The following is a 72,089-nucleotide window of genomic DNA, read 5'->3' as shown; positions in this document are numbered from 1 at the left end:
ACTTCGGGCACCAGTCAGATCCGTCAGAAGAGCTGCCCTGGCGGAGAAATGAGGGATAAACCGATGATAGAATCCTGCCATACCTAAAAATGATCTCAGCTGCTTTCTGGTCTCTGGCAAGGGACAGGATTCTATGGCGGTGACCTTATTGACTTGAGGTTTTATTACTCCATTTCCAATCACAAACCCAAGGTACTCAGTTTCAGCCTTGGCAATGGCACACTTAGCTGGATTAACAGTCAACCCTGCAGACTGAAGACGCCCCAATACCTTCTCCAGGTGTTTCAGGTGTTCTTCCCAGGTAGAACTGAAAATCACTATGTCATCAAGGTAGGCTGCAGCAAAATTTTCAATTCAATTCAATTCAATTCAATTTTATTTATATAGAGCCAAATCACAACAAAAGTCGCCTCAAGGCGCTTCATAGAAATCAGACATGTCAGACAGTATCTGGTCCATCAGTCTCTGGAATGTTGCCGGGGCACCATGCAGTCCAAAGGGCATGACTTTAAACTGGAACAAGCCCCACGGGGTCCGGAAAGCAGTCAGCTCTTTTGAGCGCTTAGCCAGTGATACCTGCCAATAACCCTTGCAGAGGTCTATTGTTGTCAGGTATCTGGCCTTCCCAAGGTGCTCAACCATGTCATCAATGCGGGGAGTTGGATATGAATCAAATTGGGATATTGCATTCAGGTACCTGAAGTCTATGCAGAAACGGATACTGCCATCCTTCTTTGGCACCAGGACCACCGGGTGGCACCACTCGCTCTTCGAGGCTTCAATGATTCCTAGTGACAACATCAGGTCGATCTCCTCTTTCAACGGGATCAGTAGACGCTCAGGTATCCTGTAACTCATTCTCCTCACAGAAGCTCCATCTTTCAACACAATGTCACGTTCCACAATGTTCGTTCTACCAGGATTTTCACTGAACACATCTAATTTACACAGGTTTCTCACCTGAGCCCGTCTTTCCTCAGAAAGATGGTTGAGATCCAGGTCCTGAGGAGTGGGTTTTGGCAGATACTGATCATCCACTTCCTCCTCCTCTGAAACCTCCTGGATCAGAAAGACATCTGCTTTTGGTCTCTCCACCCATTCCTTAAGCAGGTCGTGGTGGTCGTGGTCGTTAGTGACCTTTCCCATTTTGATGTTTTAGGCCTTTTGCAAACCCTTTGTGTTCTTTTAAAATAATAAATTTTAACATATCTGACTGATATTGACCCTCTTGTCCCGTTTATTCTGGGCTCGTTCCTGTGAGACCTTTGGGCCTGAAAGTTTGCACAAGTAGTATAGAGGCCCTTAGCGGTTACTCGGTGGCTTTCACTCGCTACACATAAATTAACAGAAAACTCTAAACTAGCTAACTAAGAGGCCTAGTTAGCTGGCTAGCAGAGACAAGACAGACTGACCTAACATAAATTACAACATAAATTAACAAAAAACTATCTAACTATCTAAGGAAGACTTTTTTTTGTTATCAGACAGCAGACAACAAAGTGCACGTGCAAATGTGCAAACAAGAGCAGCAAGTGACAGTATGACAAAAAAACACAACGTAACATAATAACAAGGTTTTGTGATGATGAGTTGAGGTAGTGGAGGAACAGTAAACATTCCTTAGTGTAGCAGCAAAAATTAGGAAGTGCAGAAGTTAGTGCAGAAAGTCCAGTAATAATATTGTGCAAAAGAGCATTTACAGGTTGGTGTGTACGATGGTTTGGTGGTGTAGGTCAGTGTGTTTGCGCTTGTGTTGATTAGTCAGTCCAGTCTCAATGTTTTGAGGTAGTTGAGTTAAGCTGAGTGATAATGTGTGTGTGTGTGTGTGTGTTTATCAGTCAGTCCCTTTTTGCTGAGGAGACAGATGGCTTGTGGAAAAAAGCTGTTGCACAGTCTGGATGTGTGTGCCCGAATGCTTCGGTACCTTTTTCCAGATGGCAGGAGTGTGAAGAGTGTGTGAGAGGGGTGTGTCCGATCAGCCACAATGCTGGTGGCTTTGCGAATGCATCGTGTGGTGTAGATGTCCTCAATAGAGGGGAGAGAGACCCCGATGATCTTCTCTGCTGTTCCCACTATCCGCTGTAGGGTCTTGCGGTCCGATATGGCACAGTTCCCAAACCAGACAGTGATGCAGCCGCTCAGGATGCTTTCGATAGTTCCTCTATAGAAGGTGGTCAGGATCGGTGGTGGAAGCTGGGCCTTTCTCAGTCTCCTCAGAAAGAAGAGACGCTGTTGGGCTTTCTTGTGCAGGGAGCTGGTGTTGAGGGACCAGCCGAGGTCCTTCTCCAGGTGGACGCCCAGGAATTTGGTGCTGTCGACGATCTCCACAGAGGAGCCGTTGATGTACAGCAGTGAGTGGTCGCCTCGTGTCCTCCTAAAGTCAACAACCATCTCTTTTGTCTTGTCAACATTCAGAGACAGGTTGCTGTCTTTACACCAGTCCGTTAGTCTCTGCACTTCCTCTCTGTACGCTGACTCGTCGTTCTTGCTAATGAGACCCACCACGGTCGTGTCATCAGCGAACTTAATGATGTGATTTGAACTGTGTGTTGCTACACAGTCATGAGTCAGCAGTGTGAACAGCAGAGGACTGAGCACACAGCCTTGTGGGGCCCCAGTGCTCAGTGTGGTGGTGCTGGAGGTGCAGTTCCCGATCCGTACTGACTGAGGCCTTCCGGTCAGAAAGTCCAGGATCCAGTTGCAGAGGGAGGTGTTCAGGCCCAACAGGCTCAGCTTTCCGATCAGTTGTTGGGGGATGATCGTGTTGAATGCTGAGCTGAAATCTATGTACAGCATTCGAACGTGTGAGTCCTTCTTGTCCAAGTGTGTCAGGACAAGATGGAGTGCAGTCGAGATGGCGTCGTCCGTTGAGCGGTTATGGCAGTATGCAAATTGCAGTGGGTCCAGTGAGGGGGGCAGCAGGGTCTTGATGTGTCTCATGACGAGCCGTTTGAACCACTTTATGATGGTGGGTGTAAGTGCAACAGGACAGTAGTCGTTGAGACAGGACACAGAAGACTTCTTGGGCACGGGGACGATGGTGGTGGCCTTGAGGCATGTGGGAACGACGGCACTGCTCAGAGAGATGTTGAAGATGTCGGTGAGAACATCTGCCAGCTGGTCAGCACATTCTCTGAGCACTCTGCCTGGGATGTTGTCTGGTCCAGCAGCTTGGATTGACTCTGCGTAGAGTTTTCCTCACCTCAGCTGTAGTGAGACACAGGACCTGGTCGTTCAGAGGAGGGGTGGTCTTCCTCGCCGCCACGTCGTTCTGCCTGTCGAACCGAGCATAGAAGTTGTTCAGCGCATCTGGGAGGGAGCCGTCACTGTCACAGGCAGGTGATGTCGTCCTGTAGTTAGTGATGGCTTGTAAGCCCTGCCACATGCGCCGTGTGTCGCCGCTGTCCCTGAAGTGGTTGTGGATTCTCTGGGCGTGTGCGCGCTTCGCCTCTCTGATGGCCCGAGAAAGTTCGGCCCTAGCTCTTCTAAGCGCCACCTTATCTCCCTCTTTGAAGGCAGAGTCTCGGGTCCTTAAAAGTGCACACACTTCCGCAGTAATCCACGGTTTCTGGTTGGGTCATGAGATGATGGTCTTGGAGACAGTGACGTCATCGGTGCACTTGTTGATGTAGCTGGACACTGATGATGTGTACTCCTCCAAGTCAGTGAAGTCGCCGTAAGTTGCAGCCTCCCTAAACATGTTCCAGTCAGTGCTCTCGAAACAGTCCTGAAGACCAGAGATGGCTCCTGCTGGCCAGGTTTTCACCTGCTTCAGAACCGGTTTTGATCGCCTGACGAGTGGTCTGTATGCTGGAATTAGCATAACAGAGATGTGGTCTGAGTAGCCGAGGTGGGGGTGGGGCTCTGCCCGATATGCGCCGGGGATGTTTGTGTAAACAAGATCCAGCGTGTTTTCCCCTCTCGTTGCAAAGTCCACATACTGATGGAATCTAGGAAGCACTGACTTGAGATTTGCATGGTTGAAATCTCCAGCAACAATAAACAGTCCATCCGGGTGTGTATTTTGCAGTTCACTGATCTTTGTATACAGTTCCCATAGCGCTTCCTTAGCATTAGCGCTAGGTGGAATGTACACTCCGATAATGAAAACAGTGGTGAATTCCCGTGGTAAATAAAAAGGTCTGCATCTAACAGTCACAAACTCCACCAGCGATGAGCAATAACTAGAAACTAGCACAGAGTTCTTGCACCATTTCTCGTTGATGTAAACACACAAGCCGCCACCGCGAGTCTTACCGCACAGAGCTGCATTTCTGTCGGCACGAAACGAGGCAAGCCCGTTTAGCTGAATAGCGGCGTCCGGTACTCTGTCGCTGAGCCATGTTTCCGTGAAAACAAAGACACAGCAGTCTCTAACCTCACGCTGTGTAGCCTGCTGGAGTCGGATGTAATCCAGTTTACTATCCAGGGAGCAGACGTTGGATAAGATGATGGACGGTAGAGCCGGCCGGCTAGGGTTTGTTTTTAGCCTAGCACAGACTCCCACCCGCTTGCCGCGCTTCCGCTTCCTCGCGCAACGCTTCCGATGTCCCCACCTCCGGCCGCCGACATCAGGCAACGCCGAGGCTTCGAGGCCTGGTTCGCGGAGCAAGCCGAGTTCACGCAGCGTTTCCCGCAGCCCATCCTGGATGTCGTCAACCGGGTTATTTAGGTTGAAAAGTGTCTGGCTGTTGTATGCACGGACACCGACACCAGTTGCGACGATATCCATACATAGTGCAAAATAAACACGCTACACACAAAAACGTAAACGATAAACAATGCAGCACCACTTTGGCTCCGGAGTGGCCGCTGCGTGCTACTGCCGCGCCGCCAGATAATCACTTGGAAGAAGCACCAGCACCTTCTCACCAGGACTGAAGGATCTTTGCCGAGCTGACTGGTCGTACCAGGCCTTCTGGTGCTGCTGTGCTTCCGCTTTGTGGGCTTGGGCCAGCTCCATCATCTTCTCCAACCGTTCCTGCATCTGGACAACATAAGAGACAACACTGACAGCCTGTGATCTTTCTTGGTCACCCTCCCAAGTCTCCCTTAGAAGAGACAAGGGGCCTCGTACCTCATGGCCATACAATAGTTCAAAAGGTGAAAAACCTGTAGAAGCCTGGGGTACTTCTCTATATGCAAAGAGGAGGTAGGGCAGCCACTGATCCCAGTCTGTACCAGTTTCATTGACAAATTTGCGTAACATTTGTTTCAGGGTCTGATTGAAGCGCTCTTTTAGGCCATCTGTCCGAGGGTGGTATGGTGTTGTCCTCAGGCTCTTAATCCCAAGGAGCTGGTACACCTGCTTCAACAAAGTGGACATGAAGTTAGTGCCACGGTCAGTAAGAATCTCACGAGGAAAACCAACCCTTGAGAAGAACTGTATGAGACAGAGGGCGACTGCTTTGGCTTTTATTGATCTCAAAGGAAAGACCTCTGGATACTTTGTAGCGTAATCTGTCACTACCAGCATGTAACGGTTGCCTGCCTTGCTTCTTTCTAGAGGACCAACAATGTCCATTCCTAGCCGTTCAAATGAAGTGCTGATAATTGGTAGAGACTGGAGAGGAGCTCTGGAGGGGATTTTAAGAGAAGACTTCTGGCACTGAGGGCAGCTTTTACAGAACCGTGTAACATCCGAGCGCACTCCAGGCCAATGAAAATATTTTCTAATGCGGGCCATGGTTTTATGCTTTCCCAAGTGGCCAGCCCATGGAATGGAGTGTCCCAAGGAGAGCACCACCTTCTGGACTGCTCTAGGAACCACCAACTGCAATGCTGAACCCTGCTGATGATACAGAATGCCATCTTTCAGCAGAAACTCCCCCCTGCTGTTCAAATCTTGCTTAGTTCCTTGGTTCCTCTCTGCAGCTTTCTGGAACAGAGATGTTAGAGATGGATCGTCATGTTGCATTTCAATAATATTAACAGGGATTTTAAAACCCAAAGGTAACTCAGGCTCTGTGCTAGGAGCTGCTCGAACAGCAGTATGTAGAAACTTCTCTTGCCTTCTCTGTCCACGTGACTTACAAGACTTCCCGGGTGCAGTCTCTATGTCTGCATCATAGAAGGACAAGGCACGGAGTGGGTGTAGGGACTCCTCTTTCTTCTTAGCTTGAGCTCTTGTTACTGCAACATTGCATGTATGACTAGGATTCAGCAAGTCAAACAACACAGGCAGATCTCGACCCAGCACTACTGGAAATGGCAGATTCTCTGCAACACCAATATTTAGAATATACGTTTGTCCTTGTACCTTGATGTACAGATCTGCTGTTGGATATGACCTCTCATCTCCATGAATGCAGCGAACAGGGATTGTCTCCACATTAACTTTATTTGCGGGAACAAAGTCTCGGTGCACAAGAGTCTGAGTACTTCCTGAGTCAACAAGGGCCTTTAATGGTTTCCCATCAACCTCAACTAAGGTCATTTTGAAACCATTCTCAAACTCCACTTTAGGCTCCACACTTTGTCGGGGCACAAAACACATCTGAGTTATTTTTGTAGAATTCTTTGGGCACATAGGTTTTGTGTGGCCCTCCATCCCACACAAATAACAAATCACAGTCTTGGGTGGAGGTCTTGACGGCATATTGACAGACTGGCTCTTTGGAGGTTTACTCACCCCTGCTTTCTGGTAGTGAGGGACAGATTTTGAACCATCTCTCATTTTCCATGCTGTGTGGCTCCATGGCTGTCCTTTTCTCCGTGCTGCCACAAACACATCAGCCAGCTCTGCAGCTGCCGCTGCAGAGTTTGGATTGCGTTCTTTAATCCATATCTGTAACTCAGGAGACAGCATTCTCAAGTATTGTTCTAAAATTAATATTTCACTAACCTCATGCACCATTTTTCCTTTTGGCTTTACCCACTTCTCATATAACTCTTGCATATAGTTGCATATAGTTCTTTTAGATTCTCATCAGGTTTTATCTCCAGTGAACAGAATCTCGGTCTATATGTCTCAGGATTAATGTCATATTTTTGAAGAATAGCTGCTTTAACTTTGTCATAGTCTAGAGAGTCATCCATATCCATATGAACATACGCACCTCTTGCTTTGCCAGTGAGTAAAGAAATCAGATGAAAAACCCAGTCCATTTTTTGCCACCGGCAAACTACAGCCATGCGTTCAAATGTTGTTAAAAAATGTTCAATATCATCCTCCTCTGTCAATTTTTCCAACCTGGGTTCATAAAAGCGAGACTGACCTGATTGAGGATGTATTTGCTCATTACTGGAGCCAGCACAGGGAGGATCCTCCTCTTCAACGGACTCTACCTCTGGTTGTTTAGGTTCCTCCATTTGCAGCTCAGGGAGAAGTACGAGCTTTCACTTCTACCTGCAACAGCTGAAACTGATGTTGTAGTGCTCTAAAGCGCTGTTCCTGGCGGGTAAACTCCTCCCTTCTTCTTGCTTCCTGGGCCTCCTGCTGACCCATATGAGAATGAAGGATGGAAATCAGTTCTGACATTGTCAGCTCCTTACCTTGGCTCTCAGTACTATCCACCCCTCCAGAGGCTCCATTTTCCTCTCCTCCTTCTACTTGCTCTACCACTCCACTGCCACTCCTTCCCATTCTGTGCATGGCTTGATAAGTGAAGAGGGGGAAAAAGAGAAAAAAAAAATCCTGTGCCTTCAACTGCTGATCCCACTCCTGACACCACTTGTGATGGACCAAGCAGTGAAGGAAACTTAGGCACAGGTTAAAGTCCAAAAAAATGATTTTTTATTTAACCCAAAAAACATAATTGGTTAACTCATGCAAAAGACTCAAAATCTTGGGCCCATAAAAGAGGTCAAAATAACAAAACTCTACTCAAAGTTGACAACTCAACTGATAACTCAAACAAACTGACCTAACTTAACGAGACAAAGGGGAAACTTAAATAGTGGCTGATCAGTCCACAAAAACAGGAGAAGGGGTAAAACACACAAAATCTAACTAAACCAAACATAATGAACTCCAATTCCCCCCCATGGTCCTGAGTTATAGCGTGAACCAATTTGTAGTCTTCCTTTAAAGCTCGCTCCGCCCCTTTTCCACCTCTTGGCTCCTTAATCAAGGGACTGGAACAGCTGCAACTAAGGTAACTCAGAAAACAAAAAATTAATCATACATAACAGTGTAAACTAAAATGTGTGCACTTATTTTAGAATGCAGTGTTATGTGGATATGTGAATTAAATCTAAACCAAAACCAGTTATTTATTGTACTGTAAATTAATTCCTATATTTAAAGAAAGAAATGTGAATGCAATGTTACTTATAAGCCTCTACACTAACATGGTGGGTATTACCACTGTGTGGCTGTAAGTGCAGCCATCACACAGACATGAAAGTTGAACTCCAGTGGAACGAGGCAGCACATGAGAGCTTCAGTAACCTGAAAAAACTCCTTCTGGAAAGTCCCGCACTTGCCGTCTATGACCCTGACTTACCTGCTTTTATCACCACAGATGCATCAGACTACGGGCTAGGCGCTGTGTTGACACAGTTACATCCAGATCAAGTGGAGCGGGTTGTGGCGTTCGCCTCCCGAACACTGTCTCCTGCTGAAAGAAAGTACTCCACCACAGAAAAGGAGGCGTTAGCCTGTGTCTGGGCGGTGGAAAGATGGCGTACATATGTATGGGGCCGCAGATTCACGTTTCGTACTGACCACCAAGCTCTTACTACCCTTCTCAGCACCAAAGGTATGAACAGAGCGGGCATGAGAATCGCACGATGGTCTGCAAGGTTGATGTGTTTTCAGTACGATGTGCAGTACCGTCCTGGTGTTCAGAATGTCATCGCAGACTGCCTCTCACAGGTTCCCCTGACGTACTCCAGCACTGACATTGATGCTGAAAAAGACCTTCTCTTGGCGATAGCTGAAGTTTCTCCTCTCTTGACAGCGACACCGTTGACGGATTTTAAAGCTGAATATGAGGACTGCCCTGACCTTTCTCTGCTGCGACAGGTTATCCGCTCAGGCTGGCCTAAGGTGAAAAGGTCTCTCCCACCTGAGATGCAGCCGTATTTCCTGGTGCGACATGAACTTGCTGTGGAATCACCGTTGGTTTTCTGGGGGACACGTCTGGTGGTCCCAAGGTCCCTGCGAGAAAAGGTGATATGCCTCGCACACGAAGGTCACCAGGGCATAGTTCACACAAAGCAGCGACTCAGAGAGCTTTACTGGTGGCCATGCATGGATACTCAAGTCCATGCGATTCTGTCATCGTGCTCAGTCTGTCAATTGTGTGACAAAATGGCCAAAACTGCTCCTGCTCCCCTACAGCCGGTTCAGTTTCCAGATGGTCCCTTTCAGCATGTGGCCGTTGACATTGTTGGACCTTTTGACCGCGGGTCGCAGGACTGCAGGTTTGCTATCACACTGGTCGATTACTTCAGCAAATGGCCAGAAGTAGCCTTTACTTCATCAGCTACTACAGACACTGTTATCAGGTTCTTGTCTTCAGTTTTTGCATGGGAGGGAAACCCTTGTGAGCTTACGACAGATAATGGACCACAATTCACTTCATCTGCCTTTGCTGATTTCCTGAAGGAAAGGGGCATCAAGCACATTAGAACAAGTGTGTATCACCCTCAAGCGAACGGGTGTGTTGAAAGATTCAACAGAGTACTGAAGGACTGTGTTCAGGCTGCACAGGTGTCCCAGAAGCCGTGGAAGCCCGCCGTAACAGAGATGCTACAGAATTACCATGCTACAGCTCATGCAACAACTGGAGCAGCACCGTTTCAGCTTCTCAGAGGGAGACCAATGAGAACAAAGCTAAATGTTTCCCAAAGACACAGGACAGTATGACCAATGCAGGGCCAGAGTCTTTCACCAGCAACGTAGGAGTAAACGTTACACTGATGCTAAGAGGGGGACAAAACCTCCCCAGCCTGTGGTCGGTGACAGGGTGCGGATACGTAAGCCTTTCCGAATGGCGAAGGGAGAGAGACAGTTTACTGATCCACTGTCAGTGCAGCAACAGACTGGACTGAGCACCTTCATCTTGAGTGATGGAAAGCGATGGAATGCAGCCCGTCTCTCACTCTGCCGAGCAGAGAATGCTGAGCCGTTGCAGGCTGGTGAAGAGGTTGAAAACAACACAAGAGAAACTCCTAAAAGACCTTCTGTTCCTAACAGACCGAGACAGTTACCAGCTTGGACCAAGGATTATATAATGAAATGAGTTTTAAAAAAAAGAAAAGTGGGAAAATAACACGCTTGAGCTGTTGGATGGTAATGTTAAGTTCCATACTGCTAGTTCTGAGGTCCAAGTATAATAGATGATTGATTTACTGTGATTTATTTGTGAAGTTTTGTGACTTAAGGTTGTTAAGTTACTACAGTAATCTTAACTGTACAAGTATTCATTATAAAGGACGATTTAGGCACCATAACAAGATGGGTATGTTAAGATCATAGGTATAGCTCAAACACCCAGTAGTGTTATGAATGAAATAGGTTCAGCAAGCAGTATTGAAATGCTGTCTGGTTGCAAAGTTTACTACTGATAATGTTATGTGCAAATAGTAATGTTACCATGCTAAGTAAGTAATACTGAGGTAGTAGAATTCTGTGAGAATGAGGAGAGATGTTATGTTTACATACACTGCGAAGATGGTGAAGGGTTGCTTTACAAGGGGGACTGAATATGAACATATACTCAGTTACCAGTAGGGGACTAATGTGATAGAAGGATAGAAGAAGAGAAGTGTATTGTGATATGTTTTGGATGGCTAACTACTGCTGAATACATGTTCCATTATAAACCAAGCCATCTCCGTTCTGTCGAAACACCACAACCAGTCTGTGTTTTTTTACACCACAAACTTGTGCCTTGAACGCCCCATCTGAGTGGCGGAAAAAATGCTGTTTTTATCTGTCTTTGAACGCCGCTTTTTATGTCACTCGGCAGAAAACGGCAACGATGGATAAAAACTGCGTTTTTTACGGCGTTCTGTGTCAGCTATGATGGCGTTTAAAATGCAGTTTTCTTGAAATTATGCAGGGCAATCCCCATGGTTCCCTCATCCAATTACTTTCAACTCCTTTCACCCAATCAAAGAAGAGGAAGTGCAGACCACACTAATTCATCACAGATTCACCTTGCTGCTAAGTGATTACCTATTCGGTACCAATGTATGTAACCCACTCTGCATTTTGATATGTTTAAAGCATGAGCAAACAAGGTAAAAAACAGAATGCTTTTTCTGAAACAAGTAGAGACCTTAACTGCGGCAGTTCCACTCATTTCTGAGCTTCTTTCTTATTTTCCTCTTTACGTCTCTTAACCTTTAACTTACGTCTTACCAAACAGATTCTGAGATCATACACTACAGTTTCGTGCTAGTTCTGGTCATTTTTCTCCCCTTTGTCCCCCACTTTTTTCACCTGTATTTGGAGACCCGGCGACTGGCTCCCTTGTTTACGTGAGGGATCAGCTGGTAGCGCTGCGCCCTGCAGCTGCACTATTCTATTGTGGTTTTTTTAACGTTTACTCTTAAACTTGAACTTTCTGCCATGACCTAAAATTTTCTCACATGTGGGACTAAAAAGGTTTATGTTGTCTTATTATTTACTCTGTCCTGTTTTGGTTTATGTGTAATGTAGGTGAATGAGCTGAATACCTAATTTAAAATATTGCATACATAAATGGGGGATGTGATTGATTATTTTTTATATATACTGTATATATATACACACACGTTCACACGTACACATACACACACGGGTGGTGGGGGCGGCATCACGGGCTTCTCCAAAAAAAGGTTGCTCGTACTTGTGCTGCCCCGACATCAACCAGCGCATTTTGGAGATGGCATAGGCACCGGTCGGTTTTCTGCCGCCCATTTGCAGGGAGTAAGGGCGCCTTCCATTTGCGAGGTGTGCCTGCTGCTTGCAGCACAGGGAGGAGAGGTCATCTCCACTTTATACAGTACAGTATATAGAGAGACGAGATGACGAGGCTCCAGTTACAGCAGTGCAAGTAAACAAACAATAAATAGAAGAAGAGTAAGAAGATAAATATACACTTTAGGACTAGGGGTAAAGGGGTCAATAACAGTTTAAAATTTATAATTTACAGTTTGATGATTTAAAGTCTGGAAGCAAAAACTCTGGTGCGGGAGGAGTTCGGAGAGGCCATGTAAAAAGACTTTCGGACTGCCTCGAAGAGATTCTGTCAAACCGTGAGGCGTCTCAGGAGGGGAAAGCGGTGCTCTACCTGCACTCTGTATAGTGCTGGTGGAATGCTGCTGACTTCGACTGAGAAAATTGTCAGGCGGTGGAAGGAATACTTCGAGGACCTCCTTAATCCCACTGACACGTCTTCCGAGGACGAACCAGAGTCTGGGGATGAGGGGGATGACCATCCAATTTCCGGGGGCGAGGTCACTGAGCCACTTAAACAACTCCTTGGTGGCAGAACCCCTGGTGTGAGTGAGGTCCGCCCCGAGTTGCTGAAGGCTCTGGGTGTGTAGGGCTGTCCTGGCTGACATGCCTCTACAATGTTGTGTGAAGATCAGGGGCAGTATCCCTGGACTGGCCCTGGGTGGTGGTCCCCATTTTTAAGAAGGGGGAGCAGAGGTTGTGTTCGAACTACAGGGGGATCACACTTCTCAGCCTCCCTGGGAAAGTCTATGCCAGGGTGCTGGAAAGCAGAGTTCGTCCGCTAATTGAACCTCAGATACAGGAGGAACAATGCAGTTTTCGTCGTGTTTGCAGAACACTGGACCAGCTGTTTATCCTCTCAAGGATACTTGAGGGTGCATGGGAGTTTGCCCAACCAGTCTATATGTGTTTTGTGGACTTGGAGAAGGCATTTGACCGTGTCCCTCAGGGTGTCCTGTGGGAGGTGCTCCGGGAGTATGAGGGGTCTGGACCCATTGCTACGGGCCATTTGATCCCTATACAATCGTTGCAAGAGCTTGGTTCGCATTGCCGGCAATAAATCGGACTCGTTCCCGGTGGGTGATGGGCTCCGCCAGGGCTGCCCTTTGTCACCGATTCTATTCATAATTTTTATGGACAGGATTTCTGGGCGCAGCCAAGTGGCAGAGGGTCTTTCACTTATGTGGCCTCAGAATCTCATCTCTGCTTTTCGCGGAAGATGTGGTTCTGTTGGCTTCAACAGGGTGAAGGCCTCCAGCTTGCACTGGAAAGGCTTGCAGCCGAGTGTGAAACAGCGGGAATGAGGATCAGCACCTCCAAATCTGAGGCCATGGTTCTCAGCCCGAAAAGGGCGGAGTGCCCACTCCAGGCCGGGGATGAGTTCCTGCCTCAAGTGGAGGAGTTCAAGTATTTCGGGGTCTTGTTCGTGAGTGATGGGAGAAGGGAGCCGGAGATCGACAGATGGATTGGTGCTGCGGCCACAGTAATGCGGACGCTGCACCGGTCCGTCGTGGTAAAGAGAGAGCTGAGTGTAAAAGCGAAGCTCTCAATTTACCGGTCGATCTACGTCCCTACCCTCACCTATGGCCACGAGCTGTGGGTAGTGACCGAAAGAACGAGATCGCGGATACAAGCGGCGGAAATGAGCTTCCTCCGAAGGGTGGCTTCTCACCTTATCTCCCTTAGAGATAAGGTGAGAAGTTCAGCCATTCGGGGGCTCAGAGTAGAGCCCTCTACATTGAAAGGAACCAGCTGAGGTGGTTTGGGAATCTGACAAGGATGCCTCCTGGGTGAGGTGTTCCTGGCATGTCCCACCGGGAGGAGGCCCCGGGGCAGATCCAGGACACGCTGGAGAGATTATATCTCTCGGCTGGCCTGGGAACGCCTTGGTATTCCCCTGGATAAGCTAGAGGAGGTGGCCGGGGAGAGGGAGTTCTGGGCTTCTCTGCATAGGCTGCTGCCCCCGCGACCCGGCCCCAGATAAAGCGGAAGAAGATGAATGGATGGATTTAAAGTCTCACACACAACCTGTCGACAGAGGCCCTGTCGACAGAAAAGAAGAGGAGAAATGAGCAAAAGATACAGGTAAGAAGATGTGTCATTGAACAATTGCAGGCCTGAAACAATCAGAATCATATTAAGAATACTTTATTAATCCCTAAGGAAATTATGTGGGTTACATTTGGTCCAAGAAGAAATTCTAAAAACAGCAACAGACTAAACTCCAAACAATACATCATCCATCCATCCATCCATCCATTCGCTTCCGCTTATCCTTTTCAGGGTCCACTTAACCTATCCCCACAAGCTGCATGTCTTTGGACGGTGGGAGGAAGCCGGAGTACCCGGAGAGAACCCACGCAAACACGGGGAGAACATGCAAACTCCACACAGAAATCATTCCTGCCCGTCGCCTGATGGTGGAATTGAACTCAGGACCTTCTTGCTGTGAGGCAACAGTGCTAACCACCGTGCCACCGTGCTGCCCACAATACATCATGTTACAGATTTTACACATTTAAGAAATAGCACTAATATATACAGATCACTCAAGTGTAAATATCAAGGATTAGCAGAGATGATTATAAATAAATATCAAGAAAATTAACAAGAATATTCCAGAGTATAAAAGAGCGTGTGTAAAAAGGGTGTAACTATTGCAGTGTTTACAGTGTATTAGATGGAGGAATTGTACAGGGAGATGGCGACGGGCAGGAATGATTTCCTGTGTGGTTCAGTGGTACTTTTTGGTAATGTCAGTCTCTCGCTGAACATGCTCCTGTGACTAGCCGGTACGTCATGGAGTGGGTGGGAGTTATTAACCACGACTGTCCTTATCTTGGACAACATCTGCCTCTCAGACACCACCCTAACGGAGTCCAACTCCAATCCACAACATTACTGTCCTTGTGGATCAGTTTATTTATTCAGTTGGCGTCTGCCAGAGGGTGTGTTGTAAGAAAAAAAGAGAGAGAGACAGAAGAAAGCAGTGATTTGCGTATCTCAAAGCCATTATTTATTCACAGTGTAACATAGAAAAGATGTCAAATGTCTAAACCTGGACTATGTCGTTAAAAATAACTCCTTTTGATGGCAGCAATATGTATCAAAACAGTTGGTATGGGGCGAGAAAAGGCTGATTACATGATTCGATATTAAAACAGCATCTTAGTGAAGCAGAGTTGCTCTGAAGGAAATGTGGGCAGAGGTTGATCAATCTGCAAAAAACTCCATTAACAAGGCTTGTGTCTAGACACTGTCCCACAGGCTCGTTATTAGCAAGCAGAGGTGAGGCAGATCAATTTTACAAATCAAATTTATTAAGAAAAACTACTACTGCTGTGGTCGGCATGAAGCTGGACACTCTGGTGACAGTGGCAGAGAAAAGGACACTAAAGAAACTGCTGGACATTATGGACAATGCTGGGCATCCTCTGCACACGGCCATAAACAACCACAGGAGTCTGTTCAGTGACAGATTGCTTCTCACAAAGTCAAGAACCAACAGACTTCAAAACTCCTTTGTCCCACATGCCATCAAACTGTTTAACTCCTCTCTGGAGGGGAGAGGGAGTGGAAACAGGAGGACAAAGGGGAACAACTACGCTGTAGTGCCTTTTCACTGCAGTGCTTAGCCGCCTAACGCTCTCTGCCTTGGATGGGAAAAGAATGACAAATGGCTCCGAATACAAAACAGTACTTTGATAAAAGTTAAGGTCTCCACTTATTTCAGAAAAAATCATTCTGTTATTTATTTGCTTTATCATGCTCTCCTGTTTATGTTATGCTAACATAGCTGTGTCGCTAGCGGTCATGTAGCACATCATTATATACCAGCTAGCCAAACTTCAGTAACCCTACAAAGGTCACTGCTGTTTAGTTTTCTGTCTTCATTTATGTTGGAAGTGATAACAGAGCTTGTACGTTTTAATTTGTTTCCAAAACCCCGCAGTCTGGACATGCTATATTGTATTTAGATAGAAGCTAGCGAGCTAACTTCCTGCTAACTTCTAACTCCGTTAAATGTCATAAATTCCGTTTTCATGGATGCCTGGATGTTAAACTCAATTGTTACACCTGGTAGAGCAGAACGCTGATCATTTTATTAAAGATGAAAGACTTTAGACAGTTTTTCAACTCTCAGTAATGCCATAGTGATCATTTGATATATGGACCTGCAGCGGAGTTTAGGCCCAGACACGGCTAGTGACGTCAGACTTAACGGCCGGATAGAAGGGAGAGATGGTCTGTAACGTCTCCTTCTCGAGCGACGACACCCCCATCTCTTCCCCCTCACTGGGGATGTCGGGTCTGTCTGCTGGTGTTCTGACAAAACGTCCTATTTTGGCAAAACGTCCTACTGTAAGTAGTTTATGCACATTTCTGCTGTCACAGTGTCCATTCCAGCACAAATGTAAGTAGGTATGACGGTTTGCCACTTAACTTTGCCCATCAGAGTATGCTTGTAGCTCATAATTAAAAAGCCAGGACGGTTTGCCACTTCATTTTAGCCGTTAAAGTATGCTTGTAGGTCACATTCACAAAGGTTGCATGGTTTGGCACGTAATTTTACCCGTCAGAGTATGTGTCTAGCTGTTATTAACAAAGGTAAGATGATTTGCCACAGAATTCTAGCTGTAAAATTATGCTTCTAGCTCATATTCACAGACGTAGGATGGTTCGCCACTTAATTTTAGCTGTTAACGTATGCTTGTACGTTACATTTACAAAGGTAGGACGGTTTGGCACTTAATTGTACCCATCAGAGTATGTTAGTAGCTTATATTCACATAGGTAGGATGGTTCGCCACTGAATTTCGTGTTGTGCGCATGCGTAGAACACCAGTAGCGCAGCTGCAGGGCGCAGCGCTAACAGCTGATCCCTAACATAAACAAAGGAGCCATGCGCAGGGTCTCCAAATACGGGTGAAAAAAAGTGGAGACAAAAGAAGAGAAAAGTAAACAGAACTAGCACGAAATGGTAGTGCATGGTGGCAGAATCTAATTGCTAAGATGTAAGTTAAAAGTTAAGAGAAGTAAAGAGGAACATATTAAAAAAGCTCAGAAATGAGCAGAACTGTCGTAACTGACCTCCCAGCCCATTGTTCCTTCAGTGGGCTGGTTTCAGTCATTATGCAAATGTACTGTTTAGAAGATTGGGGAAACCTGCAGTCAGCTGAGACTGAAGAAGTCACTTGGATGATTGACGAAACGTTTCTCCCACAAAACGCTATGTCCAGATGAACAGAATCAACTTTTGGAGATTTACTTACCTGGATGATTGAGCATGCATCAAGATGTCGTAACAGACACAGTTAAGGTTTCAGAAAAAGCATTCTGTCTGATAGATTATGCTTTAAACATATCAAAATGCATAGTGGGATTATAATACAAGTGAATACTGTGACAAACATTGGTACCGAATAGGCAATCACTTAGCAGCAAGGTGAATCTGTAATGAATTAGTATGGTCTGCACTTCCTTTTCTTTGATTGGGTGAAATCTGTTGAAAGTAATTGGATGAGGGTACCATGAGGACTGCCCTGCATAATTTCAAGAAAAAAAGGCGTTTTAAACGCTGACACAGAACGCTGTAAAAAACCCCAAACAAAAACAAAACAACGCTGTTTTTAATCCGTCTTTGAACGCCGTTTTCTGCCGAGTGATGTAAAAAGCGGCGTTCAAAGAATGCCACTCAGATGGGGCGTTCAAGGAACCAGTCTGTGGCGTGAAAAACAGCATTCTGTTGGGACAAACGCCGTTTTTTATGGCCTTTTGAATAATTAAACGCAGTTTTTACGCCATTTCTTAACCAAAGAGGTTAGAAAAGTGGCGAATTTTTGCCCTGATATCTTGCCATAGATTACCTTAAAATAACAGGGCTATGTGCAGTGATGCTAATGTTAGCCATGTTAGTACGTTACCTTCAACAGGTGGTCAGACTGAGTAAAGAGGCGCACAGTCAGAGCTTCAGCTCTCCATTTTGCTGCAGGGTCCCTTCATTCTTCAAATATCCGTGTCGATCAGAGTGTAAATCCCGAGGCTGAACGGCCTTTGTACAAGCACACACGCTTGTTAGCAGGGCAAAGCTATGAGATAGAAATATCCAGGCAGACAGCTGAGAGCTCCTTACATCCCAAGGTGTGGCTAATTTGCATTGCAGCAGGATTTTTAAAATGTATAACGTATTTTCCACACTATAAGGCACACTTAAATACCTTTAATGTTCTCAAAAATCGAGAGTGTGCCCTATGTATGAATTCTGGCTGTGCTTACTGACGTCAAACCGATTTTGGCGTGCAGAAATCTGTTAAAAAAATGTTTTAGTACACTGCTTGATGGATTGTCAGAGCATTACGGCTGTCGTAGTGAGGAGCTTCGCGGAGTAATCTGGGTCCAAAACTCCGTCCCTTCAGGTCCCAAAGTCAAACGAACACTAAGAGTTAAAAACCGTCTAAATTCTTTCATCTTTATCATCAGCGTTGCTGCTTTATCGGGTGTAACAATTAAGTTTTACATCCATGCATCCATGAAAACAGAATTTATTAAATTTAACGGAGTTAGAAGTTAACAGGAAGTTAGCTCGCTAGTTTACACCTAAACATTTCATACCATGTTCTGACTGAGAGATTTTTGAAACTAATTAAAACGTACAGCTCTGCTACCACTTCATAAATGAAGACAGAAACCTAAACAGCAGTGGCGTTTGCAGGGTTACTGAAGTTGGACTACCTGGTATATAATGTTGTGCTACGTGATTGCTAGCGACACAGCTATGTTAGCATAACATTAGCACAGTGAAGCTGGAGGATGAACGCCAACTTTTTTTCCACTCGATAAAAGTTAATGTGGCGGATTCTGGTGGTTAGGGACAAATGCAATCGCATAGCAGGATGCTATATACGGACCAAACTTCAGTCAGGAGAACAACTGAGATTATTCATCCACAATACAAGGTTAGTTATTAATATACTGCAAGAGTATATAATATACTGCTAATCCAAATGTAATCCAAAGACAAATCGTTTCCTTCCTTGTTACTAAAACCGAAAGTACGACCTCACTAACTCAAAAGGTACAGCGGCATTTTGTCCTGAAACAACAGCTGTGATCTGTACATTACCACTGTTATTTTTCAGAATGATCAATAAATCTTCTAAATGTGGCTTCGATAGAACAAATTTGCTTATATAAACTTTAATTTCTATCACATTTCCTGCAATTTATCACCTAAAACGTGTTGTGCCATTTATTTACAACCCCACACCAATGATGTCGAAGTCTCAAAAATGTATTAAAACATTGGGTTAATTAACGTAATCCCTGGTTCTTTAATAACAGAGTGAGGTGTTTCACTATGGGAATCGCCTCGGCGTGACCAACTACGGAAGCTCCAATGACACCACGTCTGTCTATGACAGACCTGTCGAGCCGTGCTCAGGGCTCTGCCCCCTCATGCTAACACGGCCGACCAGCTCCTCCTAACTCATTCCAAGCAGATTTCTTTCCGTGCCTAAGCAAGGAGGGAAGTGTTGGTGAAACACCTCACTCTGTTATCAAAGAACCAGGGATTACGTTAAGTAACCCAACGTTCTTTTTCTAACTTCTCGGTGTTTCACTATGGGAGATATGGCCCACTCCTGGATTGCGCCAGCTCCCGAAGCTACTCTCCAATGCTACTCCAGGATCTCAGGTCAAACCTGAGGCACCAGAATCCAGCACTGTCTGAGCCAGGGATTACTGTGCAACATCCAGCTCTATAATCTCTACAATCCAATGAGCTAGCCTCTGGCGTGATACGGGCCTTCCCTTGTGAGGGTGCACTCCACACTGTATATAAATGCCACTTGTTTTGCACATATTCAACTCTGTATATTTTATATATTTTATTATTAATATTATTATTATTATTATTATTATTATTATTATTATTATTTTTATTTTTATTTTTTTACTATTTAATTTGTAAAAATGTGTATACACACACACACACACACACACACACACACACACACACACACACACACGTAGGAAAATATTTAGTATACACATCCAGAAATGCATACACTATTATATATTGTACATATATTTATTAGTTTCAGGTTGGCCATTCTTGTATTTTGCTCGTTTGTGTTGTTGTGTTTGCACATCTCTGTTGCTTGTGGGGCTCGCACACAAGAATTTCACTCGCATGTGCTGTGCCAGTGTGCCTGCACATGTGATGTGACAATAAAAGTGATTTGATTTGATTTGATTTGATTTGATTTGATTTGATTTGATTTGAGGGGAGGCCCAGGAAACAAACAGCTGATCCGACTTCCTGAATCCAGCTGGTCTGTCAACATAAGTCCCCAAGGCCCGGACAGGGCACAAAGTGTTCAGCCTCTGCTCCCTCCCTGAAGAGAATGGAGGGGGGTGAAAAGCTAGGAGCTCTACTGTAGAGAACCTGTATAACGTTTCCAACACTTTAGGGACAAAGGCTGGGTTAGGCCTCAGGAGTGCTTTAGTGAGTCCCGGGGCCAGCTGTAGACAAGAGGGGTGAATAGACAGAGCCTGTAATTCACTAACTCGCTTGGCTATGGTTAGAGCCAACAGCAGAGTGGTTTTAAGAGAGAGAAACTTCAACCCCACTGCCCCAATAGGGTCAAAGGGGTGGTGGGAGAGGGCGTCTAAAACGACTGACAGATCCCATAAAGGGACCAGTGGTCTAGAAACTGGGAGCCTTCGACGCGCCCCTCTCGTGAAGCGACATACAAGGGGGTGCTGCCCGGCAGGTTTATCACCAAACCCCACGTGGCAGGCTGAAATAGCTGCTAAATAGACCTCTATGATGGAAAAAGCTTTCCTTTTGTCCAGCAAGTCTTGAAGAAAACACAACAGCTCCACCACTGAACACTGAAAAGGGATAATCTGCTTTTCATGGCACCACTCTTCAAAAACACGCCATTTACTGCTGTAAATGGAACGAGTGGAGGAGGCTCTGGCATTCTGAATGGTTTCAATAACTTTCGGGGGCATGCCTGCTGCCTTCAAATTCCACCTTTCACGGGCCAGGCCCAGAGAGCAACCTGGTCTGGATGGGGATGGTATATCTCCCCCCGCGCTGCCATGGCTCGTCCACCAGAAGCTGGATGAGTTCTGCTATCCAGTGTTTGGATGGCCACCGTGGAGCTATTAAAATCAGTGACAGCCCCTGATCCCTCACTCTGATCAGTGTTGGGGAGATCAGGCTGAGGGGAGGGAAAGCATACAGCAGAGTTTTTGGCCATGGATGGGCCAGCGCATCCACGCCCAGTGGTGCATGTGCGTCTGACAGGGAGAAAAACAGAGGGCACTGTGTGTTTTCTCGCGAGGCGAAGAGATCTACGGCAGCCCGGCCGTATCTCTGCCAAATCTGCTCCACCACCTGTGGGTGAAGCCTCCATTCTCCTACCGCGTCTTCAGAGGCCCGCTCACAGCGCGGCTGGAGCGGTGGCACGCATGCGCAGTTCATCCCTGGGTCTTGTCAACCATTTCCCATGGTTACAGACTACAGTTTGCGGCAAAACCACCGAGATTCAGCTGAGTGTTAGCTTCTGTGGCCAGTGGTGATTCAGCGAATGTGCTGGAGGAGGAAATATCCTCCCTGTTACACAAACAGGCGATCAGAGTGGTTCCGAGCGAAGAAGCTCAGCAGGGTTTTTACTCCCGCTATTTCCTCATGCCCCAAGGTCTTTGGTTCTCTACCTTGGCCTGGAGGGCACCCTGCTGGCCTCCTGCTCCTCTCTGCATTCTGACCCCACTCTGTCTCCCTCTCACAGCTGCTGCTGCAAAAGCCAGCTCTTGGCACCTGCTAGGGCTGAGAGTTAGGTTTTCTGGGTAAGCAGAGGTTGAATGCTTCTCCCTCCTGCTTTCTGCGGGTGCTTGTTTCTCTCATTCTCTCCAGGGCTGGGCCAAAGAGACCCTTGGTTGGGTCATAGGCTGCATCCATGACCTCAGCCTTCTGAGCATCACCTAGGCTTGACAGGTTTAGCCACAAGGCTCTCTCGCCCGAGACTGCAAGGCCCATAACGCGGCCACACCCTTGGACTGCTCCCCTGGAGGAGCGAAGAATGAGATCATTAACCACGCAGATTTCATCCCAGAGGGCTGGGTTCGGGGAACCCGAGTCAAGCTGACGACCCATGTCTTCCAGAATTTCTGCCTGATATGCTGATAGCAGTGTGACTGCATTAAGCGAGCATACTGACTGTGCAGCATATTTGTACATCCTTTGATAAATAGATGCCGTGAGGCGATCTATCTTGTTGGGCAAAGAAATGCTAGAAGAAGCTGAGATTGCCCTGCGGTTAGGGTGAAGGTGATACGCCACTGAAGGTTCCACTGCTGGGGATTCGGTCAGCCCCAGTTCACCCAATCCCCTGGATCTCAAGCTTAGATCAGCCCTTGGTCAGAAGCTTGCTTTTAAAAGGGCTTGACCAATAGCGACTCATTTCTTTCATGCAGGCCGGGACTGCTGGCAGAAGCTGCTTTCGATGGAGGCAAGGCTGGTGGGAGCCTCTTGCCATCATACAGGTCGCGTTCTGCCCCTTCGGCATCCTTGGCGGCTGGCCATGGGATGCCTAGCTTGGCAGCAGCCTGTTTGCAGACCTCGTACAAATTGCTGTCCACCGGGGGTGCAGCTTCAGCCCCACTCGGTGGCCTGGACTGCTGGGGAGGAAAGGTAGAGTCATCCTCCTGTTCCTCATCCATGTCCTCCAGGTCGAGGAGGTCGGAGTCGGCATCGCCCTCCGCGTCCTCGCCACCCAGCTCGCCCACGTTTTGATCGAGGAGGTCCTCGAATGATGGGGGCATGAGCGGGGACTCTTCTTCCATCATGTCCGCCCAGATATCGCTCGTAGCAGTAGCAGCTGACAGGCAGGGGTCCTGACTTTTCGTTACTGCTACTCTCAGCCTCCTTTCCAGGACTTTCTCTGGCATCAAAGCACAGTGTGGGCATCCCTGAGGGTCCGCCAGTGAAGCCTGAGCATGCTTGGCACCCATACAGACGATGCACATTGGATGAGGGTCCCTGCCCGAGATGGTGGCACCGCATGATGCGGGGCACGGGCGGGAAGCAGCCTCTTTAGCCTTCGACTCCGACCTTTTGGCGGGAGTAGGAGCCGTAGACATGGTTAGCGGAAAGGGGTGAGACTAGGCTACACCAGGCTCGTCTCGACACGTTAGCCCATAAGGAGCTAGGACTAGCAGTGGGTGTTAAATCCGATCTAGTCGCCGCGGGAGTCAGCTCGTCGTGACACGTTAGCTGCACTCCGCTAGCCAATATCGTTAGCAACTTAATGCTAACCGAACCCTAGGTCGACCAACAAGCTAATGCTAGTGAGACGCTAATGTGGTTCGTGGCCTGCTAACAAGTTAATGGTAGCCGGACACTGAACAAACAACTCGCTGTAACGTGTTAGCCAGAGTCACACAATGTCGGCTACCTCGCTAACTAAAACCAGGAACCGCTGGGACAGCTCGCCTGACGCGGTTGCTGTTCCACAGTGCAACTCTAAGTACACTTCTTTCGAAGGACCTACTCAGCACGATCCAAACTGGAACCGGAAAAACTGCGTTCGGCGATGTACTACTACACGGGACGCCTGAGAACTGTTAAGCAGCTAATCAAGTTAGCCTGGATGTGCTGAGGGAGCTCAAAGTAGTTTCTCACGGGAAGAAAGCGAGAATGAGTTAGGAGGAGCTGGTCGGCCGTGTTAGTATGAGGGGGTGGAGCCCTGAGCACGGCTCGACAGGTCTGTCATAGACAGACGTGGTGTCATTGGAGCTTCCGTAGTTGGTCACGCCGAGGCGATTCTCATAGTGAAACACCGAGCGAAGTTAGAAAAAGAACATATATGATACGCATGGCGTTGACGGCTTTGAGTCTGGGCCCCTGTCACAACCAGTAGCACTGCCTTTTTTTTTCACTCCTTTGTTACATCGATGACTCGAACTGTGTTCTCTGTGGTGTTCCTCTCAGGCCCATACATACCTGCAGCTGGCCCCAAACCCCGCCTCTCGCATCATCACTACAACTCCTTCCATTAGTCACATCAGCACTGTCCTTCAGCAATTTCGCTGAAACATCGGATTGAACCAGGAGCCAATGAACATCTCCCAGAGCCATCATGGGGTGGAAGAATGTGGAAACGAGCAGCTGCAGGAAGTCGAGTCTGGACTGATTACAGACAGGGTGACAGGCGTGGATATGGGTCAGGGTCAAGATCCAGAGCTCGGCCTGTGGATTTCACTTTAATCAGACCAAATCTCATGCCTCATGTCAGACTGCACTCCAGAACGGAGGTGAAAACTTTTCTGCCTGCGCTCTCAGACGTTACACTCGACACTGCTGCAGCCAGAGTCACGAGCTGTTCTTCTGCCCTTGGACAGGTCGGGACTCGTTTTAGGCTCGCTGTTCTGTAACTGGCGGTTTTGTGAGTCACAGACATCTGCAGACTTGCACAGCAGTCACTGACTCAAATCTCCACCTGAAGGAATGTGTCTGAGTTCACTAATCGGCAGATCTGAAGCCTGCTGCACTAAAACTGTTACTAACATCAGAGGAAACATTTGTGAGGGTCCGAGTCCACCGAGCAGGAAAACACAGGCACGAATACATCAAAATCAAACATGTTTCTAAGCCAGTAATGAACAAGTGCACAGATTTGGTTCCTCTGGTGCTGTGGAGCTCTGCTGCCCCCGAGTGGTCAGTGCAGTTTGGGTGTGTCGGATACGTGCACACATTTACAGTGTGTGTCTGTGCGCGTGTGTTTTACTCTTTTCCTTTTTCTCTCATTTTTTAAGATTTAACTATTTTGATGGGGTTGTCATATTTATTTATGTTTTTATTTTTTGAGCTATTCTACTTCATGAATTATTTTCTTATTAATATGATTTGTTTGTGCTGCTGTTATTGGGATAACTGAATCTTACTGAAACACACAGATTTCAAATTGAAAGCTGAACGAGGTTCTCTTCCGCGGCGTATTTTCAATCGATGACGCAGAAATGCAGATGAGGCTCGTTTTCAGCCTCTATTGCTGCTGCTTGAATGACACGCTGCGTTTATGCAAATCTATTTTGCCTCCTGTATTTACCTGCAGAGCTCTGATGTGTTTTATAATGGCGATGTGTGATGTCTGATAACATTCTCTAGTAAAACAGAGACAGCACTAAGCTTATCACCTTCGGTCCATCCAAATGTAGAGGTACCTGCGCTGACAGGTAGTAACCTCACCCTTCAACTCTCTGTTCTCCTCTGTCCCCTTCTTACTGATTAACGCACGTGTGTCTCTGTCTTTCATTTCTTTCACCTTCCGCTTCTCAGGTGTATTTTACGCGTCAGCGCAGTTTCAGTCGTTTTTCTACTTTTCAAAGGGAGCGCGTGCGCATGCGCAGCGGGAGTCGGCGCAGACCGTAAGGAAGCCGTGCTGCAGAGTTTATTTTTCCTGTAAAGTGCTGGGGTCAGCTGGAGGGCTGTGGCGGCTATAAATGAGGCTGAGGTGAGTCCACACTTTAACTTTTTTGGCTCACAAACTCCTCCGGGAGCAGCTCCGAGTCCTGCCAGGGCTCCGGGTCACTCTCCAGGCTGTGCTCGCGGAAGTGTTCTGCCTCAGAGGAAGAGCCCGGGCTCAGCTCAGATCCTCTTCATCACAGCAAAGGCACGTAGCGTGTGGGTGGGATTCTCAGTCATAAGTCCGTTAGGAAGTCTTCACATTTAAAGATGAGCTGATCAACGCAAATCGTATTACAGACACTCGGGGGTGGGGGTATGATGAGGGCGGGGGCACCTCAAATCTATGGCACCGCGTCTCCTCTGGATGTTTCAACTTTTACAGCTGTCGGTCGGAGCAGTCAGACCAGGGAGCAAGTCTGTACTGCGCACAGATTATCGGTCCAGATTAGGCTGTGTGATGAAACACGAGGAGCCGAAAACAAAGATGGGCCCAGGTGTTTGAGAAAAAGTACACGATCAAGTTCAGACATGTTTGTGTTTGCAGAGAAAATCAGAAAACACCAAATTAGACGCCTTTAAACGGAGCTCCGCGCGAAGGAAACAGCCGCGTTGCCCAAGCTTTAATGAGCTCAGATCACAGCTGCTCCTCGGTGGTGCCTTTTTTTCTTTATGTTTGGTTGTTTGTGTTTGTTTCATAAACACTTTGAGCTTTTGTTCATCTAAAGGTTATAAACAGCAAAACTTTATTCAAATCAGGCTTACCTGGAAAACCATGACAGGAAAGTCGACCAGTGCGCGTTCATGTGTTGCCATGGAAACCATCCAAGGTTCATACCTGCGCAGTGCCGCAGTCTGCACGTGCTCTGTCTCTTTGCCTGAGGAATGAGACTTTTTCTTTTTTTTAATCATTTTATTAATGAATTATTTCTGATGAATAACTTAGATTCATCAAATCAACCAAATCCAATAACTGAAATTAGCTGAAAGACTTCAGATTAAATTATTAAAATTTTCATTTATTTTTGTAGGAATTGTAAGAGTAAAAATTTGAATTCATTGAATACATACATTTCTAAATCCTGGGTTTTTTTCCACACAAGTCATTTTGTTAACCTAAGAAATGACAAAGTCATTAATTAAATTATTTACTATATTATATTTTGTTTAAATTATTTTTAATTGAATTTGTTGGTGCTTATGTTCATATTTGAGTTTGTGGACAGTCAGATGAGCAGTAAAAATAACAACTGTAATAAGTTTGTGAACAGGAAGCTTCAAAAGCTTTATACATAAAATCATCACACAGGAATCAGTGGATGCATCACAGGTGAACTCTGAATCGTGTCACTTCCTGATGTCTATGCAGGTTTCTGTCGGTCCAGTTCTTCAGTCCTCACTCTGCTCGGTTTCTGTTTTGCCTTCATCATCACTCTGCACACTCAGGTGAGTCTGATCACATGACCTCCTCCATCACCAGATGATGCACGTACTGACTGCTGCCGCTTATGTTAAACAGCTGAAGGTCTTCATCAGTCTCCTGTGTGTGTGTGTGTGTGTGTGTGTGCACGTGGATGCTTGCAGGTGATGCCTGAAGGATCTCTCTGCTCCTCCTCAGATCTCCCCATGGATGAAGGTAAGACGCTCTTCCTATTCCTCTTGGACCCTGGTTTTAGTTCTGACTTAAATTATGAGCTCCCTGAACGCATCTGGACTTCCCGTTCTGTAGGGGCACTCTCTGGAGCTGCTCCAGTTGGCAAAAACTTTATTTAAGTTGTAGAAGGGTGTCCCTGTGAGACTCCCTCAGGTGGACCTGAGGACTATCTGCTGGTCCCGGTTCTGGTCCCAGTCCTGATTCTGGTCCTGGTCAACCACAGATGAGTCTTTGTTGGCGAGAGTGGATGTGAGGTGTCTTTCTTCTGCGTGCTGGAGCGAGCTGGCGGCACTGTTGGAGGACAAAGGCTGTCTGTCCTCAGAGTGACGTCAGGCCTGTTGTTTCCTGTTTGCACGCACACGAAGCTGCAATTGAACGCTGCGTCCTTCGAGGCGCGGTGCTCCGATTTGCAGGAGAGCAAAAAGTGAAAAAGCAGAAGCAAGATTAAAATCAGCCACGTTCACAAACAACAAACATCCACCGACTCATGATAAAAAGAAAATAAACATCAATAATAAAAACAAATCTTTTAATAATTAATTTAATGACTGTAAACAATAACATAAAAACCTGAGAATGAAGAACACTGAATGTACAAAATTACAGTTCGCAAAGTAAAAGTATTAAAATGAATTGAAAAAGTGAAAAAAAATAAATAAAAAAACATAATAACATAAATAAAGGTCCCACATAAATAAAAAGAAAAAATAACTGAAATAATTATAATAAATAATTAAAACATTTAATATATTTTTTAATATTTACAATAATCTGATTTTCAATAATATAACAAATAAAATAAATAAAAAATTAGAGTGATGTTTCTAAAACTAAACCTGAACAAAGAGAAATGAAAGAGACTGTGTGTGTGTGGGTAAGGGTGTGTGTCTTTGTATAAACAGTTACTTATGAGGACCAAAACGGTTGTCCCCATGGGTTTGAAGACATTTTTGAGACTCAGAATGCAGTTTTAGTGTCAGGGTTATGATTAGGTTTAGGCAGGAAAACATTATGTCAATTAGATGTCCTCATTAAGCTATCAAAATGAGACGTGTGTTTGTGTGTGTGAGGGCAGGTCAGTCACCAGCACGTGGCATCTGGTGCTCCACGTTACTCTGAGCCTAATTAGATTAGGCTCCACCCCCTGGCATCAGGGTGGCAGGTGGATCAGTGAGACCTGGCAGTCCTGAAGAGACTCGGTCTGGAGACATCCTCTTTTGGGTTCTGCTTCTCGCTCCCTTTAAGGTAGGCTGGGATTCTAGAGTTTCAGCACAAATCTCAGGTGTTTCTGCAAGTGAAGGTGAAGTGCTGAGAGATGGTTTTTTTGCAGAGGTGACTCAGCTTTTTGTGTAGGAATCTGGTCTCTGACTTGGATCAGCTGTAGAAACAACTGTGTGAAGGTTACCTTTCTGTTTAACAGCCACTCAAATCACTCCGTGTAGGAGCAGCAGGTAGAAAACATGCTGATTAAACCTGATTGTGTGATTCAAACCAGTTGAATGTGGCAGCCATGCCCCAGAGCATCATGGGAACTGAAGTCTCTAGATTCAGTCTGCCGAGTAGTTCTTATTGATTATTTTTGATCCCAGCAGGAGGTGTGTGTGTGTGTGTGTGTGTGTGTCAGACTTGAACATGATCTCAAGTCACCTGCCTCTTAATCACTATGGGAACCAGCTGATGTGTTGCATAAGATAGGTGGTGGGGTTATCGCGATGACATCATCATGCTGCTTTGTTTAAACTGGTTTGAGGCAGTTCTGGTCCACACAGGACTGGTTCAGACTGGCTCCTGTGTGTGAGGAGGTGAAGTTTGGAGTCCGGCTGTTCGCACTCGCTGGATCTTACTGACGTGCTCTGAGGTGGAGAAACTACAACGTACTTCAGCACATCGTTGCTACTCTGAGGTCAGAGTTCATGACAGCACTCTGAGAATCAGACTGAACGGGTACAACTGCTTGGAAGGACTTCACGGGAGAAAGCCTCTCCTCTGTGAAAGAACAGGGCAGCACAGCTGCACCTGAACAGAGCCCAGAGGAACAGACATAACCAGAGTGCAGGTGTTGGTCCATCATGGACAGAATCAAACACCTCAGACCAGCGGTGATGATCAGAGTGGACCATCAACTTCTCTGTAAACACAGTGGAGTAAGCGTGAGGCCGTCTGTCCCACAGCTCTAACTCAGAGAGCTGTGCATGTTCATGTTCATGAAACGCTGGTATGAACATGTGCTAGCTGCTGTCTGTCAGACCTCAGTGTGTGTGCAGCAGGTTTGTCTCCGTGGACGACTGACCTAAATACTCATACATGAATAAACTAGAACATCAGAGGAGTTCTTCAATAACAGAAACCCTGAGCACGGTAATCACTGAAAGCCTCATCACAGTGTGAAACATCAACATTTACCCAGATTATTAAAAACGGGAGAAGTGAGTGACGACTGGCCACAAGGCTCACCGACATCAGCTAAGAAAAACACGTCAAATAAAGCTGTTTGTCAGCAGGTGTGAGTCTGAGTAACAGGTAACGTGAGGCCAGTAGTCCTGGGCGTACCTGAGAGTATGGCCACTGTGCGGAATATAGTTTATACTTTGCTGGTGTTTTAAAGTGAGCTCACCTGTGCAGATTACAGTGGCTCAGGTCCACAGTGTTCAGCTCTGCTTCTCCTGTTGTTGTTTCCAGTGTGTAATCTGTGATGGATTAACTCACAACTTTAATCCCCATTACTCCAGATTAACACACACACGCCTCCAGCTGAGGAAACATGCTTATCAATAAGGAGATGATTAATCTGTAGGTGTAAATGTCACTGTACTTGTTCATTGTGCAGCTGCTGATCGATCACACCGACAGATTATAGATTTTGTTTCCGTGCTTGTGGTCGGGGTTCAGGAGGTGAAAGGAGCTTATGGGAAACGAGGGGTTATTCCTGTTAGAATGAGGCATTCGAGGTGTGCAGGAACAATGACGCTCCACGTTAATCCTACTCTCTTCCCCGCAGAGGGAGAAGATGTTTTGTTTACCTGCTGTTTGACTCAGCACTCTGACAGGAAGTGATGCATATCCTCAGACACCACTTCCTAAGTTATTGTGTGAAAGCAGCCAATCATGAGTCATCTCAGATGTCAGATTTTTTTTTATAAACCAGTAAAACAAAGTACTGAGTGTTACATTAGGAAATATTTTAACAGGAAACATCAGAGGATCTTGGACTGAACCCTGTGGAACGCCACACGTGAGACAGATTTAGCCAGTCAGCTCTTCAGCTTCCTGTACTGTGTTCGTCTGCAGATTAAAAAAAACCTAATCAAAATAAAAATAACATATCAGGAAACTAAGGTTTTTAGTTGATGTTGACTAGTGCAGCAGCAGCACCCCTGCTGTCTGAACTCACACATTTTTCTTTCATCACAACAAACAATAAAAAGTTTTAGTACTTTGGGCTGAAGCTGTGTGAGGTTTGAAGGATCTTTAGGAAGATCAGATCTGGTTCCTCTAAAAGAGGATAAGCTGCACAGATCAGGACCTTCAACGTGATGAATGCTTCACTCACTGTTTCCTCTCACACATGTTTCTTGTATGATACAAACCGTAACTCTGCCGTTCACGACTCACAGTGTCACACTTCTTGCAGCACTGATCTGTTCCTGTTCCTGATATTTTGTCCACCCCTGCTGGTTACAAGTGGCGTGTGTCTGTGGCATCATGGCGAGACACTGTGGTTAAACGGCTCCGTTGTGTCTCAAGAACAGTTGGCCATTATTTCCCCCCCCGAGACGCTTCAGGACACAAACAAACAGACCGAAACAAAATGGAGGAGCAGGAGGTGGAGGAATAAAAACATTCAAACTGGAGCTGAGCCATCAATGTCAGTGAAAGTAAGACACATCTCAGCTCTGACCTCGCTGAGCTGAAGGAGCGACAAGGAGAAGATGATGTCCAATTATTCATAGCTACGCAGCGTGCTGGAGAGGACGAACGTGACTCGGATCATGTAAATGTTCATTCAAAGCATTTCCATTTCCATAATATGTTTTGAATTTTCACACCCTAAACGTCTCGTGGCTGCAGGGACGTTTGATTCATGGAAACGCTGTGAATCGCTGTGTTTCCATTCAGCATCTGCTGATCAGGGTTTGTGGTTACTTCAGGTCAGCTGGGAAATGGAGGGGATAATAATAATAATAATAATAATAATAATAATAATAATAATAATAATAATAATAATAATAATAATAATAATAATAATGATGATGATAATAATAATGGATTGCATTTACATAGCGCTTTTCTGGGCACCCAAAGTGCTTTATAATTCTGACTGACCTGATTTTTGTTTCTGAGAGAAATGAGAGCCACATAGGAGGACATTTGTTTTAAATTTTGATAGAACAGTGGCAGTATACTGTCTTCGTAACTGGATATCAAGCCCTTGTAGAGCAGAATGTATTATTTTGGTCTAGACATCCCACAAATGTGATGTCCACATATGTGGACGCCAGTTCCTAGCAGGTTAAGACAGAGCTCCGTTTGTATTTGAAATGAAACCACACTCAGTGATGTCTTTCAGGCTCCATCCCCAGTAAACATGTGACTCTTTAAAATGAAATAAAAGAGGACCTAAAATAAATGATGATGCTAATAAAGTTTTTTATGAACAGAAACGGATGACATCAGTGATGAGTTCAGGTGCAGCTGGGTAATCTTCAGACTGCAGTTCAGGTCCCATTGAACAGAGCTGAAGAGAAAGTGTGTGAGGAGGCGCAGAGGAAGGCACTCAGTCGAGTACAGTGATTAAAGTTGTCCAGAGGGGCAGGGCCAACCTGCAAGCGACAAGTAAATCGGAGCCGACGGCGAGGTTGCCGTGGTTCTGCCGTGTTGTTGTGTTGCTGCCTGTGTATCTGTTGCCGTAATGTTGTGTTTTGTGATGTCTTGATGCTGCCTGTGTGTCTGTGTTGTTGTGTGTCTGTGACTGTGTTGTTTATGTCTGTGTTGTTGTGTGTCTGTTTTGCCATGTTGCTGCCTGTGTCCGTGTTGTTGTGTCTGTGTTGCTGCATGTCATCATTAAATCGTGAGCTCTTGTGTTTGTTCAGATGTTTCTGATCAGATCCCGAGTCTCTGTGGTTGCTCGGTAACGCCCTCTAGTGTATTTCTGGCTCATGTCAGGTCAGTTTGTAGCTCCTCCCTCTGCTAGCGTTTCTTTGTGATTCTTTTTTTTTTTTAAATATTTTTTTATTCATTTGAACCCAAACAGAGAGGAGGAAGGACCTTCATCTTCCTCACTTTTTAAATCTTTTCCTCCCCTCAGCAACTCCTCCTGCTGTCTGCCCTTTCTCCTCCTCCTGTAACTCCTCCTCCTCCTCCTCTTCCTCCTCATGTTTCTGTTCAGCTCTGCAGTCACAGTTTACAGATGTGGGGCATTCAGGGCACTTTAGAGCTGCAGGAAAACTCAACCTCTTCTCTTTCATCCGCTTTTTGTTTTTGAGGACGTTTGTTGAGCCCAGCGTTCAGGTTCAATGGGGTATCAGAGGAGCATGTGGCGCAGTCTGACTGGAGGAGGAGGAGGCGATGTAGCTGTGGTCAGGTGTTTCTGTTCAGAGAAACAGGTGAAGATCTCTTTCAGGAGTGTGGAGGAGGATCGGCGGCTCAGACGAGTGTTTGTGCGCCGCTGGTTTGGTGAGTCGCCGTCAGATGGTCCCTGAAAATCTCAGACTTTTTTCCTGATGCAGCATTTTGGATGGAGTGAGGTCTCAGAGACTGTTTTCTAGTGTCAGAGGTTTGAATAAAGCTCATTAGTGTTAAAGCTATGAGCGGAGTGGATAATTTATTTATTTATTTTTAAACAAACACGTTTTTCTTCACAGGTGTTAAACGGAGCAGGTGAAGAGGTTTCAGATGTTTTCAGCACATTTCTCTCCTGTTTGTTTGAGTTTTTATTCTGGTTTCAAACTCTGGTCAGGGTCCTAGAAAAGCTGCTCTTCCTGTTGGTCCAACGGTTGCAGAGGTCAAAGGTCAACCCTGTGTGTGTTTGAAGGTGTTTGAATGTAAACTCTGAGCTGTGACTGGCCCACCAGGCCTCATATCACATCCATAAACTCACTCCCTTCCTGTCTGGTGAGTAAACGCCTCCCTGGCTGCAGAATGGCAGGAAGCCAAAGAGCTAACGGACTAGTGTGTGTGTGTGTGTGTGTGTGTGTGTGCGCGTGTGTGTGTGTGTGTGTGTGTGTGTGTGTGTGTGTGTGTGTAGCTGTTTTCATTCAAACACGCACTCCTCCTCCCCTCCTTCTCCTGTGTTCCCTCTCAAGGAGGATTTGTGTTTTGGCTTCTGAGATTCCTGTCATGTGGGAGGAAGTGAACACAGCGTGAAACCCTCCGGCTGAGCTGCTCTTCGGAGCCGGAAGAGGTCCGTCTGATCCTCCCGCTGAAAGTCCTGCAGGGTTAATTTACTTCACCCACAGCTTCACATTAAAGGCTTTTAACTGACTTTTATTCTGAAGGAAATTCAGGAAACTGTGTTTGTGTCTGAGTTTGTTGAGTATTGGACAGAGGATCCGTTTGAAATGATTCAGACCTGAGCTGCTGTTGTGTTCAAGTGCAGTTTGTAATGTGTGTGCAGCGAAGCAGAGAGGACAGGTCCGAAAGCTGGTTACCCCCTGCCTTTGTGTGCCTGCTTTTCCACCTGTTGGGGAGCATGCTCTGTCTGTGTTCTGAAGTCAGGTTTGATAGTTCTGTGCATGTTTAATGGGAACATCAGAGACGGTGGCAGCAGGAACTTCCTGTCTGAGGAGCGCTCTGCTGTCCTACTGTTGTCGTCCACATGTTGAATGTGTGTGTCTGTGTCTCAGGTGGACTGTCGGTGTCGCTGCTCTTCAGATATTTAGCCAAACCCTCAGAGGACTGGTTAGCCGGTACGTGCGCCAACCAAATCTCTCAGTATGCGATTCCAAGAAATCTGTCAATGAAGCTAAACCAATTAATCCAAAAGGAATAAATGACTATCGCTGATCTGCTACATGCTGATTTCACTGAAAGAGTCTGTGGGAACCTGCTGTGATTGGCTGGTTGGACCATGCTTGAACACCTGATCCGAGAATCTGGTTACATACATGAAACACGAATGTGTAGCTTCCACTTTCTCACAGTGTCATACCTGTAAACATCTGCCAGCATCAGCAAGTAACTGCACAGCAGTCATGTTGTTATTGTCATGATGATATCATGAAACTCATCCTAAAGGATAAAACAGCACAAATAAGACAGCTAGCAGCTACACCCATCTGTGTAACCATGCACCTGTAAGTCATAGAGGCCACGCCCCTGATAATGCAAACTCTCAGTCTTCATACACTAAACAGGTGAGTTATTGACTACAGGTGTTTTGAAGATAGATCAAAGTGTTTTTTACAGGCTGTAAACATGTTTATGTTAATATGGGAGTCAATGGGGACTGACTCACTGCTGCCTATGCTGGACACCAGAGGAACTATAGGTCGATGGAAGAAATGGGCGTTTGAGGCGTTTCACTTTGAAACTCCCGGAGCTCGAACCACCTGATGAGTCAGTTCCTGAACATTTGATTCCCAGCCAAGCAGCCCGCATGTACATGTTGAAATGTTGCTCATTCGTTCAGTTGCTTCACACAGTACAAACTGTTTCTTCACTGTAAAAACATCTAAACACATTTGGATTCCTGACATTCCTCAGGTGTGGTTAATAGGCCACAACCTGTCCAGATGTTTGCAGCTGTGGATGTGAGGCGTGAGTGTTTCCTCAAAGTGAATTCAGACTCCAGGACCAAAATAACACACTGCTTTATCTGTCTTTGCGGACAAACATTCATCATGTTCTAACTTCTCCTTACACAAGCTTTTATTGTGAAACTCTGCTCTCACTCTGACAGTGGAAAAAGCTCAGTGCTTTTATTGTGAAAGGTGATGATGTAGAAGTTTGCTATCAGTGACATCATCTCTCTCCCTCCCCTCCTCAGAGTCCCCCCGCCTGTCCACCGCCTCCATCAGCAGCGATGAGCGTGCTCCATCGTCCACACCCTCCGACTCCTCCGACCTGCTGGCATCTTACCGGCGCCCCGTGAGCCTGATCTCCACTTTGTCCTCCGGGTCTGGATCTTCCAGAGACGACAACCTTGCGCTGCCTCCATCTATCACCAGCTCCTCCTCGGACCCTGACATCAACCTTAACCTGAGCCCCGAGGAGGTCGCTGCAGACCTCCAGGGGTCGAGCCCCCAACCCAACAGGAAGGGGCGGAGCTTCATTCACAACAAAAACAACAACAACAAAGACTGGAAGGCGAGTCGTACCTTGAGCCGCCGGCAGCCGGCTTCACCGTTTATCCGCGCCAGCATGGCGCCCAACCCTCAGCTGACCTACCTAGACCGCGTCGTCATGGAGATCATCGAGACAGAGAGGATGTATGTGAGAGATCTGCGCATGATCGTGGAGGTGAGTTACCTAACTGCGTGACCCTATAGGTGTCATGGTAACAGGTGTGGGCTCTACGGGCTCAAATTTTTCACTGATGTGGATGGTTGGTCATTGTGGTTGCCTAGGTAGCCACCTGTCCAACCATATCCTTTATTCTCATTGGTAGTTTAACTCAGTACCACCTCCTGAGTTCCTGGAATTCTGTTGCCGAATACCTGGAACATCGATCGCTGCTCGCTAGCGGCGGGTTCAGGACGAGTCAAGTTTGCTTTGATCACGCTCGCTGATGGTTTGACGCTTTATCCTGAAACTATCTCTAAAGTAACTTCAGGCGCTAAGCTTTTCTCTGAAAGTCTAGTCTGTGATCTCATGAAAACACCTGGATGTCCACAGAGGGTGGCGGTGGATGATCCCAGGATCATTTCCATGGTGTAGAACATGAAGTAGAAACACTTCCATCCTTGGCGTCTTATTTTCAAACGATGATCAGTGACCATGGAGCTGGACAGGGTTTGGTTTTTAAGCTGCTGATGCATGAGCTTCTCATCCTTTAGTTTTAATCTAAACTCACCAAGGTAAAACTGTCTGAACTTCAAACATTTCATTTCTATTCTGAAAGCACTCAGGACAAAAATTGACCCATTTTTCTTAGTCTGAACATTTTGGGCTCGTGAAACATACGCGTTTCCTGAACGCATCTCCACGTACAGAGGACAGCTCGCGGTGTCAGTCGTTACCCCGGCCATGACTCAGTGCCAGACTATAATTAACAAGCTAAGACGTTCTGCAGTGATGGGATTAGCTGCTTATGTAACAGGCTCACCGAGCTGCACGCACCTGTTTCAGTGTCTGAAGTACGACTCAATCAAACCAGGCTGTTTAAAAAACTTAGGAAAACAAAAAACAAACCAGTGAAGGAGCAACGGAAAAACGGAAATACTCTAACAGATATTTATTATGATTTATTTACCAAGGTTTCAGAGAATAACAAAGACCTGTCCTTATAATAAAATAATAACAAGTTTTAGGCTCTAAAAAAGCTCTAAGTGAGATAGAATATGTAATATGAAATCAGTAAACACATCAGACATACGAGTTTTCTCCATTTTTTTTAAATATTTAAAAATCAAGTAAACTCTGACACATTAAACATAAACTGATACACAGATTTTAAAGTTCAGTTTATAAAAATAAACATAATTACGTAATCGCTTTTATTTAAAACAATAAATGTGTTTATGTACTTACCTCAATAATAAATACCAAACATATGGAATATATATATATGTTTAATCAAACAGAAAGATAAGATAAGATAAAACTTTATTAATCCCTCGGGTGGGTTCCTCTGGGAAATTCAGTTTCCAAAAGCACAGCACCGACAGAAGTTACAGTTACAGAATATTATATATATATATATATATATATATATATATATATATATATACACTCAACAAAAATATAAACGCAACACCTTTGTTACTGCTCCCATTCCCCATGGGATGGACGTAGAGACCTAAAATTCATTCCAGATACACAATATAACCATCCCTCCCAAACAGTGGTCACAAATCAGTCCAAATGTGTGGTAGTGGGCACATCTGCTATATTGAGATAATCCATCCCACCTCACAGGTGTGCCACATCAGGATGCTGATCGGACATCATGAGTAGTGCACAGGTGTACCTCAGACTGCCCACAACAAAAGGCCACCCTGGAATGTGCAGTTTTGTCTCACAGCAAAATGCCACAGATGCCACAAGCAATGAGGGAGCGTGCAATTGGCATGCTGACAGCAGGAATGTCAACCAGATCTGTCGCCCGTGCATTGAATGTTCATTTCTCAACCATAAGCCGTCTCCACAGGCGTTTCAGAGAATATGGCAGCACATCCAACCGGCCTCACAACCGCAGACCTCGTGTAACCACACCAGCCCAGGACGTCCACATCCAGCAGGTTCACCTCCAAGATCGTCTGAGACCAGCCACCCAGACAGCTGCTGGAACAATTGGTTTGCACAACCAAACAATTTCTGCACAAACTGTCAGAAACCGTCTCAGGGACGCTCAACTGCATGCCCGTCGTCCTCATCGGGGTCTTGACCTGACTCCAGCTCGTCGCCGTAACAGACTTGTGTGGGCAAATGCTCACATTCGATGGCGTCTAGCACGTTGGAGAGGTGTGCGCTTCACGGATGAATCATGGTTCACATTGTTCAGGGCAGATGGCAGCTGAGAATGTCCCAGTTCTTGCATGGCCAGCATACTCACCCATTGACATGTCACCCATTGAGCATGTTCGGGATGTGCTTGACCGGCGTATACGACAGCGTGCACCAGTTCCCACGAATATCCAACAACCTCGCACAGCCATTGAAGTGGAGTGGACCAACATTCCACAGGCCACAATTGACAATCTGATAGACTCCATGCGACGATGTGTTGCACTGTATGAGGCAAATGGTGGTCACACCAGATACTGACCGGTTCTGGGTCCCCAGACCCCCAATAGCACAAAAAACTGCACATTCCAGGGTGGCCTTTTGTTGTGGGCAGTCTGAGGTACACCTGTGCACTACCCATGATGTCAGATCAGCATCCTGATGTGGCACACCTGTGAGGTGGGATGGATTATCTCAATAAAGCAGATGTGCCCACTACCACACATTTGGACTGATTTGTGACCACTGTTTGGGAGGGATGGTTATATTGTGTATCTGGAATGAATTTTAGGTCTCTACGTCCATCCCATGGGGAATGGGAGCAGTAACAAAGGTGTTGCATTTATATTTTTGTTGAGTGTATATATATATATAAAAAAAAACACCCAGCACACCCCTGCGGGCGGTTTATCCTTCAAGCTCGGGTCCTCTACCAGAGGCCTGGGAGCTTGAGGGTCCTGCGCAGTATCTTAGCTGTTCCCAGGACTGCGCTCTTCTGGACAGAGATCTCCGATGTTATTCCCGGGATCTGCTGGAGCCACTCGCCTAGCTTGGGAGTCACCGCACCTAGTGCTCCGATTACCACGGGGACCACCATTACCTTCACCCTCCACATCCTCTCGAGCTCTTCTCTGAGCCCTTGATATTTCTCGAGCTTCTCGTGTTCCTTCTTCCTGATGTTGCTGTCATTCAGAACCGCTACATCGATCACTACGGCCGTCTTCTTCTGTTTGTCTACCACCACTATGTCCGGTTGGTTAGCCACCACCATTTTGTCCGTCTGTATCTGGAAGTCCCACAGGATCTTAGCTCGGTCATTCTCCACCACCCTTGGGGGCATCTCCCATTTTGACCTCGGGACTTCCAGGTTATACTCGGCACAGATGTTCCTGTACACTACGCCGGCCACTTGGTTATGGCGTTCCATGTATGCCTTGCCTGCTAGCATCTTGCACCCTGCTGTTATGTGCTGGATTGTCTCTGGGGCATCTTTACACAGCCTGCACCTGGGGTCTTGCCTGGTGTGATAGACCCCAGCCTCTATTGATCTTGTACTCAGAGCTTGTTCTTGTGCTGCCATGATTAGTGCCTCTGTGCTGTCTTTCAGTCCAGCTTTGTCCAGCCACTGGTAGGATTTCTGGATATCAGCCACCTCCTCTATCTGCCGGTGGTACATACCATGCAGGGGCCTGTCCTTCCATGATGGTTCCTCGTCTCCCTCCTCTTTCTTGGGTTTCTGCTGCCTGAGGTATTCACTGAGCACTCGGTCAGTTGGGGCCATCTTCCCAATGTATTCTTGGATGTTCGTTGTCTCATCCTGGACTGTGGTGCTGACACTCACCAGTCCCCGGCCCCCTTCCTTCCGCTTAGCGTACTGCCTCAGGGTGCTGGACTTGGGGTGAAACCCTCCATGCATGGTAAGGAGCTTTCTTGTCTTTATGTCAGTGGCTTCTATCTCCTCCTTTGGCCAGCCTATTACCCCAGCAGGGTACCTGATCACGGGCAGGGCGTACGTGTTGATGGCCCGGATCTTGTTCTTACCATTCAGCTGACTCCTCAGGACTTGCCTGACCCTCTGCAGGTACTTGGTGGTTGCAGCCTTTCTAGCGCCCTCTTCATGGTTCCCATTTGCCTGCGGGATCCCCAGGTACTTGTAACTGTCCTCTATGTCTGCAATGTTGCCTTCTGGTAGTTCAATCCCCTCAGTTCTGACTACCTATCCAGTCTTGTTAATGATCTCACTGAGGGGGTTCAGGCCTATGCAGAACAGCAGTGGGGACAGAGCATCTCCTTGGTAGATCCCGCACTTGATGGTGACTTGTGCTATGGGCTTGGAGTTGGCCTCTAGTGTTGTACGCCAGGATCCCATTGATCTTGTACAATTCTAGGCATTCCAGTATCCAGCTGTGGGGCATTGAGTCATAGGCCTTCTTGTAATCAATCCAGGCAGTGCACAGGTTGGTCAGTCTGGTCTTGCAGTCTCGGCTGACTGTTCTGTCTACCAGTAGCTGGTGTTTTGCGCCTCTGGTATTCTTGCCAATTCCTTTCTGTGTCCCACTCATGTATTGACCCATGTGCCTGTTCATCTTAGCCGATATGATGCCTGACAGGAGCTTCCATGTAGTACTGAGGCAGGTTATTGGTCGGTAGTTGGAGGGGACCGGTCCCTTCTTGGGGTCCTTGGGGATCAGGACCGTCCGACCTTCGGTTAGCCATTCCGGGTGTCTCTCGTTAACTAGCAGCTGGTTCATTTGTGCTGCCAGACGCTCGTGGAATGCAGTCAGCTTCTTTAGCCAGTAGGCGTGAACCATGTCGGGCCCTGGTGCTGTCCAACTCTTCATACTGGAGACCCTTCCTTGGATATCTGCCACTGTGATGGTTACTGGACCCTGTTCAGGGAGGTCGCCCTCAGATCCACTAGCCACTGAGCATTGCCGTTATGGGTTGCGTCCTTCTCCCATATGCTCTTCCAGTATTGCTCCGTCTCCAGCCTTGGTGGTGCTGTTCTCTTATTATTGTTCCCTTGCCACTGAGAGTACACCTTTGCTGGTTCTGTGGAGAACAGCTGGTTTATTCTCCTGCCTTCTATCTCTCTGGTGTACCTCCTCAAGCGGCTGGCCAAGGCTGTGAGTCTTTGCTTGGCAGTTTCCAAGGCCTCAGGTATGGACAGCTTGCTGTATTTCTTATGCACCTTCTTTGTCGCACCTTTCTGCAACTCCGTTAGTTGGCTAACCTCCCTCCGTGCTACTTTGATCTAGCCTCCTTCTCCATGGAGGGGCTATGTACCCAATCTCGGGTGGGGGTGATGATATCTCCCCCCTGACCTGGCGTCCTGACTCCTCCTTGCCGTAGCATTTGTGTTGTACCTCGTCAATCTCTAGCTGTGAGAGCAGTCGAAGAATCCATAGGTCCGTCATCCTATTCATGTAGCCCCTTCCGCCGGGGTTACTTGCGTAGTAGCATTCCAACAACGATGCCTTCTTGTTCCAGTAGCCCACTTTTCGTCAGGGTGCCCTGGTTCCTCAACACCTGACGCGGACCTTGTTGATCCGGGCGACGTCCGAGCCGGCATGCCTTCATATTTATCTGTCTCGCTCATGTCTGCGGTAGGCTCGCTTAGCAGACATGATACAGACATGAGATATATATATATATATATATATATATATATATATAAATACAGAGACATATATAAATAAAATATACGAAGGGGATAAATAGGAATAAAAATAAAGATACAAGTGAATTGCACATTTCAAGTATGGAGTCTATTGCACCATTGACTATTAACAAAAGTATTACACAAAAGGTATTGCACAGTGAAGTGAAGAGGCACTACAGCTTAGTTGTTCCCCCCTCCTTTGTCCTCCTGTTTCCCCTCCCTCTCCCCTCCAGAGAGGAGTTAAACAGTCTGCATCTCTGATCAAGCCAGAAGTAATCAGATTACTGTGGTATAGCTCAGTGAGCGTTCAGTCTGCCTCCTGTTGGAGAAATGGAAACATTCCAGTTTATTTTAAAGGGTGTTTTATTTGACGCTGAGCTTTTTAAAAAGTGACCCCTGACCTTTCTGTCACTTCCTCTTATCCTCTTCTTCCCTGCTTGTCTCTTCCTTCCTTCCGTCCACTCTACTAACCTCTCCCTCCTACCCTGCAGGACTACCTGGCTCACATCATCGATCAGTCCGACCAGTCGGATCTGTCGATCCGTCCTGAGCTGGTCTGCGCTCTCTTTGGAAACATCGAGGACATCTACGAGTTCAACAGGTGAAGAAGATAAAGTTTAATGTGTCCGTTATCATAGCACGATATTTTGTCTAAAACGGTTAACGTTGATGTTACGTCTCCCCCATGTCAGCGCTCTCTGTTTCCTGTCGAGGGGTGAGTTTGCTTTGCAGACCGGCGCTGTTCTACTGCACAACATGGAGTGCTCTGTTTGCTGTGACTTTGAGTGCCTTCATGTTTAGGAACGATTCAGCAGGTTAAATATGAACAAACCGTTTCACCCATTTTCACTCCTGAACGGTGCAGCCACAGACGAACACCGTAACACAAACCAGATCGTATATATAAAAATAACCATGACCACCATGATGTCAGCCTTTGGTTTAGTGTTAGTCGAGTCATTCGAGTAGAAGGTAACAGAGACTTTCACTGCATGTCATTCGTCTGCTCTCCTCCCTCCTTCTTGTCTGCCTTCATGGTTAAAGGTAAAAACTCCAAAACATCAGAAAAACATCATGAAATATTAAAATGAGCGTTAGGATTCAGACTCTGAAGTGAGAACCAAGGAAACTGCTGAAACGAGAGAAAAACTTCAGGTTTCCTTTGGTTTGCTCCTGGTGACATGCAAAGCGTTGTTGTTGCTGGGGTCGCCACGGTGACAGTGTTTCCTGTTCACAGCGAGCTGCTTCAGGATCTCGACCAGTGTGACAACGACCCCGTCGCCATCGCCAGGTGCTTCGTCATCAAGGTGAGACCAGATCTGATTGGATTTGGGTGAGGATGGTTCGTACAAGCAGCGGCTGATAAAACTCTTGGCTTGTTGTATTTCAGAGCGAGTACTTTGACATCTACACACAGTACTGCACCAACTACCCAAAGTAAGCCATACGTTAGGTTTCGAGCACATTTTAAAAACCTTGTCTCATTCACATTGACCTGTCCACACTTGTCTGTCTCCTCTCTCCTGTTGCAGTTCGGTGGCGGCGCTGACGGAGTGCATGAGGAACAAATCTCTTGCCAAATTTTTCCGGGACCGCCAGTCCTCGCTTAAACGTTCGCTGCCTCTGGGTTCATACCTGCTCAAACCTGTTCAGAGGATCCTTAAATACCACCTGCTGCTACAGGTACCACACCAGCACACCTGACAACCAGTTACACCTGCATCCAAACCTGTAGAAATAGACCAGAGGACTGAGATGAAGCAAATATGTCTAAGGCCACGTTTACATCACATTTCACACGAAGACACACACACATTCCCGGAGGATCAGTCAGAGTTAAAGTGTCTTCAGACATTTCCTGGTGTGAAAGCAGAAGTTATCTTCTTAGTTATATTTTTTTTTAGCCAACTAACTGAAAACTATATGAGCAACACATAAGTGAATTTTGAGTGGATATCCACGGTATTTGGAAAAAACTTCCAGATGTGGATGATTCGTTTGGGTTGAGAGTGTTGAAATCTCCCAATTCTTTGAATCTTTGGGCTGAAGGAAGGACAATACTCGGTGTATTTATGCTCAATCAACAATCATTTATTTCCATACAATTCAACACTTAAGAGCATAAGGACCATCATGATGGGGAGACATGCCTGAAGAGGGTCACAGCAAGTCTCAAAATGGTGACGGGTTGCTCAGCTTTTTATAGTCTCTAGTGGCCCCCATCTAGTCGTAAAAGCCAAAACATCACATTCTTTCTCCGTTACAGCGCCTAAGTTATGACCTCGGCAGTTGTTTCTCTGCTTTCTAAGGTGGGGGTATGGAATGTGGTCTGTCTATCTCCCCTGTCTTAGACACAGAGTCTCCTTCTCTTCATGATTCAACAATAGAACATGTCAAGAAAACAGTGTAACACATTCCCAGCAGATCAAGGATACAGAGTGATGCACATTTATCTAATGAACTAATATGTGAATATGTTCTGTTAACTCAAAAGTATAATGAGAACTAAACTACATACAGCTCACACACTCTATATTAAAGGGTATAATATGATCTACAGCAGTATTCTAATTCAACTACTTTGATTACATATATAAGGTAACATATAATAACAGAATAATCTAATAAGAGGGAGTCTCTTTAATGAAGACTCCTTCAGTCTTCATTAAAAAGATGAGGATGTACACATCATGGACAGGGAGGAATGCTGGTTTGAGCGGGGAGTCAAGGAGGCCACATGAAAAGGGAAAGCCCATCTCTGAATTGAGGAGGGGGCCTAAAGGTACATCTGTCACCATCTTACAATGCTGTGATTGCAGCCATTCCCGAACTCTCTGTGAATGGTACTTGTGGCCATTGATCAATAGGTTTTGATCAGTGTTCATTGATTAATGGTTGTTGATCCATGGTCATGACAATTTTCATATTAATGATCAACGAACTGACCTCACAGCCCATTGTTCATTCAGTGAACATTTCAGTTATTGTGCAAATGTACTGTTTATAAAATTGGGGAAACCTGCAGTCAGCTGAGACTGAAGAAGTCACTTGGATAAGTGATGATTTCTCCCACTGAAAACGTCCAGATGAACAGAATCAACCTTTTGGGAGTCTTCTTTTATTTTTTAGACTATATATACTTTCAAGCATGTATTGGGGAATATTTGTCAGACTTTTTGGTTATTTGGTTTGAAGCTACAGCGTGATCGTGTCTCTTTCATTTTACATAAATAAATTGGTATCATCTGCATAAAATTGTATGTTTTAACCTTTTCATGTATAGTGGTGACTACAGTGGACAGCTATCCAAAGGCTGTTTTCAGGTATTTGTGTCAGTGTTGATGGTATACTTGCACATAAACCACTACATTAGACACTGATGTGTCACTCCATACACAGTTGTCCACCTAAGTGTTTAAAAAATAATGAAGTTCAAAATTATTTTTTTTCATGCCTAAAAATGAATAAAAATACTTAAGAAAAATATCCAGATTGAGGTTGTCATAATTCATGCATGAACGGGTTAAACTGAACATGACTTTATGCTGATTTGTTGGTGTTTGTAATGGTTTTCTTTAGGAGATAGAGAAGCATTTTGATCCAGAGGATGACGGTTATGAGGTGGTAGAGGAGGCTCTCTACACTATGACGGGAGTGGCATGGTACATTAATGACATGAAGAGAAAACACGAACATGCTGTCCGACTCCAGGTAACTAATGGCAAAACAAAGTTTTTTCTATACACACTGTAATTATGACTATAAAGTGAAAAGAAAATATTGGGGTAGGGATAGCTCAGTAGGTAGAGCAGCGCCCCCATGATCGGAAGGTTGAGGGTTTGAATCCACTGAACGGCTACCCTGAGGTACCCCTGAGCAAAGTACTGTCCCTACACACTGTTCCCGGGCACCCAATGGTGAATGGGTTAAATGCAAAGAGGAATTTCCCCACTGGGATCAATAAAGTATACATTATTATTATTATTATTATTATTATTATTATTATAGAAAATAACTTTAAATGAATACATTCCTGTTTTTAGGCTGTGCAGATGAAGTTCTTATCAGAAGGTAAATGTAAGAGAGGCGTGTCCCAGATAAGAACTATTTATTAGCTCTGACATCTTGTGACAGTTTAGAGAGAGTTTGCTCCCAGTGGTGACATTTTCAAACAGGAAGCCCTGCACTGAATTGCTCTGATAAAGGAAATTAAATCTGGAAAGGTTGAACTTTCTTTTTCTACAAAGTTGTTTCAGGGCTTCCTTCCTTAAAAACAAACCAAAACAACCAAAGGCTGGAGTGTCTGAGTGTTTCTGTGTTTGGTTCTTCAGGAGGTTCAGTCACTGCTGCTAAACTGGAAAGGTCCTGATCTCACCACATACGGAGAATTAGTTCTGGAGGGAAACTTCAAGGTCCATCGAGCCAGAAATGAAAGAACGCTCTTTCTCTTTGACCGGGTGCTGCTCATCACCAAACGTCGCGGCGAGCACTATGTCTACAAGACGCACATCTCTGTGAGTGGCAGCAGACAAACATCTAAGAGCTGCAGGTTTTCAGGTCTTTGTTTTAAGTGCAGGTTTGATTCTTAGTTCTGTCTCTTGGTTTCAGTGCTCCACACTGACGCTCAACGAAAACGCCAAAGACTCCCTGAGTTTCAGCGTCATGCATTACAAAAACCCCAAACAGCCTCACACCGTCCAGGTGAGTCGACCTCCACCCGCCAGCCAACATATTTAAGCCTGAGAGGATCGGAGTTCACTCCGTGTTTTTGTCTTTTAATGTTTCAGGCTAAGACGGTGGAGGAGAAGAAGCTCTGGGCTCATCACATCAAACGCATCATTGTGGAAAACCACCAAGCCATCATCCCACAGAAGGTCAGAAGCATCAGTATACTCACCCATTTCGCTCCAGGTGACCAGTGCAGACACCAGTAATGGTTAGTTGTGTCTTTCAGGCAAAAGAAGCTATCCTGGAGATGGACTCCATCTGTGAGTAAACATCTCTTCTGCTGTAGAAGATTAATAAAAGCAAAGATTAATAAGGATGTGATGAAATGCTCCTCTGTGTTGTTGTTGCTTCCCTGTAGATCCTTCCAAGTACCGTTACAGTCCTGAGCGCCTGAAGAAAGCCACATCCTGCCACTCTGACGAGTTCCCACGAGATGCTCGTCAGGGCCGCCGACAGTCAGGTAATCAGATTACCTGGATTACTGATCAAGGTATCTTGTTGTTATTGATGTGTAACGACCAGTTTTGTTTCTTCTCCAGAGCCAATCAAACAAACCCTGAAAAGCAACAAAGGTAAAGTCATTTCATTGAAATCGATTTTGATAAATCTTTGATCAGTATGTCCACTTTTGTGACTTTTGTCCTCATAGTAGTTTCTCTTGGAACGTTTTTGTTTAGGTTGTATTCTGCCCAGGTTTTAGATTTCCTTCTCAGACATGCATTTGGACCTCTAGGTTATCTCTTATAATATTTTGCAGATGTTTATTTCGGGCAAAATTCAATAAAATGTCTGGACTCTAACAGATTGACCCGCTGTGGACCTAATAAGGGTTAGCATGGTAGAAAACACTGTGAGGATTCTGAGGCCTGTTGCTCTCTGGGCTGATTAAAGCTGCAGATGTTAACCGGTAAAGCTGTTGTGTCTAACAAATCTTTTTGCTCTTGTTCTTCTGCTGAATCCCCTGCTGGACTCTCAGCGCTGCTGGAGGTAAGACCCAAACTCATTGAACACACGCCTGCTTGCTGTTGCTCAGATTTAAAGACTGTTTCTTCTGTTTTCTTCTGTTTATGACTCTGTGAACTTTCTGATGTGTTCTTATGAGCGATGTTTCGGTGAGGGTTACTGAGGCTCAGTCCTGCTGTCAGAGCCACACTTTAGTTTTAGGAAGCAGAAACATGATAGTGTGTGACGTCCTGCAGTGCTCAGATGACAGGCGCTCTCTGCGGGCCACCGTCAGCAGCAGCATGCTGGGGGAGTCTGTCACGGAGGAGGAGGCGGAGCTCGGCAGCAGGAAGGACTCGCTAGAGCGCCTGCTGTGCAGCGTGGAAGAGGCGGGTCAGTTGGATGATGCTCTGCTGGAGGACAAGCAGGTAGACGACTTTGCTAGCTCCGTGCTCGCTGCCATCTCCTGCTGGCACGTCACTGTCCAGGCCTTCTTTTCCGCCGCGGGGACGGTGAGGCTTTCCGGTGCCAGCCCAGTCTTCATCACCCGCAGCCCCTGTAATGCGCTACAAGGATGCTGCTGTGGAGCACAAAGTAACTGCTTCATGGGCATCTAACACTAGCCGAGCTGCATGCTTGGGTTCAACACACTTAACTACCGCAGGGTGACCACATGGGGCAGCGTTTAAAGGAACTGACAATATTTGGATGAAATTCATTGTTTTTTGTTTTCCTTCAGTCAGATTGTTTCAGATGGGTCACTTTCTTTGCAAAAGGTTTAGCTTAGATTAGTACAAAGACTGGAAGCAACAGCAAACTGCTAGGCTAGCTTTGTTAAAACCTCACATATATCAAATCAGAAAGATGTTGAGGTTTTATGAGCACTCATGACCTCAGTCATCATCTCTAAAGTCCTAACCTCTGTGAATCTTATCAATCTGTTTATCTATAAGCACATTTAAAAACAACACAGTTGACCAAAGTGCTGTACAAACTAAAAAGTGAAACAAAGACACAACGAGAACAAAACAAAAACTCAGTCACAGTTAAAAGTTAGGGAGTAAGGATGTGTTTTCAGACGGGATTTAAAAATGTCGAGTGTTGGAGAGATCCTAATTTGAAGAGGCAGACTGGTCCAAAGTTTAGGCACAGCAATCGCAAAGGCCCGGTCACCTCTGTGTCTTAGTCTGCTTCTAGGAACAATCAGAAGCAACTTATCACCTGACCTAAGCGTTCTACTAGTTCTAATCCATTATAAGAGACTTAAAAACAAGCAGTATGCTCTTGTTCTGATGGCTAGTTGGTTAGCTAATTCACACACCAACTGTCACGGACCGCCGGGGCAGACCGTGTGGAGTGAGTGGAGGACCCAAGAGCAAACAGAGGTGAGGACACAAAACCGGACTTAACAGAAGGCGAGCCTTTATTGAGGGCCGAAGACTTAAGGAACAAGGCAGCAAAGCAACTGAGGGAAAACCTGAACATAGACTGGGAAAACTATGGCTAAACAAAGTACAAACTAGGACTAGTTAAGGCTGGGGAACTATGACAAGGGGTAGGGGAGATAACACAGATGACGCGACGCAGACTACATGAAACACAGAGACTAAATACACATGAGGGATGATCAGGGGAAGTGGCCACACATGGGATCACAGCTGACACACATGAACCTAATGACAGGACAGGAGGGTGCAACTGAATACACTGACAATGAATACAGACTTACAAAGTAAAACAGGAAACATGGAAATTAGACACGACAAGAACTAAACATAACCACGCAGACAGGACTCATGACCCAGGGAAACTTAGTACAGGGGAGATGACATAGCTGACAGCATGAACTTGACAGTACAAGACACACAGACATAAACACACGAAGGGCAAGGGAGACTTAATGCAAGGGTAATATATACAAATGGCTGGACTACCTTAGAGAACCTAAACAAACAATAAACATCAAAATAGGCTAAACATAACACACTGGGTCACACGACCCAGGACCATGACACCAACAGGTGTAACTTAGGAAGAAGTCTGTGAGAGTCTCTGTGAGGACGTGAGCAACCAGGTCCTGTTTTTAGGTTGGTTGCTGATATGAATGCAGCTCACAGTGTCTGTACAGCCCAAAGTCGCTGAGCCAGCTGCCCAAATATTATGTCCCATGTTTGCTTTTCAAAGGTGGAAATAAAGAACAGGTCCATGCCACATACCTCATGCAAAGTGCTTCAGCTGAAAAATACCCAGCTGCCCACTGTAATCTTTTCACTGAAGGCCATACTGTGGTCAGTGTCTGGAACATTATTTGGTTTGTTGATCATGACATCAGTTTGATGTCTGAATGACATCAGTACCAGGTCAGGACACCAGCGCTGTATTGTAGCAATCCCGGGCGTGCACATTATTCCACAGCAGCGGGAAAAACAACCTCCTTTAACCACAAAAGCATTTTCTGTTATGTTTTCCAACAACACGAGTGCTCTACATTTTCACACTGAGAAATAATCTCATTGACTTCTGTGCCTCCTGCAGTGTCTCCGTCAGTACCTCCTTCAGTGCCTCCTTCAGTTGGGGACATTGACTTTAGAAGTTGTTTATTGTAAACAGAAATGTGAAATGTGAGCAGATTAATGAGGCACACTGACAGTTTTTCTTGGATCAAATGTTTTTGCTAAGCGAAGGTTGTCTGTATGCACTGAAACACCCGACTCTGGAGAACAAACAAACAAAGACTTCCCAAAAACTGTTCCTGTCGTATTAAAGAATGAGAACAGCTCTTTGACTGATTTTGGCTTTTTATCTTTGCAAAGTTTAAAAGTTGTTGTTTTGTTGTTTTTTTTCCTCTGGGAGCTTCTTCGAACATTCGTCCTGCAGCTTTACATCCATCTTTGTCTTTAGTGCTGTGAGCATGAATACGATTGGTGATTCCGTGTTTCTAGGTGTGGTTGGATGAACTGGACATTTGCTGCTGCCTCTCAAAGTTTTGTTGCATTGATTTGCATTGATGGCTGCTCTGTATCATGTAATAAATAAAGGTTCAGTTCACACAATAATAACAAACACTCTTTAAAACCGAGTAAGAAGCTTTTCCATGAACGACACTAATGACTTCTTGGTTTGATTTTTTTTTAATCATATTATAAAAACTTTTCTTTTCCTCCAGCATTTCTTGACTTCCTGTTCTGTTTGTTTTTTGCTGAAGGAGACAGAGGGAGGCAGCGTCTCTTCAGACAACTCTAACAAAGAAAATGGACAACTCCCTGAAGAAGAAGAGCCAGGTGGCACCGAGCCGACACCTAAGCAGGTAAGTAACACTCAGTCGCTGACTTGCAGTTGTGAGGCCATCTCCATCTCCAGATCGCCCAATCTCTGGGCTGCCCAGTGCTTGTTGATTTTGAGGGGTGGGGGGTGTTTGCAGGTGGTCGTAATCTCTTGCATCATGGCTGTATTTCCCACCTCTAATTACTGCTTCTGTGTTTTTGTCCTGTCCAGCCAGCAGTAGAGAAGCTACCACAGGAGAAGATGTCTGAACCAATCTCAGAACCAGAACATTTCACTGATCCGACCCCTTCCAACATCTCCAATTCCTGTCGAAATTCAGACAACCTGAAACCTGAAGTAGATCCAGAACCCACAGAGGAGCCATCCTCAGCTACACCTGATTCAGATTTGAAGACCTTGAGCAGTGGGGAGTCCTCTGATGATGAGGACAACGAGAAGGAGACAGCAGAGAAGGAAGGCGAAGCCACCAGCATCCTCCCGTCCTCCGTCCTGGACAAAGCTAGCTCCATCGCCCAGCACTTCACCAACAGCATCAAGCGAGGCACCGTGGCCCAGGATGACGCCCGCTCGCTCGGTTGTCCTTCACCTCGGTTACCCAGCAGGAGTGGCAGCAGCCTCAGCCTGAGTGCCGAAGCAGACGACCGACCTCCGCGGCTCTGCAGCTTTGTTGCCGATCCTGCAGAGACCTTCGGTGGGTCCGATTTGACCATGTTGTCTCCTCGAGATGACAGTCTCTTTGACAGCGACCGAAGCATTAGGCGAAGACGGGACTCCATGCTGTCCATGCAGGACCAGCTGCTCATTGGGAAAATCAAAAGTTACTATGAAAATGCTGAAAACCAAGATGCCACTTTCAGTCTTCGGCGCAGAGAGAGCCTCACATACATACCATCTGGGTTGGTCAGGAGCTCCGTCAGCCGGTTCAACAGCACCTCGACCTCCTCCACCTCCACTGTGGACCCTACTTATGCAGAGTCACACTCTGCTTTACCCCAAAACACCCAGGATCTTATGGGCTGTAGTGGCTCTTTGGACTCTTTGAAGTCTGAACAAAGAAGCACTGATCCAGAAGATTCAGAAGGCAGCCAGGGGTCCAGGTCTCAAAGTGTGCAGGATAATCTCTCTGATGATGAAGACTTCAAACCTTCATCTGAAATGATTAAGATCTGGCAGGCGATGGAGCGAGACATCAAAAGATCCCAGAGTGAAGATGGAGGGCAGGATCAAACCAAAGAAGCTGCAGTAACCTCCAGAACCTCCGGCCTTTCTTTCCCAACCAAAAACTCTTCCCAAGAAAGCAGAGCTTCTGATCTCAGAACAATCAAAGAAGAGTTGACAAGCCCTATGCCCCTCAAGCCCAAAGCCTCGGAGGTGAACCGGACAGGAAGCGTGAGGGACACGCTAAAGATGTTTGGGGAAGAGGCTGCTGTCCTCAGGGCTCCAGTGCCTCAGGTCAACCAGCTGAAGGTGGAGGCAGAAAAGGACCACCCCAGTAGCGCTTCAGACCAGGTGGTCGAAGTGGACAAGATGGCGAGCAAAGTCCTCCACCTGGCTCGTCAGTACAGTCAGCGAATCAAAACCTCCAGTCCGATGGTCCGACAGCGAAGTCAGGGTCTCCTATTTGGAAAGAAGAGCTTAGCCAGTGTGGTAGAGGAGAGGGAAGGTTCGGGTACGTCACTTTGCACACTGCTTAACATTTCAAACCAGCAATCCTCAAGGAAATCTATCTATTGATTGTCTATGTGACCATAGGACCACTAAATCTTCAATCAACGCAATTCAGAAACTGTATTTAATTCTCTTTTGACTTCTTGACATTCACCAGATCATCAGTGACCTTTTGAGGTACAGTTAGGGTTATCGATCGTCAACCTATCCATTTTATATGAAATTCTAATTTAGAAAATCAGATAGTACACCTGTAAGGTGATAACACAAAGGAGAGACTGGATTAAAAATGTATCTTTTTTTATATACCATGTACGGGAAAAGTGTGATGTTAACCCTGACCATACTCTGAGTCCTGCACGGGCTCGATGACCTGCTGGATGTTAAGAGATTAATTGTTGTAAATGTTTGTTCTGTGTGTTTGCAAAACTGGGTATATATTCAGTCCTGCTCAGCCTGAGCCTGCCCTGCCTTCAGCAAACTCTGCTTCTTTAAATAAACCATTTCCTGTTGAGCAACCGATCAGTCCAACCTGCCCACACATGCTTAGTCTGCACCCGCTGCATGAAAAGAAAAACAAAAAAACAATGGTACCACATGTAGTTATAACACTGTACTGCCACCTTCAGGTAAAGATGGTAAAATGCGCTGCTTAGGGGCAGATTATAATCTGAACAGCCTAAAGTGATGAGCCCATCTTTCCTGAAGCTGAAGTAAAATATCACAGCTGCATGTGGTACCATTGTTTGATTTATGTAGAAGCCAAACATATGTTTATGGATTATTACGGCTTTTGTTAATCATTTCTGTCAGTTATCGGAACACTGTAACGATCAAATTTAAGAGTGATTTAAATATGTTTCGTTTGTTTTGTTTTTTTCTGGCAGGTAAATCCAGCCTGACTCTGCCGCTGGTTTCTCATAAGCAGGCAACTTCTTTGCCGCTGAGTCCCGTAAACCACGTGAGGTCTTTAACCCTCGGCTTCACCTCCAGCTCAGCGGGAAACTCCAGGGGCGTCTCCTCGGGCCGGCCTCACTCTCGCAGCCCCCTCAGTCCACCTCCTCCCCTCGAAGGCTTCAACTGGCCCGATGTCCAGGAACTCCGTTCCAAGTACTCCGCCAACAGCTGCTCCCAGAAGAGCGCAGTCAGTCGAAGTCGATCCATCCCGGAGCAGTTCGACAGCAGTCTGAGGAGGCACTCCAGCTGCTCCTCAGGCTGCTTCCTCGCTGATGAAGCTCCCAGAAGGGTTTCTTCACAAAGGCCTCACAGAAACGCCAGCCAAGAGGAACGCAGCAGACGGCTCCTCAGAGCCAATTCCCTGGATCCTCGGCTGAGTGAATCTCAGATGAGTGAGTTGCAAAAGCTCCAGGACCAGGTGGCAAACGACGGTTACTACATTGCAGCTGAGGCCCCCCTAACAAACGACCCCGAACACAAGATCATTGTCATGGAGAAGTTTCCAGAGCCAGAAGAAACAGCCAGAGACAAAACAGATGAAAGTTACGTCCAGATCCGTTCACCCACCAGCAGAGAGAAGATCTCCATCATGGCTGTCATCGACCGGTGCCGGGCCTACCAGGAGTCTGACGAATACCAACAGAGGGAGGAACTGAAGGCCAAAACCGAGCAGAACAAGTCCACAGCATTGTCTGCTGATCAAGATGTTTCCCAGAAAACGAGATCAACCTCAGGACCGAAGGCGGAAGGTCAGCAGAGCATCGTGAAGAACCTGAGGGAAAGGTTTCAGAGCCTGAGCTGAAGAGAGAGTTGTCCGAGCTCTCCTCTACATGTTATGACTCTCAGTTTCTAACCAAAGATGTAACAATGACAAGCTGCTCAAGTTTTAATGATGACATAATTATTTAATTTATGTGAGCATGAAAGGAAAAGCTGTTCTAGCATGTGGTAATGGCACAAATGTTCAGGGGGGTGAAATATTAAAACAAAGAAGTTATCATATGTGTATATAAAGTCTGCAGTTAGAATTCTTTCTGCTATCTGAGAAATGTAAATATCTTATTGGAAATCTTGATGGGAGCACCTTTCTGTGCAGGATGCCATGTTTTACACAGGGTTATTACATCATTTTCTGTCCAGGTGGAATCAGGACTACACTAAGGGATCGCTTAAAGCTCCAAACTGCAGCCACTTAAACTTAAACTTTAAAGCTCCACTGTGAGAGGACTAACCACTAAACTCACATTCATTCCCGGTGTAAAAAGCGACCAGGTTGAGTGTGTGCTGTGTGCCAAGCATTTCACCTCTTCACCTGACCTCCCTGAAGCCCCAACTCCTGTGACTCAGAGGTCAGACTGATGCAGTCGTTTGGAATTACTGCAGCACTCGATCACTGATTTTAAATTTCAGAATATGGATTTTTGGATTTTAAAAATATGGAGGTCTACATTGTCAGCACCAGACTCACCTCTTTGTTTTCAGAGGTCTTGTTGCAGAAATTACAGCCTTCATATTTCACTTGTTTGATGGTGATTTTATCAGAGACCACCCATTCCTTGGTGATAATGAGTCTTTGAACAGTCACCTCTGAATCACCAGAGCTTGGTTGGGGTATTTGGACCACCCGGAGCAGCGGGGTGTTGGTAACGCCACCGTTCGGTGAGGTCAGATTGTTCTTTGTGTTAATGTCTGCTTGATATGAAGGCAGCTTTAATCCCTCCGTGACACACAACCACAAAGACCAAACCGTCCTTTAAAGGAGCGGTACTTTATATTGAACTCTCTGTGACTGGCTGCGTTTAGACTGTCTGTAGGGGGATGTGTTGGCTCCAAAAGAAGAGGAAAAGCCCCTCAGAGTTTGTGTGATCTGCACTTTGTGAGTTGGTAACTAGTAGAGTGAGGAGCTGACCAAGCTGGTCATGACTGAGGGCTGGGGTGAGAGGCCTCGTCACGATCAGGACTTCCTCTCCCGGATCCGCCTGCTATAGATTCAGACTGTTGAGACTAGAAGACGGTTCAGTGAAGCCAACATGAACGCACCTGATACCTGCACACAGTGTCAGTTATTGATCATCAGCTTCCAGTCACACTGATTGATTGTGGTCACCATGTTAAAGTCAGACTGTTCCTTCCAGTGACTAGAACTTTAAAGACATAACCACGAGTAATTGTTCACGACAGCCAGAGCAGTGCACAGAGCCCCAAACCTGCCTCATTAGAAAAAATAAATAAATAAACACAGGTGATGGATTTATTAACTGTCCAGTAATTACTAAACTGTAAATAAGTGAAGTACAAATGATTTTTTTTTTGTTTGGCCAAGTTCTCTTTTTCCTGTTAACAATCATAAATATTCAACTGTAAAAGTCATTAGTAGTTTATTCAATAATTGATATTTAAAGGAATTTCAGTTTTTGTGCCTTGTTGTATTTCATCATATTTTATGTAAGTCAATATTTTCCTAATAAGTCATGTGTTGGACTCTGCTGCTAGCACTTTGTTCAGAGGCACATGGCAGATTTCAACATGTGACTTCCCACCTGCATATCCTGCTCCTCAGTCCACTGTCAACAGTAATGTGACGATGTCATTTACTCCTTATTTATTTGATCAGATGTAAATAGAAACACATCACCTGTCTTTCTATAAATGTGTGCGTGTGTGTCTACAAATGTGTTTGTATGACGTCTGTTCTGCATTAAAACTAAATATAGAAGAAAGAGCGCGTACATTCTTTACATGTACACAGTATTATGTGTTGGTGTCATGCACACAGTTCTCTTCCTGCAGCATCCCTGTCGGTCACAACGACTCTGCTCATTGGTTGATGGATGCAGGCTCGATTTCATACTGAAGAAGCTCAGAGTCGTGCAGCCAGCTAACGTTAGCGCTCAGACTGCTCCTCTCACATTACTCACCCAGAATTATCATGCTGATAAACACTGTGCATGCCATAATTTGATGTTAAATTTGTGTTGTTTTTTTTAAGTATGATAGAATGACGTAAAGTAATTGATGACAACCATCATCAATTACTTTGCGTCATCCCTCCGCGATGATGATGGTGGTTGTCATCAATACTGTAAAAGAAGCCTGTACAGACATTTATTACACACCCAGTGTGTAAGGTTTACACTAGGGCTGGGTATCGTCACTGATTTCTAGAATTGATTCGATTCCGATTCACAAGGTCCTGAATCGATTTGATTCGATTTGAATAGGGGAAATTTTGCCTCAGACAGTCAGAAATATTATAATTCTGTACTTATCAGTACATATCTATATTTTTATAGATAAAAAGAAAGCTGATACTTGTGAGACTTTATCAAAGGTGTAAGCATCACAGCAGATGCCTTTGTTGCAAAGTAACTGAGGATAAAACACAGGAAAAACATGAAGGCGGTTTTCCTGGTCTCGGTTTTTATATCAGATGACCTTAAAAATATTGTGCAGTCAAAAACGAAGACAAGCAGAGCAAAGTTGTTGTTTTTTTTTTGTTTTGTTTTTTTTGCCTGTCCCGTTTGGTTCTTTTGCCATCAGAATTATTGTCTAAAGGGGAAGAAAGATGCCCAACGGATTTACTATACCAAATGGACCATCCCAGCCTTGCCGTAATATCTATTTGATTCACCTTTTATTGTTTATTTTATTTTTCATTTTCACTTGTTAGATATGGGACAGACTTGAATGAGGAAAAGAAAAGGGAGAAAGAAAGAGGGAAAGAAAAACAGCAGAGAAGAGGGACGGGGATAAAGGGCAAAAAACAACAAAATAAGCAGACAAAAAAAATACATATATCAATCACCTGGATCACCTGTTGAGAAAGAAAAAAGTAAATACTAAATATTAAACATTCTGCAGCATGCAAGATCGACAGCACACAGTGTGCTTTGAGGTAGGAGCCAAAAAGGGTGTAGTTTGTGTGTGTGAGCACCCGTGTGTACACCTGTGAGCATGAACGCGCTTGTTTTTAAAAGGTTCCTTCATGTAATGATCTGCTAGAGGGTGTGGGGGGGGGGGGGGGGGGGGGGGGGGCACAGCCCTGTCCTCCAGGGCATGAAGCAGATATGGAGGAGATCAAAACTCCAGACATCCAGAGGCCCCCAGAACACAAGAGACCAAGGAAGACCAACAGAGGGGCAGCCGCGCCACTGTCCCAGAAAGAGCTGAGGAGAGTCCCAGATGAGGACTCACTCAGCAGCAGAAGCCAAGGGGGGTTGCAGTGACGTGCCCGTCAGCTCCACCGGCAGCCAGCGGTGCCAGAGTGACCAAGCCCCAGGCCGAGAGGCCGAGGGCACCCCACCCCCGAAGTGGCCCGAGTGAGCCCCAACAAGCAGCCACCAAGGAGTGAGCCGGTGTGTACCTGGACGCCCATCCCTGGACACAAAGAACCACCAACGCACCGATGTCTGAGGAAGTCCGCCACTGGCAGGGGAAGTGGTGGGGGGAGATAGGCCTCCAAACCTTGGAGGGCCCGAGATGTCCCCAGAGAGGTGGCGTCTGATACCCGACCTGACATATGGACAAAGACAAACAGGCACACACAGATACAAACATCCATTCCCACCCTCATGCTCTCATATGCAATTACTCAGCACTCACCCAACGTGGAGACAGACATAAAGAGACGCTGTACACACGATCACACTCCCCAAGCGTACTCTAAGCCCCGGGTCTAGGTACCCTTGCCCCTGGAGGGGGAAGCTACTCCCAGACCCAGGTGGTGTTACCCTTTTCCCTGGGGTGGGGAGAAACAGACCACTCCGACTCCGCAGCAGCAGGGAGGCCCCATATTCCAAACCCCAGGAGACCAGGAGATGTCCTTACTGAATCATCAGAGCTGAACAGGTGATGGAGAAATAGGTTTACCTTTTGGGTGACATGAATGAGCTGAAGGGAAGTTATGAACTGTTTTAGAGAGACAAATAACACCAGGATCTTCTTTTTACTTAGCTGACAGCTGGTAACTGCGTAGGGGCGGGTCTGGCACAGTCAACGGCGGTCCAGGCGTGGGATTTCTCTCGTGGAAATATGCACATTATTTTTTCCTTTCTATTGGTAGGTGGCACAGTGCACTTGTGGAGAGTAACTAGCTAGAGGACTGGTAATCTTGTTGGGTATCCAGTTACGGAAGCAACACATTAACAAGAGAATTCTGAGTAAAACCAAAGTTACTTTCCCTAGTAACTAGTTACTCTGAAAGTAACAAGTAACTTGAAGTAACTGAGTTACTTTTGATAGAAGTAACTAGTAATGTAACTAAGTTAATCATTTAAAGGAACTTACCCAACACTGCTAATAAATAAGCGAATAATGCAAAAAACAGATTTTTAGCGTTGGGTCCGCGTTTTGTGTTTATGTCTTTGTGCAGAATCCATGTACCTGCTCTCATTTACTGTTTTTGCTTTTTGGTGGTTGTAGAAATTTTGTGAGGTTTAACCTGAGATCCTGGCGTTTTAGGCAAAATACATTTATGTTTAAAAATCGATTCAGGATTTTAATGAATTGATATCACGTTATCCAAGCCAGAATTGATTTTAATTGATAAATCGATAATCAAAACCCACCCCTAGTTTACACCCCAGCTGCCCTAAAGTAACAGCATTAGTAACGTTCATGTTTTTGTACTGGTTAATCCAGCAGTTTGCACAAGCTCTGTAAATGCTTAAATACATTCAGTGTTATTCTCTTTTTTCTTGTTTTTGTTTTTTTTGGGGGTTTTTTCGCCTATCCCGTTCAGCCCTGATAATCAGAGTTATTGTGACACACATCTGCACCTGGCGCTATCACCACGTTTGAATTCTCGTTTTATGCACATTACATTTGTGACTTTCAGTGTTTTCAGTTTTTGTCTTGCACATAAACCTTTAAACTAAATGAAATGTTTTATTTTCAGCCTACTGGTGAAGGTTCTGGGCTGCCTTTCCTCATAACAGCCATTCCTCAAGAGTCTCCCCATTTAAAGCAATGCACTAACAGGGACTGTAACATCTAGTCCTTTTTACTGAATATACAATAGTATAAGTCGCCCTGCCTCCAGCTAGCCAGTTAGATGGCACAGATTTGGTGCTTCTAGTGGAGTTTAGCCCATTTATTCCCTTTGTACAGGCTAATATGCTCAGCATTGAAAAGACATCAGTAAGAAAGTAGATTTGTCCTCCACAGAGCGTCTCGGCCTAACACAGGCATCTGTTAGCCTCATCGTGCAGTAAGTCTGTGGGTAGATTGACCTTGTGGCGGGAAACTTTGCTAGAATCAGTGCTGGATCAGAAATTCATCCCAGAAACAAACTCACTGAGGGCTGGTTCTGCTGGTTCTGGACCAGCTATAGCTGGTATTTGAACGATCAATTGTTTCACAGGATGACAAGCAAATAATATCAAAACATGAAAACTAGAGCTATAGATTGATTAATTTTAAATGATTTAGTAATAAAAACAAGCACAGTGACAGTACTCCTCACTAACTGTCCAAACTCACCAACGTTGACAGATAATATCAGAGGAATCATGTGGAAGCCTGACTTACACAGCTCAACTATAATGCAATATACAAAAGTACAGGGTGGGCCATTTATATGGATACACCGTAATAACATGGGAATGGTTGGTGATATTAAAGTCCTGTTTGTGGCACATTAGTATATGTGAGGGGGCAAACTCCTCAAGATGGGTGGTGACCATGGTGGCCAATTAGAAGTCGGCCATCTTGGATACAACTTTTGTTTTTTCAATAGGAAGAGGGCCATGTGACACATCGAACGTATTGGTAATGCCACAAGAAAAACAATGGTGTGCTTGGTTTCGATGTAACTTTATTCTTTCATGAGTTATTTACAAGTTTCTCTTTGTTCACAGCCATTGACATGTCGAAGAGGTTAACACGTGAGGAGCAGATCGAAATTGTGTTGATATCTGGTGAACGCGGTAACCGGGTCATTGCAGCAGATTTCAATGTAAGACACCCTACGAGACCACCCATCTCCCATGCTACAGTCAGCAAACTGCTTGCTAAGTTTCGTGAAACTGGTTCAGTGTTGGATTTGCCAAAATGTGGACGCAAGAAAACTGTCACTAATGAAGAAACATCAGTGGTTGACCTAGCTTCATTCAGCAAGAGCCCACAGCGTAGCACTCGCCGCATGTCACTGGAGAGTAGCATTAGTCGAACATCCCTTCGGCGGATATTACTGTATACTAATGTGCCACAAACAGGACTTTAATATCACCAACCATTCCCATGTTATTACGGTGTATCCATATAAATGGCCCACCCTGTACATCTCAACTCTGTGGGGCCTTAAAAGAAAATCAGATGAATGTGTGTTTTCTGCACTGTCACCAGTATTATACCACCAGTATTATAAAGATTCAGGATTCGAGGTCTTTATTGTCAGTACAACAACATACACAGTATACAGCGTACTGAAATGCAGTTTCTTCGGCATAAAAGAGGGAGCAGAGGGGCAACAATCACTCTTCGACTTTATTAACATCATGCTACCTAAGTGGCTGGGATTCCAGCACAACCCATGCAGACTCAGGATCCTGTACGGTGGAAAGATCCACCTCTTCTCAACACCTCAAGAAGCTGAAAAATTCTACAAGAATCTGCCGAAGGAAACAGCAGAGGATGCTCATCACCAGTGAGTCTGTTAAATAATAAAAATGAGCATAAAAATGACAACATTTAACAATTCACTCTAACAAATATAACCAAGAATTAAAATCAAGGCAAATTAAATCTAATGAAACAGAATTTTACCAGAGCAATGATCCCACTAAACTAAACAATCTGACTATTCTAAGAGCCAGGTATGATAAATTAACAACAGAGAAAGTGGCAAAAAGTTTAATGTGGACCAAACAATTATTTTATAACTAAGGAGAGAAGGCAGGAAAATTATTGGCCTGGAGGATAAAAAAGATGCAAGCAGAAAAAGCCATCACCCACATAAAGTCCAAATCGGGTATTATAACAACAGACCCTTTAGAAATAAACAAAAATTTCAGAGAGTTTTATCAATCTTTATACAAATCTGAATATACAGGAAACAGAGAAACACAAACATTTCTTGATCAGTTAAAATTTCAAAGAGGATTTCAGAAGAGGATAAAACAGCCCTTGATAGTCCTTTAGCAATAAAAGACCTGTCAGAAGCCATAGACGACCTGAATAGCGGTAAAATGCCTGGTCCTGGTGGACTTCCAATGGAATTCTATAAAACATTTAAAAATAAATTAATACAGCCACTTCTTAACATGTATGAGGAGTCATATAAGTCCGGAATACTCCCAGACTCACTGAGATTAGCTACAATAACCCTTTTATTGAAGCCAAATAAGCCTCTGACTGAATGCTCCTTTTATAGGGGAATTAGTCTTATGGGATGTGATACAAAGATTTTGTGTAAAGCATTCTCTAGGAGACTAGATAAATATGTGCCTAATTTGATAACAGACGATCAACAAGGTTTTGTTAAAACGAGACACATCCGTTGTATACACATCCAGCGGCACAAGTTTTAACTAATAATAACGTATCAAAACCCTTTAATTTACAGCAATCAACCAGGCAGGGCTGCCCCCTGTCACCAATTCTCTTTGTGTTAGCAATAGAACCTCTGGCCATAGCTGTGAAAGCAAATGCAGGAATATCAGGGATAAGAATTGGAGGAAGAGACCATCTAATTTCTTTATTTGCAGATGATATTATTATTATTTTTTGACTAATCTGAAAGATAGTATCCCTAATTTAGTAACATTAATAAAAATATTTGGAGAATTTTCAGGATACAAAATTAACAATTCTAAATCAGAATTAATGTTTCTTAATGAAGAAGAAAGAAGAAGCCCTGTGGTGGCCACCCCATTTAAAACAACTACAACTTTAAATATTTAGGCATTAGGATCACCCCAAGCCTCAAGGACATAACCTCAATAAATTACGATCCCCTTGTAGAAGAGGTCACGGAAATGCTAAACCGTTGGAAAAACCTGCCTGTATCTATCTAAAAATGACAATTTTACCCAAATTTTTATATTACTTCCAAACACTTCCGTTGCCTCTACCAACTTCATATTGTGAGAGTTTAAACAAACTATTTAACCAATTTATTTGGAAGGCAAGGCTCCGCTTACAACTACTTTACTTGCCTTATGAAAGAGGAGGTCTCCAAGTCCCCAACCTCAGATGGTATTATATGGCTGCCCAACTAACATCAGCCACCCATTACTTCTGCCCAACAACACCTACAGCCTGAGTTGACATTGAGCAAAAATCTGTTCCAGATCTTCCTTTACACACTTTTCTATATTCTTCAGACACTAAGACTGTCATGATCCTGGGTCATTTTGACCCAGCGTTTTGTGTTTCCTTGAAGTTCATTTTGTGCCTTGTGTTTATTCTGATTTTGTATTAGTTTAGGGTTGAACCTGAAGTTTAGTGTTTTATCAGCCCTACCTGTGTCTGTCCTCGGTGCTCTGTTCATGTCCCCGTGTTTGTGTTGTAAATCAGTCTGTGTGTTTCCTGTTTTACTTTGAAGGCCCGTGTTCTGGATTTCCTGTTCTATTCTGAAGGTCTGTGTCTGTTTTCATTGTGTTCAGCTTGTGTTCTCCAGTCATCGGCTGTGTCCCAATTAAGAGACTGCACGCTTGAAGTACGCGCACTATGCGTACTACGTACGGTGCGTACTATAAGTACGAGAAGTACGGAAGTGAGAGGCTTGTGAAATGGGACAGTACACGCTTCGTCGCGCTGTTCAGGTTGCCTAGCAACCATGATACTAATGCGAGACACGTTACATACAGCTTTGTTTGACAGAAATGAAGGAGAAAAATGTTTTGTTGGTCATTCATTTTTGTCATGACATCACTTTGATTAGTTGAGTATCTGAGGCTGAGACCACAGGACTGGAAAACATGATTGTTGGGCTTCATTTCTGTGCTGAACAGTTATTTAAGATTAGTTAGTAAATAACAATTAGTTAATGTTGTTCATGAGACTAAAGTCATCTCACTGTGGTAATGTAAATATAACATGGCCAATATTATAGCATTGTCAGATTATTATGAGATATATATATATATATATATACACACACACACACACACATATATGTATACACACATATGCATATATCACTGACTTTCAGCTTGTTGTGTTTGTGGATATATGACTGACTTTAATTATTAAACATTCGCACATAAATAAGTGACGTCATATTCAGTACTTTTGACAGTTCACTCTTCGGCCGCTCCATCTTATTAGGGAAATTCCATATACATAAATGTAAATTTCAAAACTCAACCCCATCATTTAATTTGTTTTTGATTGAAATTGAATATTACTTAAACTCTCTTAAAGGTTTATCATTGATTGAAATTCATTCAGAAATGTTCAACGAATGAGCTGTCACAACTGTCAAGTACAAAGTTGTTATGAAGTCTGTCACATTCCCCCCCTTTTTTTTCTTTTTTATCCTTTATTTATTTATCCTTCTTATTTCATTGTACTGTATATTGTTACTCTTATTTGCCTTGTATGTCTACTGTACAAACTGAACTGGAATGACTGACTGTTCGCTTTATAATTTCAATAAAGTTTGGGGGAAAAAAAAAAAAACCTCTTCGGCCGCTCCCTTCTGCCGTATAGGGCTTTGGAGCGTGATGTCAGAGGAGGCGGGCCACGCCCCCCGCCGCCATGACAGTAGGCCAGACAAAGGATACAGCTTCAGCTATGGTTCGAGTAATAGGTAGTTTGCACAACAAGTTCAAAATGTTACACACTACAATGCCAATCCGATTACTCTTATCATGTGAGGCTGAAGACACAACACTTCTTGATAAGATCGTTAAGGTTTGCTGTGTTTTTGTTAATATGTGCCCCAGTGTTGTTGTCAAACCAGGGCCAAATGACACTTGCTCCTGTTGAGTATTCTTAAAGCTGTTTTTTTTTTATGTACAGTACATTGCAAATAGTTGTACTTTGTGTGAAGTTGTTTTAATAAAACAAAAAAGAATAGTATATTTGTTTGTTTTTCTTTATTATAGATCTATTCACATGTACACAGCAATCACATAAAAATGAAATGCAAACTATTTACATCGCACCACACAGCTGTCATCAATCTTTAAGCACAACATGAAACATTACAGGCTATTTAGAGCAGCACGTTGTTTCCAGAAGTATTTCCCAACAACTTCAGGAAGGCACACTTTACGAAAGAAGTCTTGTGCTTGCTTTAAGCGCGGTTGCCAGAAATCCACAGCAGGGATTAATAAAAGGCCTGTAATTAACAGAGGCTAATATAGATGGGTTGGCTGTACGTGCAAATCAAAAACTGTAACAAGGAAGTTGTTTAGAAAGTTATCAAGTTCAAAGCGACTTACCTTTGTCTTAACGACAACGTACTCGCAGCGTGGAGGCTTAAAGATGGACAAATCTTGCACCCAGCCGTTCGTGAATTGGATGTGGGCCTCCAGGGATTTATAATTCTTAAACTGGTTCACTGTGTATGCGCTGACTCCACAGACAAGGTATGCGAAGATATCGGGATAGGACAAAGGCGGTAGGTCGTCTGGGTTTCCACTCCACTTCCTTATTTCATATGGGTCCACATTACCAATGCACGCAATTTTTTCAAAGTACCGTCTCTTGGCGTCTGGGCACAATCAGTCGCGATACAGCCCTTTGTCTTTTGCGCTGATTTTGAGCATGGTTCTGGCAGTCCCGAATCCAACACTCCAACACCGTGTGCTTGTTTTGCTTTCTGGCCTACTGACATGGCGCCGCGATCCCACAATGCACTGCGGCGTGATGTCAACTCCAAAGCCCTATTTTGCAGCAAAATTATCCACACCCACCGCCGCGCTATGAATTGTGGGATATATGGGACCATGAAGCGTGCACCGGACCACGCTTGATATTTGGGGAAATTGACGGTGCATTTGGAGTATGCATCTGAAGTACACTTCGAATTGGGACAGCCGTCGTCGCGTGGCGGTGACGTAACCGCACTTAAAATGCGTACTTCAAGCGTGCAGAGCCTGAATTGGGACACAGCCATCGTGTGTATTAGGATCAGCTGTTCTCCCCTCCTGTGTGTGATTACCCGATTACCTTGTGTATGTATATTCAGTGGGTGTCGGTCTGTGCTCGTTGTTGGCTCGTCTGCGTTTCTTGGTGTCCTATTCGTTGGTCTGCGTCTCTCTGCCTTTCAACCCGTTTGCTGAGGATTTCAAGTTTGCTCTTTAGTTTTTCCCAGTTTAGGTTTCTGTTAGTATTTCTCATGCTTCGTTGTCTGTTTCTGCCACTGCCACTTGTAAATAAACGTCACACTCTTCATCAGTCAGCTGCCTGCATTTTGGGTCCTTTTCATTCCACAACACGACTGCTACCCCAGCCGTGACAAAGACATTAAGAAAAAATACAAGGAACCCTTTCTTGAAAAATACAATTATAATTTGGCATGCAGCTCATAAATATGTGGGCGATCCTCCATCGCTTTCGCAATTTACCCCTATTTGGGGAAATGAAAAGTTCACGCCTGGTAAAAGTAATGAAGGATTTAAAATATGGAAAAATAAAGGCATTCAAAATTTTAAAGACCTATATGCAGACGGCATGCTGCTCACATTTGATCAGTTATGTAAAAAAATATTTAATACCCCCAAAGCACTTTTTTAAATATTTACAATTGAAAAACTATTTGTCATCGAAACTGCAAAGGATTGCTGAACTTCCACCATTAACAAAAATAGAGGAGGCATGCATTAAGAATAAAAAAAGAAAAGGTTTTCTCTCTATATATTATAATTTACTGATGCTTTCCTTCAAAGACTCAGCAGCAGATAAACCGGATGCTTGGAGAAGGGAGATCCAAGAGGACATAGATGTTAAAAGCACAAAACAAACAATAAACACACGCTTTAAACTACTGCAATATAAATGGCTCATGAGAACCTATATAACACCTGTCAAGCTTCATCATATGTCCAATGATATTCTGGACATCTGTACTAAATGTTTAGTTGAAAAAGGAACTCTTCTTCATTGTCTATGGGGGTGTCCTAAAATCCAGGAATTTTGGAAAGATGTTATAAAATATCTGTCCGAAGTGTTTAAGGTAAAAATCCCTTTAAAATGAAAACTCTGTGTACTTGGAATATATCCAAGGGAATTTAAGCAATCGGGAAAAAAAACGAAATTACTGGACTATGGACTACTTCAAGCCAGAAGAGCCATTGCGCTATGTTGGAAAAGTATGGATGCTCCCTGGAAGAAGGAAATTGCAATCTCTCTAGGCCTGGAAAGACTAGCATATATTGCAAGGGCAAACAATGAATATGTGGAAGCCATATATGGATATTTTAGGGAGTGGAGGTGAAAGACATTTATGAAAAAGAAGGAAAAGAAGAAGGGAAGGAAGGGAAAATCGTGTCTATCCTAACCCATTGTATTTTTGTATTACTGTGAGAACTATGCTCATTTCTACATTTGAATGTGATGTAGGCAGGTTTGATGTATGGATGGGTGTGTGAATGTGAGGGTGTTCAAAATTTGTTTGTATTGCACTATAAAAAATTTCAATAAAAATATATATAAAAAAAAATAATAATAATAACTCACTAAAAAAGGTACTATAACTAACTATATCTATGTACAATACACAAAGACAGGACGGAGACAATATGAAGTGGATTGTCCAGTAGGTATTGAATAACAGGTTCAGTTTATTATTATTATTATTATTATTATTATTATTATTATTATTATTATTATTATTACTATTATTATTATTACTACTATTATTATCATTGTATCTTTAATTCAGACATATACAGAAAAAAACAATATATACACAAGTACACATACTTGCATTTACAAATACGAATATATATGTAAATACACACACGTATGTGTTCAGACAAAAAATAAAATAAACTCAATAAAATAAAACAGAGTCTAAATGACATGAAATGACAATTATTAAGTCTGAAATGGAGTAGGAAGAAGTATAACATACTTACCCCATGCTCAACATTTTATTGAATCCCACTATTCATTGTTACCCCTAATTCCCATCATCACTTACCCCACACAATAAACAAGGAGGACATGTATAAACATAGCTACAGTGATAGATATGATTTAGATACAATTTAGCAATTTAGTTGTGAGTTGGGATATAGTAGACAAGACAGGACGAAGGCATGTGCAAGATGGAAAATGTGCAATATAGCGTTATGTAGATGTGTTCAGTAACTATGTGACGGAGGTGTGCAAATAAGCATATTGTTCCCAGGCCCAGCTTGTTGTGGATTTGTGGATGTTTCTGGTGTTTTTGACTCTTTTGGTGAGTAGTATGAAGGTTCAAGGTTCAAGGTTCTTTATTTGTCACATGCATAGTTATACAAGTATAACACACAGTGAAATGTAGCCTGACACGCTCCTCGACATGTGCAAAAATTGGGGGGGGGGGGGGGGGGGGGTGTAGAGGAGCGTGTATGAGTGTATGAGATGTTTTTAAAAGTCTTTGTGCTTGTCAGTCCTTTAGTGGTTGTGAAATGAGGGCTCTGATTGCTTGGGGGGAAGACTCTTGCAGTGTCTCGCCATTACGGTTTTGATACTGCAGAACCATCTGTCAGATGGAAGGGGGGAGAACAGTGCATATGACGAGTGGAAAGTGTCCTTTACTATGCAGTTCACACGTCAGATGATGTGAGTTTGGAGATGGGTGGGAGAGGGCTTCCAATGTTCCTCTCTGCTATCCTCACTACTTCTTTTCAGTGAAGGTGCAGTTCCCGTGTAACCCAGTCATAGATTACACAAAATGTGTTCTTTATACCTAACTGTTAGGACCTTCAAGCCTGTAGTTATATTCATTATCAGTTAGAGCCCCTCCTCATTGTTTTTCTTCTTCTTTGGTGCAACCCTATAAATACAAGCTGTGTCCCAAAACGTAGGCCGCATCCTTTGGAGGACCCAGCCTTCGTGGTAACGTGGGCCGGGTCCTTCGAAGACCAAGAAGGCCGGAAGTGCAAGGCTGTGAAATGGGACAGTCTAGCCTTCAGATTTGCATCACCGCTGTGTCGGTGGAGTTTAATAAACTCAGCTGTCTGCCCCTTGCTATCTAAAATATAACAGGACACTGCCGTAAATTCTTGACCGTCTCACACTTCTGTTTAATCAGTTTTCTGTTTGACATTTATTCAGCTGTGTGAAAATCCCAGAGGAACCCACCCGATGGATTAATAAAGTTTTATTTAATCTAATAACTTTGATCTCAGCCAAACCGATTTGCTCTGGAACAAATAAAACACTGAAAAAAGCCAAACAATTACATTTTTAAGTTATCCGAGTGACTTATATATCATGTTTAACCTGAGTAGCAAAAGACAGCGGGGGTCTGAAAACAATGAAGCTGAGAGTCTGTTGCTCTCGCCGGCTTGAGTGACTATTGAACCCCCCGGCTAGCTATCTACCAGGTGGGTAACAGACATCTCCAAAAACGTCGGCGCACTTTTGCCTGGCAAAAAAGGTTAAAATGACCAAAGAAAAAGTGGAAAACAGCTAAACATGAGAGGTTTTTGGACAAAGTTTTTTTTTTTTTTTTTCCATTGTTTAAGCACTGCTTCCAGCCAAGAGTGATACCATATATGACCTATAGCTGCAGAAAAGGCTAACATTGTTATCTTTTTACAAAAAAACAGCTAAACATGAGAGGTTTTTGGACAAAGTTTGTGTTCTCCATTCTTTAAGGAACGGTTCGAGCACCGTTTAAGCACCGGCACCATTTCAAAAGTACCGGTTTGGCACCGGTATCGGATAAAACCTAAATGATACCCATCCCTAGACAACGCAGAAACACACCGGTTATACTCGCACCAGATAGTGATGTGGCAGCAGACAACGTTTTCAGTGGTTCCCTGGTAAAATGATGTGAGGATGGAAGGAGGGAGACTGGCCGTCTTCAGTTTCCTAAGAAAGTGAAGATGTTATTAGGCTTTCTTCATGATTGTGGTGGTGTTCAGGTTCCAGGAGAGGCCATCTGATATGTGCACACCCAGGAACTTCACACTGTTGACCATCTCAACAATCTCGGCCATCTCAACAGCAGATCCATTAATAAAAGCTATCGTCATTGTTTGCAGTATTCAGTTCATCAACAGTGAACCCCAACGCCGAAGCTGCTGCAGATTCAGACTCTCCCTCCTACTCAGAACACACAGAGTCAACTGACCTACTCTTAGCCAGAACAGCAGTCATGGCACTAACTCGTGTCTCGCCTCCAGCCTTTGATGCCTTTGATGCCATCTGCTCTGAGTCCGGACCATTGCCCTTTTGACTACTTTAAGGAGATTGTCATCAGCTCCACGCTTCAGCTAACTCCTTCAAAGCTGTGAGATCAGTTGTGAAACTTACTGCTGGTTGTTTAAACTTAGATCACATTCGTGTTGTACAGCTGTGAAGTCATAAACCTTTCACTGAAAACATGCACATGTAATCTTTTAAAACAGCTGCGGCTCACACTTCTACTGAAGAGTCGTGTGCAGTATCCTGGAAAAATGCTGAGGCCACTTCAGATGAGTCTATCTGAGGACGCCATCACACCCTCATAACTGCAGAGTGTAAAATATCATCAAAACCTGCAGAAAAATATTTGCTCACAGCAGATGATGGAGTTCTATTGTTTGGCTACTAGATGGAGCCAATCAGCAGCTAAATGTCTAACCTCAGAGTCAGAATATCAGCCATTCATCAGATTAGTTCAGATATAACGTCGACCATATAAACCAATCACAAAAGGAGAGTGAGACATTGATTTATTCTCTTTCTCACCTAGGACGCATTTTCTTATTCATGCATCTATTAAACTGCAGGACGTCTAACAGTGGAAAGGTCCGGAGCTGCATGCGGTTCTTTAGTCCAGCTCCGCGTGGTTTGGGAAAGTAAATTAGATTTAGCGGAAGTGTATTTTATTTATGTTAGTTCTTTTTTAACTTGTAGTTCTAAATTGGAAGATTATTGTGATATTGAAATATAAAAATAAAATTATATTCTATTATTTTTTTATCGCTCAAAATAAGCGTCACACTCGCGGAAGCCGGTGTACCAGCCGAAACGCTGTGCATTTATCGAGACTTTCAACCCCAGGTAGGCCAATTATGGATCTTCGGATCCACATTATGCCAGCAGCTATTCTCCACCGTGAACTATGTTAAAAACAAACACGGCTCATGCCTCACAGATGACAGCTTACAGTCCTGCGTAAAGATGAAAGTGACTTCGTACAGCCCCGATCTGCAGACGCTGTGCACAGAGGTTCAGGAGCAGAAGTCCCATTGTAAACATATCATGGCAGACCCGACGATGTTTGTATGAACACGCTTTTCAGCATCTCTTTATTGACCACTTTTCACACACGGTTGCTGTACGTATACAGCCGGCTGTAGCTTTGCAGCTCACACCCCGACACACACCAACACAACAGCATAGATAGCACAGACGTAAAGGTGGCGAGGCATGATTGCGGGTCCCGCTCAGGTGCGTCCACCTCCCCTGCAGTGGCGCTACAGACCACGCCCCGCCACACACATTAACCAGGTAAAATACATATTTAGGCAGAATTTTGCAAATATCTATTTTTCATCTTTTAGCAGCATAGTGCTTTTTTCCGGTTGTTTTTTAAAAGTTAGGTCAAGGCTCCAAAATCCAAAAGGCGAGTAGAGTGGCGGCTCACAACAGTTTTTGTTTGCTACATGGATCATTTTAGTTCAGCTGGGTGTCTTTCCTTTTGTTATATTTCTTTAAGAGTTTAAAACGTGTTAATTACATAAATAAAATGTAATTTTCTCTGTAGCACTTCATGGATTTCATAAGCAACACACCTTAGTTGTTGACACAAAGCATAAAGGTAAAAAACAATATATACAGTGTTATCTTCATTTTAGATGTCAAAAAGTATTTGCAGCTCCCAATGTTTTCTTTTGCGTGGAACCCGGGTCCAAATGGCTCTTTAGATGTAAAACGACTCTCTGCATCCAGTTTTTCTCCAATTCCAACTTTTTCATTATTGTTATCTGATTGCAGGGCATGTCCTGTAAGAGTCCATAATGAAGTCCAAATTACAAGAAATAAAATTAAAAGAATCGCTGGTGGAGGGGTTTGTGTGTCCCAGGGATCCCAGGGGCTATGTTGTCTGGGGGCTTTCGCCCCCTGGTAGGGTCTCCCATGGCAAATTGGTCCTGGGTGAGGGACCAGACAAAGAGCGATTCAGAAGACCCTTATGAAGAAAACATCAAGGGAACAGTTTACCCTGCCCGGGATAGGGTTACCAGGGCCCCGCCATGGAGCCAGGCCTGGGGAGGGTGCCCGAGGGCGAGCGTCTGGTAGCCGGGCCTTGGTCCATGGGGCCTGGCCGGGCACAGCCCGAAAAGGGGACATGGGCCATCCTCCCGCAGGCCCACCACCCGCAGGAGGCGCTATAGGGGTCGGGTGCATTGTGTGCCAGGTGGCGGCCAGGAACGGAGGCCCTGGCGGACTGATCCCCAGCTGCCAAGACTGGCAATTGGGACATGGAATGTCACCTCTCTGGTGGGGAAGGAGCCTGAGTTAGTGTGTGAGGTTGAGAGGTACCGGCTAGATATAGTCGGGCCCACCTCTACACATGGCTTGGGCTCTGGAACCAGTCTCCTGGAGAGGGGCTGGACTCTGTCTCAGTCTGGATTTTCCCCTGGTGAGAGGCAGCGGGCTGGGGTGGGTATTCTAATATAATCTTGGCTTGCTGCTGGTGTTTTTCCCGGTGGATGAGAGGGTTGGGGAACGAGTCCTGACTGTCATCTGCGCTTATATGCCAAGTGGCAGTTCAGAGTACCCAGCCTTCTTAGAGTCCCTGGGTGTGGTGCTGGAAGGTGCTCCACCTGGAGACTCTGTTGTCCTGCTGGGAGACTTCAATGCTCACGTGGGTAACGACAGCGAGACCTGAAAAGGCGTGATTGGGAGGAACAGCCTCCCCGATCTGAACCCGAGTGGTGTTTTGTTATTGGACTTCCATGCAAATCACAGTTTGGCAATAACGAAGACCTTGTTCGAACATAAGAGTGTCCATAAGTACACGTGGCACCAGGACGCTCTAGGTCGCAGGTCGATGATCGATTTTGTAATCGTATCACCAGACCTGCGACCATATGTTCTGGACACTCGGGTAAAGAGAGGGGATGAGCTGTCAACTGATCATCACCTGGTGGTGAGTTGGATCAGGTAAAAACGCGTTGTGAGGGTGTGCTGGGAACGTCTAGCAGAGGCCCCAGTCCGCGAGATCTTCAACGCACACCTCCGGCAGAGCTTCAAAAGCATTCCGAGGGAGACTGGGGACATTGAGTCCGAATGGACCATGTTCAGCGTCTCCATTGCCGAAGCTGCTGCACTGAGCTGTGGCCGC

The 72,089-nt window shown here is 45.0% G+C and overlaps 1 protein-coding gene across 4 annotated transcripts; it reads left to right on the top strand.

Annotated features, from left to right (window-relative positions):
• The first annotated feature begins 25,281 nt into the window (after positions 1-25,281).
• LOC113037470 (pleckstrin homology domain-containing family G member 3-like) lies at positions 25,282-55,365 on the top strand. 4 transcript variants are annotated; one of them, XM_026194586.1, is made up of 20 exons: positions 25,282-25,416; positions 26,737-26,813; positions 26,952-27,003; positions 35,006-35,478; positions 41,557-41,666; positions 42,303-42,372; positions 42,456-42,502; positions 42,598-42,748; positions 44,645-44,776; positions 45,397-45,579; positions 45,674-45,766; positions 45,853-45,939; positions 46,020-46,053; positions 46,152-46,253; positions 46,333-46,365; positions 46,770-46,780; positions 46,993-47,163; positions 49,941-50,042; positions 50,231-51,689; positions 52,576-55,365. In XM_026194586.1, the coding sequence occupies exons 3-20, from the start codon at positions 26,955-26,957 to the stop codon at positions 53,445-53,447; spliced, it is 4,179 nt and encodes a 1,392-aa protein (XP_026050371.1). In that variant the 5' UTR covers positions 25,282-25,416; positions 26,737-26,813; positions 26,952-26,954; the 3' UTR covers positions 53,448-55,365. The 4 variants fall into 4 exon arrangements, with proteins under 4 accessions (XP_026050371.1, XP_026050368.1, XP_026050369.1 ...); XM_026194583.1 differs by lacking the exons at positions 25,282-25,416; positions 26,737-26,813; positions 26,952-27,003 and adding exons at positions 32,280-32,694; positions 33,864-33,926; XM_026194584.1 differs by lacking the exons at positions 25,282-25,416; positions 26,737-26,813; positions 26,952-27,003 and adding an exon at positions 32,280-32,694.
• Positions 55,366-72,089: the final 16,724 nt, after the last annotated feature.

The sequence above is a fragment of the Astatotilapia calliptera genome, chromosome 15 (genome assembly GCF_900246225.1).
Source record: "Astatotilapia calliptera chromosome 15, fAstCal1.2, whole genome shotgun sequence".
Taxonomy (NCBI): Eukaryota; Metazoa; Chordata; class Actinopteri; order Cichliformes; family Cichlidae; genus Astatotilapia; species Astatotilapia calliptera.
Note: the sequence above shows the minus strand (reverse complement) of the source record. Positions and strands in the feature narration are given on the sequence as shown.

Bases quoted from the DNA above. Each gene is read 5' to 3' on its own strand.
- LOC113037470 (XM_026194583.1), top strand. From the start codon at position 32,535: ATGGGGTATCAGAGGAGCATGTGGCGCAGTCTGACTGGAGGAGGAGGA. The intron at 41,667-42,302 runs GTGAAGAAGATA...TCCTGTTCACAG, and splicing joins GACATCTACGAGTTCAACAG to CGAGCTGCTTCAGGATCTCG. The intron at 46,054-46,151 runs GTGAGTAAACAT...GCTTCCCTGTAG, and splicing joins CCTGGAGATGGACTCCATCT to ATCCTTCCAAGTACCGTTAC.